The sequence below is a fragment of the Rhipicephalus microplus genome, chromosome 6 (assembly GCF_043290135.1).
Source record: "Rhipicephalus microplus isolate Deutch F79 chromosome 6, USDA_Rmic, whole genome shotgun sequence".
Classification (NCBI taxonomy): Eukaryota; Metazoa; Arthropoda; class Arachnida; order Ixodida; family Ixodidae; genus Rhipicephalus; species Rhipicephalus microplus.
In genome coordinates this window covers 145,172,493-145,243,490 of record NC_134705.1, presented here as the reverse complement: position 1 = coordinate 145,243,490, position 70,998 = coordinate 145,172,493, and the positions used below count along the sequence as shown (strand labels likewise).

Sequence of the window (70,998 nt, the reverse complement as noted above, 5' to 3'; positions counted from 1 at the left end):
CTACGCTTCTATTTCAACAAAACTAGACACTTATTTACCTGAGTTTCAAGATCTATGCTCGTGTTCTGACGTGAATGACTTGTGGAATGAGCTGAAAACAAAGCTGTTATCTCTAACTCAAACTTTTGTATCATCGCGAGTCATATCAGCCAAACAACGAAATGATAAACCATGGCTAAATAAGGAACTCCGAGTGCTCATAAACAAAAGAGATCGTCTCTATCGCAAATATTGTCACACATCAGACCTTGAAACATACAAACAGATGAAACTACTTGGTAAGAAGATAACCAAAGATCTGAGGAAAGCAGAGAGAGCATACTTGAGTGATATGAGTGTTAAAGTAAAAACTAACCCGAAACTCGTCTGGAAATACGTTAAAAGAAAGACAAAGGTTCCTGGTGGTATTCCTGAAATAAACGATGGTGCTAAATACTTGTCGGACAATACAGGTAAAGCTGAATGCTTTAACCGGTACTTTCAGTCTGTGTTTTTGGTTCCGTCAGCGGTTCAAACTACAATGTGCAACACAGTAACGTTATCGGAAATGGCGGAGTTTGAAATTTCAGAACAAGGTGTTGCATCTCTTTTAAAAAACCTTAGTGCAAACTAGGCGTCAGGGCCACATCAAATCTCAAACTTCATTTTAAAGAACTGTGCCCTTTCAATAAGCCCATTTCTTACACCTGTGTTAAATTCTTTATCGCAGGGTGCATTACCTGATGACTAGAAACGAGCAAATGTAATTCCTATTTTCAAGAGTGGTGACAAGTCAAGTACTTGCAACTATCGGCCCATTTGGTTAACGTGTGTCTCCTGTAAGACACTAGAGCATATTATATACTCGAACTTCGCAAAGCATCTTCAGACTAACAATTTTTTCTGTCCAACACAGCACGGTTTCCGAAAAGGGTTTTCGTGCGATACACAACTCGTAGAATTTGCACATGACATCGCCGAAACGTTAAATTCCGGTAGCCAAATTGTTTGCATTTTTTAGACTTTAGCAAGGCTTTTGCAACTGTTACACACTCGCTCCTTTTACTGAAATTATCGTGTCTCAATATATTTGCTAAAAGAATGGCATGGCTACAAGCTTATCTCTCATGCAGGAAACAATGCACCATTATCGATAGCCCGTCGTCGTCTTCAGAGTGCCACAACGCTCCGTCCTGGGGCCGCTTCTCTGTTTGATTCATATCAATGATCTTGCTGAATGCGTGGACAGTCAAGTGAGGTTGTACGCAGATGACTGCTGCATATATTGTGAAATTAAGTGCACTCAAGATTCCGAACAATTGCAGAAAGAACAATTGCATGGTGCAGTACGTAGAAAATGCAGCTTAACGTGTCAAAGTGCTGTGTCATTAGGTTTCACAAATTACTTCATGGAAAGGATACCATTATCCATGGTAAATGAATACAAGTATCTTGGCGTTGTCATCAACAGCACACTATCGTGGAATGATCATGTTCGCATGGTATCAATTAAAGCCAGTCGCCCGCTGAACTTCCTACGCCGCCATTTCAGAACCGCCTTCTCTGTTCTTGAACAAGTTCTTTACGTGTCAAACGTACGCCCAATTTTAGAATATGCTTGCACTGCCTGGGACCCAGCCGCAAAGTTAAACATTGGTGCATTGGAGCGCATTCAGAAACAGGCCCCCCGGTTTGTGACGGGTGATTACGACTTCACCAGAAGGTCCAGCGAAAATGTTAGTTCACTTGGTTGGCCGTTACTCTCCTCTAGGCATAAATATATCAGGCTATGTCTTTTCTACAACCTAATAAACGACAAAACTGGGATCGATAAAGGCAAATACATCAGACCACCAACATACATCTCATCACGACGAGACCATCCTTTGAAAGTGTATGAATATATGTGCTGAACATCAACGTATGCAAATAGTTTTTTTTTCTAAAACTATTCACGAATGAAATGGTCTTCCAAAAAAACATCATGACTGCCCCTTCCACAGCGTTTCCTTCCCTTTTAAAGGAGTATGTGGTCACATAACGATATTGTATGCTGTGATTTCGGTGTTTTTGATTTGTTCTTATTTTTTTTGAGTGCCGTGCAATTCAACTTGTCCCCACTGATTTAAATGTACTATGAATTTGTAAACCCCCCTAAAACAATGCCCCCAGAGAGCGCTGTAGGTATATGTATAAATAAATGTATAAATAAATAAATAAGATGGTGCCACGGCACACCCACGAAAGAGCACTACGAAGAATTGCTCCATGCATCAACAGAAAAAGTAACCCAGCTGCAGAAGAAAGATAAAGTTATGCAACAAAACAAGAGACGGCTCAGCAGAAGAAACGAGGTGGCTGAGGAAACAATGATGAAACTCAAGGAGCAATATCTGTTGTCCGAGGAAGGCACAGAAGTGGTGGGTGCGACTTTTTCACCACAGAGATTCAGCAGCTACTTTCTAGGGCACAAGAAAAACAAAAAGGCAAATACCCCTCAGAGCTGCGTGTGTTTGCTTTAACGCTTCACTTTTACTCACCAACTGCGTACGAATATGTTCGATCGAAATTCAATGGAGCTCTGCCAGCACCTCTCGTACACTCAGAGAGTGGTACCGGTCAGTGAATGGGGAGCCAGGGTTCACGGCTGAATCATTCTCCTTTCTAGAGAACCTTGTTAAAAGTGTTGGGAATCTGCATTGTGCCTTAATGGTCGATAACATGGCCACAAGAAAACAAATTGAGCTTCTTGGAAAGAAGGTTGTCGGTTATGTTGACTTAGGGACAGGCATGCTAGATGACAGCATTCCGGAAGCAAAGAATGCATGTGTATATATGCTTGTCGGGTTAAATATGCGACTAAAGCTGCCTGTAGGCTATTTCCTTATTGATTCGCTCACAGGGTCAGAAAGGGCTGAGCTGATGAAACAATGCATTGACAGGTTGGCAGCTATAGGAGTGCAAGTTCTTTCACTCACTTTTGATGGTGCAGCATCGAATTTCACAATGGCAAAGTGTCTTGGTGCGGATCTCCAACTCAACAGTGAGCACTTTACAACAAGCTTCAAGAACACTAGGGATCCGAGCAAGCTCATTTACATTATGTTAGACGCATGTCACATGGTAAAGCTTACCCGCAATTCTCTGGCAACTGTAAGTCACTTGGTTGATGAGGATGGTGGATTTGTGAAATGGGCATAAGTAAAGGCGCTAGACGCCCTTCAGCGTGAAGAGGGATTGCGACTGGGAAACAAGTTGACAAGTGGCCACGTTCAATGGGAGAGGCAGAAAATGAAAGGGCGACTTGCTGTCCAAGTGCTGAGCGCATCAGTTGCTGATGCCTTGGTGTTTTGCAAGCATGAACTGAAACTGCCTCAATTCAGGAGTGCTAGTGCTAATGCGAGGTTCATCAGAGTTTTTGACCACCTATTCGACATCCTCAACTCTAGGAACCACTTAGCAAAGCCATTCAAGGCTCCTCTGCGCAAGCAAAACGAAAATTGCTGGAAGTCTCACTTTGATGAAGCTCGAAGGTACATCATGGCCGTGAAGGACCCAGCTGGTCGCCCTGTTCTAGAGTCCCCAAAGAAGACAGGGTTCCTTGGATTTATTCTTTGCATGCAAAGCACTGAGCATATCTTTGACCACTCGGTAGTCCATGGAACTTTGAGGTATATTTTAACCCATCAAATGAGCCAAGACCATGCTGAAACATTTTTCGGCTGCATTCGAGGTCGAGGTGGATTTAACAATAACCCAACATCAGCTCAGTTCACTGCTTCGTATAAGCACCTCCTAGTACACACAGAAGTGACGTCGTCAAGCGCTGGCAACTGCTCACCAGACTTTGTGTCCATCCTCACCAAGTCGGCGACCATTCTCAAAACAGAAGACACAGACACCACTCTGGCAAGGTGATCAATCATGCAGCCTGAAGATCATGATTATACTCATCGATTGGACATCCCGGAAAGCTTGTCATCATTTAGCCAGCCTGCAGTGCCATACATTGCTGGCTTTGTTGCGAGAACTCTCGGTGCCGCTAGCCCATGTGGAGAGTGTGTAATGGCCCTTCAAACAGAAAAACAGCCTGCCTTGGTGAGGCATAAGAACAGAAGTGGGCTTATTTCCCCATCGGAGGATGTTGTGTCCATTCGTACAGCTGCAGAGAAAGGTCTGCGTCGATTACAGGCAGAATGCACAACTCTCAAGGCTCTTCACTCAAAATCAAGCCACCTAGTTTTGGAAATTTTGGGCTTTCTGCCTGACAAACAGTGGTTTTCAAGTCTCAATGAACACATCCTTGATGGTGATGCCTTGGACAACCACATTTACAAATTGGGTAAAAATGTCGTGGAATTGTACATAAAAATTCGAATTCACCAAATGATCAAAGAAAAGAATCGAAAAATGACAGCAGACAAAGTAAGGTCTGTGCTGACTGAGCTTGTACTTTTCAAGAATCAGTAAGCAATGTTTTCAAACCTACTCGAGTGATCATTAAAGTTGTTCAGTTGCAAAATAAAAATTTCCTGCTGTTCAATACCTCGTATAATAAACAGAGTAGTGGCTGTAATAAAGCTTTTTTATGACATATTTGTATGCGTTACTTTACTTTCACAATTTAAAAATTACACAGAAGACAAGGAGGTCTCATCGCGAATTTGTGTGCCTTGGTTGCATTGCATTCCCGCCTATGCCAAGATGGCTGCCGCCCGCTCAGACCGGCTTCACCCCTTAGCACTGGCACGCATAGGGGGCCTCCACTCCAACAACTTTTCTCTTACCTCCTTGGTCCTTACGACTTGGGGAAACACGTGGGTCAGTACACACCACTGACTCTGGAAGGAAGGGTGCCCGCAGTCAACCTGACACACTTTGCACACTTGATGACGAGGAAGTGCTAGATGTCAGTCTCCAAAAACAAGATATTTGGGATTGACACAAGGGGACAAGTACAGCAGTAGTGCCCTTACTGCTGTGCATGTAGTGTGCAGAAGTGATGGAGTATGGCAGTTCTAGGGCACTACTGCCTTATACCTTTGTTACATAGGCAGCCTAAACTGCGGTTAGAAGTTACGTTAACTGTGGTTCGCTGTTACATGGCACACAAAACTGAGATTATGCCGCTAAACGCGGTTTTAGGAAACTGAGCTTGGCAGCCTTGGTTAGATGATGATGATATATGGTGTTTTTTGGCGCAAGGGCCATTTGATGGCCAAAGAGCGCCAGTTCATGGGACAAGGAGTGTGGACAATGATTGTGATTAGCGGCTGTATAAGGGCCATAAAATTCCTCGCGGTAAGGCGGGTAAAAAAATACAAGTAATAAAATCATGACTATGCCGTGAAAGGTGTGTGTGGTGCGAATAGATGACAAAAGTTGGTGATAATAAAAACGATGGTGGACATGTATGGCATTAGCACAAGTGCCTCACTCGTTCATACCCTTGCGTCCAAGGGCCGTGAGGCAAGTGCTTTGTTGTGTAGCCACCGCAGCGATAACCTCTCAGGAGAGGTCGTGCTACGGAATGTCCGATTATGTGATATGAAAACTATGAATTTCTTTTAAAAACGCTAACAATGACTGATGACTAAAAAGCGGTTCCCTACCGACGAACATTGCAGGGTGTAAAAAATATGTTGTCGATAGGGTAATGGAAAGTGTTGTTTTCTAAGAGTGTCCAATTGTTTGCACTGAATTAAAATGTGGAGAACTGTTAGTGCTTCACCACATCTGTCACACAATGGTGGATCGCCACCGGACAAAAGATATGAGTGTGTCGTGTATGTGTGTCCTATCCTGAGCCTCGTTAATGTTACCTGTGTATGACGTGATTTTGATACTCGTGGCCAATGGCCAAGGTAAGGCTTGATAATGTGTAGTTTGTTTTGTATGTGTCTATCCCACTTGCTCTGCCAGTAGTCCCTGAGCTTTCGTTTGAGAGACGGCTTAGGGTCAAGAGCCGGGATTGATATGGGTGTAGTGGCGGTGCTTTCGTGGACGAAGGCAGCAAGCTGATCCGCCATCACGTTGCCTTGAATCTCATGGTGCCCTGGCACCCAGCACACTACAACATGTTGGTTGAGTGTGTAGAGTGTGCATAAAATGGAGTAAAGCGAGACGAGGAAAGGGTTTTTTTGTTTTTTAAGACTGTGCAGAGCCGTTACCACACTCAGGGAGTCTGTACAAATTACTGCTTTTTGTATTTGTGATTGTTTGATGTGTTTAGCTGCCACAAGTATCGCGTAAGCTTCCGCTGTGAAGATACTTGTGCCTGGATGTAGAGGGCCAGCATCCGAAACGGATGGGCCGACAGCAGCGTAGGACACAGAGGAGTTAGACTTGGAGGCATCTGTAAAGAACTCAGGACGTGTGTATTTGTGTTGAAGTTCCAGCAAGTATGTTCGGATATGGGCAATAGGCGCATGTTTTGTAACTTCTAAAAAAGACACATCGCAGTCTATAGTCTGCCATTGCCACGGTGGCGGGTATGCTACAGGAGCCATTAAACTGTGTTCTAGTGAGACTCCAGTTTCCTCAGCTAGACTCTTTAGGCGAATTGAGAAGGGCTGCCTCGCCGAAGGCCTGTATTGAAACAGAATGCAACTCGACAGATCATTAATAGTAGAGTATGAGGGGTGCATCTTGTCTGCTTTCACCTTAAGAAAATATACAAAGGACATGTAAGTTCTCTGTATATGAAGCGACCATTCATTTGACTCACCGTAAAGGCTTTGTACAGGGCTGGTGCGAAAAGCACCCGTAGAAAGGCGGATGCCCAAATGATGCACGGGATCCAGCATCTTCAAAGCACTTTGAGTTACAGACTGATAAACAACAGCCCCATAATCTAAGCGGATGCGAATGAGGCTTCGATACAGATTCATGAGGCATTGCCTATCACTACCCCAAGTAGTACGTGACAACACTTTTATAACATTCATGGCTTTTAAACATTTTGTTTTTTAATACTTGATGTGCGGTACGAAGGTCAACTTGTTGTCCAAGATTAAGCCTAAGAATTAAGGCTCGGCTTTGACAGACAGACGTTGCTCATTCAGTCGAATGTCAGGTTCGAAGTGCATGCCTCTCTTTCGAGAGAACAAGACACACGTGCTTTTTTGCGGGTTAAGTCGAAGTCCGTTTTCTTCTGCCCATTTGGAGACTTTGTTTAAACCCAGCTGAACCTGCCGCTCACACATTGCCAAGTTGCATGACTTGAAGCCAAGCTGAACGTCGTCGACATATGTACAATAGAACATTTTGCGGGGGATGGACAAGTGCAAGGAATTCATTTTGATAATAAAAAGTGTGCAACTATGCACACCACCTTGTGGCACGCCTGTTTCCTGGACAAATGTTTGTGAGAGAACACTGCCCACACGGACACGGAATGTTTGGTTTGACAGGTAACGTTCGATTATGTGAAACATTCTTCCGCGCACACCAAGGTGGGACAGGTCTCTTAGAATTCCAAAACGCCATGTTGTATCATAAGCCTTTTCGGTATCGAGGAACACAGAGAGAAAATATTGTTTATGGACGAAGGCGTCTCTGATCTGTGCCTCGATACGAACAAGGTGGTCTGTGGTGGATCTACTTTCTCAAAACCCGCACTGAAATGGGTCGAGCGAATTGTTTGTTTCAAGGATATGTACAAGTTGGCAGTTTATCATTTTTTCGAAGACCTTGCACAAGCAGCTTGTAAGTGCAATAGGCCTATAACTTGAAGCTAAAGAAGGGTCCTTGCCCTCTTTCAAAATGGGAATAATAATAGCCTCTTTCCAGGAGGTAGGGATAGTGCCAGAAAACCAGATAGCATTGTACAAACAAAGTAAGGTTTTTCGTGTTTCTGCTGGTAGGTTTTTTAACATTTCATACACCACACGGTCACAACCTGGGGCAGAAGTACTGCAGGAGTTTAGAGATGTTCGGAGCTCAGCTAGACTGAAAGCTTGGTTATATGCTTCGTATCTAGTGGATTTGTGTTCGAGTTTCTGCTTTTCTATTCTTGTTCTGTATTTTTGGAAAGAGTCAGTATAGTGGGACGAGCTGGATACCCGTTCAAAGTGTGCACCGAGGAAGTTTGCGTTATCTTCCAAGGTATCACCCTGAGTGTTTAGGAGTGGGAGTGAGTGTACTTTTTTTCCTCTTACCCTACGAACCATGTTCCAGACTTTGGCCTCTTGTGTATATGAATTTATCCCTGATAAAAACTTGTGCCAACTTTCTCTTCTGGCCTGCCGACGCGTTCTCCTGCCTCGTGATTTTATTTTCTTAAAGCTCTCAAGGTTTTCTGCTGTCGGCGAGTTTCCCAGCAACCTCCATGCCCTGTTCTGTTCCTTTCGCGCATTCTGACACTCAGTGTTCCACCACGGGACGTGTCGTTTGCTGGGCAGTCCAGATGTTTGTGGAATGCACTTGGCTGCTGCGTCAGTAAGAAAGGCCGTGAAGTACTGCACAGGTTCATCTATGCCTAATCCGCCTATGTCAGTCAAATTTAAGTGAGTAAGCTTTTGAAATTGTTCCCAGTCGGCTTTGTTTACCAGCCATTTGGGAACATGTGGAGGACATTCATATATTATTGGTGTACTCAAAACTAAAGGAAAATGGTCACTTCCGTATGGATTATTTATGACTTTCCACTGAAGTAATGGTACAAGTGAAGGAGATGCGATACTGAGGTCTATGGAAGACTAAGTTTTATTGGCAAGGTTATAGTATGTTGCCTCTTTCCTATTCAACAGACAAGCACCTGATGAAATGAGGAATTGTTCAATGAGACGACCTCGTGGTTCACAGCGAGAGTCACCCCATAGGCCATTATGTGCGTTCAGGTCCCCAAGGACCAGATAAGGTTCAGGTAGTTCATCTATTAAAGACTGGAATTGAAGTTTTTCAAGACGGTGGTGCGGAGGTATGTACAAAGAGCAGACAGTGACAAGTTTGTTTAGAATAACTGCTCGGACAGCCACCGCCTCGAGGGAAGTTTGAAGGGGTAATTGGGTGCATGCTATACTTTGACTAACTATAATCGCTACACCACCGGATGGTGGCATGGCATCATCTCTATCCTTTCGGAAGATTACATAGTTATGTAAAAAGTTTGTGTTTGTTTGTTTTAGGTGTGTCTCTTGTACACACAGCACTCTTGGATTGTGTTCATGGAGCAGTTCTTGTAAGTCATCGAGGTTTCGAAGAAGGCCTCGGATGTTCCACTGTAATATTTCTGTCTGCATATTTAAACAAGAGGGATGCTGCTGTGTGTACAAAGAGTATCCTGTGTTGGAGTGAGCTCATTAATTCAGGTGGCAGGACGGTCGTCCGGCCCCGTTATTGGTTTTTTGTTTTTCTTGGCGCGCTCCAAGGAGGCGCGCCGCTCTTTCGATACCAAGGGTATCGTTGTATCCATTGCCTCCTCAGAGGCACTGGATGCCTGCACATGCGAGCTGGTGGTTTGGATTTTAGGCCTCGCCAGGTGAGGTGAGGCCTTGAGACCAGAGGACCCTGGAGTCTCCGGCCTCAATTTGCTTGGAGGCGGAGTAGACTGAACTACGGCCGCCTTGGGGGCAGGCGCCACAGCCGATGGCTCGCTCTGCGCTGGCCCAAGGGGTGGCGAGGGCTGGTGCGGCGTTGCCCCCTGACGCGCCGCATCAGCATATGTTGTGCCGTAAAATGGCGACACTACTTCGTCTTGCTTCTTTGAATGTGATATTTTTTTTTACTTTAAGAGTGATTATTTCTTTTTCTTTTTCCAAAATGAGCAAGACCGTGAGTATGCGGCATGATTTCCGCCACAGTTCACAGTGTGATGGTTCTTCGCAATTGCCAGAATTGTGGCCTGACACTCCACATTGTGCACAAGTTTGGTGACCACGACAGCTTTGTGAGCCGTGTCCATACTTCTGGCATTAAAAACAACGACGTGGGTTAGGTATGTATGGTCTGATCGACGTCTTCGTGTACCCTGTTTGAATACTTTCTGGCAGATTACTGGAAGCGAATGTGAGTATTAGGTGTTTCGTTGGTGTTACCTTGTTGTCTCTTCTAATGATGATCCTTTGTACATTGGTCACATTCTGACTCTTCCACCCCTCCAGAAGTTCCTTTTCAGTCAAGCCGAGCAAATCAGCATCAGATACTACTCCACGGGTTGTGTTCATAGATCTGTGTGGCGTTACAGTGATGGGAGTGTCATCAAAAGTTGAAAGGTTCTGTAGCTTTTCAAACTGTTCTTTTTCTCGAACTTCAAGGAGGAGGTCTCCGCAGGCCATTTTGGTAACTTTGTACCCGGCTCCAAGAGTTTCTGTGAGACATCTGGCTACTACAAAGGGGGATACAGTTCTGGCTTGCTTGCTGCTTATCTCACTATGTATAACATGATAATGGGGGAAGTTTTCACTTGATCGGTTGAAAAAGCCTAAGTCTTCGGTGTGTACGCGCTTTATGGCGGTACGATCATTTAATAAGGGGAATGCTCTATGCAAGCCAGTTAAAATTTCTTCAGAAGCATCGGCGGCCACGCACCATGGAGCCCAACGAGGGGACACTACAAGTTTGAGGATGCTAAAACCTGCAGACGCCAGCCGTACAACGCTACTATAACCCAATGCGCCTAGACCAAGGTAGGCTATTTGCACAGGGTTAACCCTAGCCGCCAGGAAGTTTGGAAGTAAACGGAAAAGAGTAGAAGGCAGGACAGATAAATTGTAAGAGATAAAGACGAAGATGTAGGGAGAGAGAGATAGAAAAAGGCGACTGCCGATTTCCCCTGGGTGGGTCAGCCCAGGGGTGCTGTCTACGTGAAGCCGGGACCAAAGGGGTGTGTTGCCTCTGCCGGGGGGTCTTAACGGTCCAATCACCCAGGGTCGGCTCAACCCCCTGGATCCCCTTTTCCCCGGACACGGCAAAGCCACGCACGGCTAGGCGTGGGAGAAAGTAGAAACTCCCCCGTTATCTCGGGTCCGTGGGTTCGCTACACACCAAACGCCTACTTGCGCAGGCGCCCCTGCGGGGCTTGGTTAGGCAGATAACCAAGAAAATGGCGGCCCCCAACACCGATGAGTGCATGCCGGCAAGCACGCGCGGAAAACGGACAAACTAGACGGCATGAACCACCGAAAGCCTGATAAGTTTCTGGGAAAATCAATTGCGTGATCTGCAGAGCACGTCACGCAATGCAAAGGTGTGTGCGGCAATTACAATCGAGTTGAACGCCGAACTTCCGCCTGATGCAGAGCAAGAGCAATTAACGCCAAAGCAAGTCCGGATGAAGATAGACAATCTGAACAAGAAGTACCGATACATGAATATACTTGGGGGCATACATGACATTTTTTCCTGGTTGCTGCTGTATGTATTCGGAGGATATATACCCATGAAAGTGGCTTTTTAAACGTAAACGTGCACCGCTGGATATTGTTTTTTTATTGTATGTGAGGTTTAATATTTCCTAAGCATTTGGTCAAGGTGTAGCAAGGTATCATGTCAGGCTGGTTTTATTGATACTGATACTGGAATGTGCTTTTGCACGAAAGACGAAATGTCGGTTGGGGTAGCAAATATGCAGGTCTAACAAGTTATTACATAGAGTTGTAGCATTTTAGGTTGTGTAATAATTTGCATACAGATTTAAATATGATTGGCACCAACTGCATTTCGTAGAATAAACGGTTTAAATTCAAGTACTTACCATTGATAATCAGCCGATCGTTCCCAGAACTCTCTGGTATAATTGAGAAACTTTAAATTCCCTTTTAGAGACCAAAAACAGCCTTTTTTCGGCAAAAATCGGCCTCTGGAAGAAACAAGGTAAGCTCCTATGGGTGTGGCCATTTTGCAGAGGAGCATATCAAACTTTGATAAACGAAAGAAAGCCAAATATGCACCTTTGATTCTGGACCGATTGTTCTGAAATCCATCTCCACCGTCGATCTGCTGACGACAACTATACCAGGACTGTGTCACCATTGTACTGCGAACTGGGGTGCGATAAAAGTGACGAGCGACATATTGGCAGCTGCATAGACCTGATCGTTCCCGTTCAGACGGCGCTACATATAGGCACCTTGTGACCAACGTGCACCTTATATAGACAGCAGTGCTCCGGGGAAGCGACATTCGGCAGCGGTGACAGCATCGACTGTGCATCAGCTGAGCGGTTCCTGCTTCGTACTGCAGGTTGTCATTTTTTCTTTTAGCTTTTTGGCCTATTAGATTTTCTCGCTGTCCCTGCTGCCCTGTACCATAGTGTGTTCTGAAGCACATACCCTTTTGTGTTATGTAACTTGCAAGCGCACCTAATCAACACTTGAAGTGACTTCTGGCAAAACAGACACTCTGGCTCATATTGCTAAGACATTAGTTAAAAAGACACAATCAAGCATTAAAGAGGTGTCAAAAATGCTTGCCGAGATGACCACTAAATTTATTAAAGCTATAGGTGACCAAAAGAGGGAGATAAACAAGATTGATATGAAGAATACCTCAATGAAAGCTGAGCTCATTTCCATCAAGCAATCAGTCGGGCACATTAACGAAATTTTCGAAGAATACCGAAGTGAAATAAAAAGCCTTCGACTTGAGCTCCATGAAGTGAAAAAACAGAGCCTTGAGTGGAGGAAACTAAAAAGAATTAAAGCACTACAGTAGGTGCACCAACCTTAAGCTGAAAGGTATACAAAAAACTGAAACAGGGGTGAGACAGCCGAGACTAAATTGGGAGCAGTTTTCGGAGCGGCGAAATTTCAATTTTGGAGCAGAACATTGCTTCGGGGCAGTTAGCAGCATTTAATATGTCATCCTGGAAGCCTGAAAATGCAAATTTCTAGCAATGTGGGGGCACCAGTGCATATTTTAATTGGTTTATGATATACATAATACTGAAATACACTTTGAAGGAAGTTTTTAAACAGATTATTGCCAGGTATAGAGTGCGCTACATTTTTAATACCACGTGACTTGTCTAGCCCTCGTAACATGTGAAATAATATTTAAAAAGGTTTTGTTGAAAACTAGATTCTCAAGGAATATTCAAAAGATAATTGCATCACACTAAAAGAAAGCATGAGAATCTTAGTTACATAACAGTAGTCGTTCGCTTAAAAAAAAGCCTGACATGACAGCGTCCACAGCTTTTGACATGCAACAAGAGCACGCTGCACTGCAGTTTGCAGCCACCTCGCGGCCAACTCGCCTTGCACGAGAGAGGTGACAATTGAAAACCTGCGAGTCGGAGCCTTCATCTGCTGGTTGCGAAAAGAGCTTCATGACATGCTTCATGACGCGCTTCTGAACTATATAATAAATGCATATGGTGCAACTCATTGTCAAGTTTGCTCTGAAGCCGTCATCTGAGAGATGCGGATGGATTGTTTCCCACCACAGTATAACACGTGGGTGCATGTGCCTTTCATGTAAACAGAGCCGCACAGCGATTGCTGTGAGGTGTTTGCACCGTCTTTTTTGTCTTCTTTGCTTGGCATTTTACTTTTCAACTTTATAGAAAATGTTCCATTCAAGGACTCACTGGAGTTGCAAAAGTACCTGCAGAGCCATGAAAGAAGCCCAAAACGTTTCATTGTCTTCGCTGCGATCGGCTGCAACATCAAGTGTAGGCTTGCTCGAAGCCATCACCACTTATGCAGCTCTACGCACGCCAGTCACTGCTATACATACCAGTCACTGCAGCACACTAACCATGAGAGAAGTCCGCAGCAGTAACCAAACGAGCAACAAAATCAACACACGACAAGCAACACCAGTCACTGCCAGCAAAAAAAAAAAAAAAAGTGTTGCAAGGCTACATGCTGACGTTATTCTAAAGTATTAATAAAGCACATGGACAGGCACACAAAAACAAAACTATCTCAAGCGATGAGGCTTTAGCAAAAAATGCATATATTCGCATAATTATATGTTTGAAGAACATTCAGCAATAAATAAGTGGCATAACTATACACAGAGTGTCGCTCTGTTGATTAGTGCATCAGTTTGTTCTACACCATATGGCGTTAGCCACCTTAACTGAAAATGCTTTCGTGCTGTGTAACATCAGCAAACCGTGGTTGGCGCTAAGCGCAGTTTGACGCGGTTAACCGTTGTTGGCCGTAATGGCGCTTAGCTTGCCTGTGTAGCGCGGGTATGAGCCTCTAGCCAGGGAAGCATTACAGCGAAAAACTGATCTAACTGTAGTAAGACCAGGAAGTATAGTGTCACTGAAAGATCCCTACCTATCTGCAAGTCCTAATGGACTAGTTGGCACAGTCACAGTCCCTTAATACCGTTCTGGTCACGAAACTTCTTCGTCAATCTATGGGAGAGCTTGATATGGTGCCAAGAGCGGCCGCTACGCGGCGCAAGCCGACCTAGGGGGGCCATAGCCCCGCTGCGCCCGGCAGAACGCACTGGCCGCGGCGGCATCCCGAAGGCGTTGTGTGGTGGCAGCTCGCGGTTTCTGCATCAGCGAAACGCGAACTTCATGTGCCAGTGCACCGTGCTCTGGGTGGACGGCATGAAAATTCGCATGAACAATGCCTAAGACGTGCTGTGTGACGGGTTGCAGCTCCGGATACCGAAGCAACAAAGAAAAGGCGTCGCTCTTCTGTTTCCCCAGTAGCGCCGAACTCCGAGAGAAATGGAAGCGAGCTATACCGCGGTTGGAAGCTGGCGGTTTCAGCTTCGAAAGTAAGAACGTTCGGGTGTGCGAAAAGCATTTTGATGCTAGCGACGTTGTGAGAACCGACAAGCACATCGTGAACGGGGTGGTCGTGTCGCTTCAGCGAGAGAGACCGAGGCTTTGCACGAATGCCATTCCAAGAATTTTTGACGGGCTCCCGGCGTACCTGACAAAGCCGAAACCGCGTTCACGGCCTGCGACTCAGAGGCAACCAGCGAAGAGGCGCCGCGAATTGTCACCGGAATGCGCAGCAGTGGAATGCCAAAACGTCAACACCGACTCGGCAGGAGAAGCCAGTGACGGTAAGCTCTTGAGCCGGTTTAGTCGCGGCGTTACTTTGTTCCCTCAGTCGCATGACCCTGTGTTAGCGGCTGGTGGCATTGAGGTGCTTCTGAACAGTGTTACTGAATTGTATTACAGATGCAGCAGCCAGCGATAGCGGGCACACAGATCAGGCCTGCCAAACGGAACAGGCAGTGTGTTCGTTTCTTGAAGTGCAGGTGCTAAAGGCGCAGCTTTCGAGTACGCGGCAAAAACTCGAACGGTGTCAGAAGCAGCTTGCGAAGATGAGAGTCCTGGCCAACAAAAATGCAAGACTCTTGCAAAACCTGGACAAGCTATCTACCCGCGAGAAGCTTATTTACGATCAGTGCATCATGAAGGCAAACGCGAAATCTCCGAAAACTGCCAGGTAATCTTCAGTCGCACATAACTGCCACGAAGCTATGAATATAATCGCACATCTTTTTCGTGCCACTGTCTTGTGCATATTTTTTAAGAGCAGTGCACGCTAGCACTGCATGTCAGAGTAATCCTAAATTGCCCGCTTTGCATGATCGCACAATGCAAGCTGTCTGTTGCTCTCGTACTGGAGAAGGGGTGCATGTTAATATTGAAAATGACAAGGCATTTTTAAACGCGGTGGTGGTGTATTGCAGTATGAGGAAAGATGTCGTGCATCTTCTTTTTTCTGCTTGCTGTGGTTATGCACTTGCACTGTTCACTCACCAGCCTCAGTTTACCTGAATGCACAACGAGCCTGCACTCTCTTTAGGTACAAAAAAGCATGGATTTATGACTGCCTGCTACTGAAGATTAAGTCGACAGTTGTCTATACATTCCTTCGCGAGAATGAGTACCTTCCCTTGCCCAACCCTCGCACCCTCTACACGTACCTGAGGAGCCTCAAGGCTGACTTTGGTTTTGACAGCAGTCTATTCACCGTTCTCAAAGACAAGCTGCAAGTACTTCCTGAGCGAGAGCGTCGAGGTTTGGAACAATGCACAAACTTACTACTGCATTCTATGACTTCATATCTCATATGTGGTGCATATCTAATAAGATGTATTTTTTTACAGGTGTCCTGATGTTCGATGAAATGAGCATAAGAAAGAGTGTGCACATTAGGGAGTCAGACATGGCTCTGCTCGGGAAAGTTAACTTCGCTGAGCACACAAGACCATCGGACTGTGAGAAAGATGGCGACCACGTCCTGGTCTTTCTCTTACGACCATTTCTTGGAGGGTGGTCGCAGACTGTTGGGACCTTTTGTTCCTCCGGTGCAGCCCCTGGTTCAATAGTAGCGAAGTTGTTGCTCCAGTGCATTGTGCACCTTTCGAACGCTGGCGCTATTGTCGATGCTGTTACATGCGACAATTCAACACCAAATCGTTCAGCTTTAAGGAGCTTGGGTTAGTATCTGGGGACACGAGTTAAATTTGTCAAATTAAGAATTGAACACTACTAACTGCATTGATGTGTTCTTTTCAGGGATAAACAGTGATCAGAAACAGCTGCAAACTTCATTCCAGCATCCATGTGACCCTTCACGGACAGTGCAGGCACTAATTGATCCACCGCATGTCTTCAAATGCATAAGGAACAATCTTCAGAAGGTTGGAAAGTTTCTGGTAAGCAGTAATTCGTATCTACGTCAGGTTACTCCCTTCGCGAGGAGTGGCTTCACCTTTTTATCGCAGCTACCGGAAGGACATGAGGTCCATCACTTCCACTACTCTGCCCTGCTGGAGTACGAGGAGCAACAGGCTGGCCTTCGGGCTGTCCCGAAGCTCACAAGGGCTCACATCTTCCCGAACGCCTTCCAGAAGATGAGTGTCCGGCTTGCTGTTCAGGCGAGTAACCACTCCTAGTAATTAGTAAGGCTACTTACAGGCGAACTAATGACACAAAACTTTGCCGATGATTTGTCAAAAAAGACAAATTTCAATGCAAGCTCTTTCGTTCAACAACAGTGTGCCATCATTTTCAGCTTTTCAGCGGAAGCACGGCGTCTGCAATGGAGTTTTATAGCAAGCAAGAAGGCTGCCAAAAGCTACATAACCCCGCAGGTACATACGACTTCACGAAGCAGATGAACGATCTATTTGACTGCCTCAACTCAAGAAGACCACAGGACGTGCAATACAACGAAGCCGAGCACATCGCGGTGAGCGAGTAAATCACACCCAAATATGTTTTTCTTTTATAGTGTACTCAAGGTTAATATTTCTTGCATTGCAGACATTGAAGGCGAACATAAAGTGGCTGGAGGATTGCTGCACATACATAGAGAGCCTGCTGAAGCAGAGGCAGGTGTGCTTCCTTAGCAAACCAACTTGTGGTGCACTGAGGATAACGCTGCACAGCACGGTGGCCCTGATTGATCGACTCTTAAAGTCTGGCTTCCGTTATGTTCTAGTTGGAAACCTCGGCCAAGACCCTTTAGAGGTAATTCAGGTACTTTTTGGCACGGTGTGTTGGTACAGATACCTTTCTTTTTCCCTGTCCAGCGCTTCTTTGGGATAGCCAGGCATGTTGCAGGAGGCGGGGGCCAACCAACTGTTCAGCAGTTTTTGTTTATATACCGGATGCTGTCGGTGAACAACCTCGTGCGGCCACCTAAGCGAGCTTCAGTTGACGGAAGCGGGCCACAACTGCTTCTCACTCTGCAAGTTCTTTTTGACAAGGAAAAGCCCTCTACGACTCAGGTATTTTGCAATTTGTGTCCTGTATGTGTCCTGAAGTTTCCTTTTTATCACCTTGAAAATTCAGGAAGTTGTGCACATTTCAGGTGGACACACTAGCTGTTCTGCTGGACGATGTCCTGCTGGAGCCAACAACAGACTGCGTGGAGGACATTGGCCCCCTTTCGACCAAAGACTCCATTTTGGATTACGCCAAGAAGTTTTCTACTTTGGATTGCTTAGGCTGCATCGAAACGATGTTGAGCACAACACGTCAGCCATCTGCCTTGATCCAAACAAAATCGAGGGGCTATTTGAAAGTACCTAGCAGCCGTCTTCTTGGTCTCCTGAAAATTGTTGAAGAACATGTAGAGACGTACACGGTGCAAAACATTGCATGCGGTGACGTGTACGCGAGGATTGTTGAGGGCATTTTGCTCAACAGCCGCACAGCGTCAGCAAGTGTAGGTTGTCTGTTGCACTTTTTAGGGATAACAGCTGAGGTTGTACACTTTTTTTTGAGATGTAGATTACATTTCTTCACTCGAGAAAAAAACAAAGCCTCGCGGGCAACTGTGCGCAGTTCATGCCCTGCAAGTGGTGGGCGGAAGCCACAATGTTAAGCATAATGGCTGTGTATGTGAGCTCGCCTTCCCATTTGTATATAGTGTTGTATATCTTGTATACATTACACTGTAATATTTTTGTACTATTCATATTTATCTGCATATAGTGTAAATAGTGTATATTCAAATACACTTTATTTTAGGCAGTGAGCTAAGGCAGAGTGCAGCTGTTAATGAAACGATATACACATTGTACTGTAGAGTCACAGATTGTGTAACATTGCTCAGAACGCTGCAATAGTTTCTAGTGCTTTCCTTCTCCACAGTGTTGTTCTCAGTGTATTTTGTGTAAATAAATGTTTTCCAACTTTCTCCCCATTACGTGCACCATATGTGAATCTCGCATTCATAAGTACACACCTGACTACTAGGCGGCGTATCATTAGCACCAAATTTAAGATTTATTGCATGCCTTAAATCATAACCGCCCTTCCCCCCCTCCCACCCAAAAAATAAAAACAAATGTGTGATCAGGTACCTCGGTAGTGGCAGAGGCGGCCAAGCGGCTAGCACTGGCATCAAAAGGAACTTCCAGATTAGGCTGCTGTACTTCCGTTCCCGGAGAAATCATGGGTTGTCGGCCGGTAAATAATAATGCCCTAAACAGTAAACACAAGGAAATGTCAAGCGGCGGGTGTCCCGTGTAAATTGCGTGGAAAGAAGTGATCAATCAAATGTTGGGCACGTTTAGAGCGGTCGCGAAAGCCGTCGGCATCGAAAGGGAAAAGTAGGCCTAGGAGGGGACTTTCATTGCTAGCGTCGGCAGTAAGCTTTGTTGAGAGCTAGGAGATCGGTTGTTTTGACGAGTTTGAACTTGTCAGCACGTTGAGTTTTTTTTTTCTGCTTGGAAATGGTTTTCTTTTCTGTTATTGTTGGTTTTAAAGAATGTTGATCAGTTCGGACAAGAGCCATGCAGTCTGCATTTCAGGGTAAGCAAAGTTTAGAGCACGTGCATTGTAGGCCAGGCCCAAAGCGAGTGTTGTATTCTGTTTCGGTTTCGCTTCTGTTCTTTCATCCCTAGGGGGCGCATTCACTCATTGTTATATAAACCGATTCGTCGTTTCATGACAGGCCGCGGTAGCCCGGGGTGGCGCTTTGGCCAGCTCTTCGATGCCCGTCGAAAGCGAAGCGAGGGGGTTGGCGCTGTTTCTTCCGTCGTTTGTTTACCGTTTCGCGCACGTGTTTTTTTGTGCCTTACAGGCTGAGTTCGTCGCTTTTTGTATGACAAGTATGTCGCACAGCGACAAACTTATTTCCAGTCAGTACTGAGTGCGGTGATCTAAAGCGCAATGAGCTCTGGCATGAAACGGAAAGCGTCGCAGACGCACTGCTTCGTGCCCGGCTGTTCTTCGGGCTACGTCTCTGCGAGGAAGTCCGATCGGCAAGTGTCGCTGTTTTCTGTGCCCAAAGACCCTGAACGCTTCAAAGCCTGGCAGCGAGCAGTGCCACGTGCGGACGAACCACTGGAAGCAACCTCAGTTCTTTGTGAGCTGCATTTCGACGAACAGTACCTCGTGCGGTTTTTCACCCACACTATCAACGGTGAGACAGTGCGAATTCCTCGTGATTGACCTAAGCTTAAAGATAATGCAATCCCCACCGTTTATCCGAACGTCCCTGCGTATTTATCGAAGAAACCGCCCCAGAAAAGAACGTCGAGGACGTCTACGAGGGGCCTATCTGCAAAGATTCCGAGGTGTGAAGGAAGCGCCTCTGTGCACGACAACGCTGCCGACTCCCATGAAGACGGAAGCTTTTCCAACTCTCCAACCGCGCTTGATATCGCGAGTTGTGAACCACTAAGTGCCTATTGGGCGAAGCACAGGATCGCTGTGGCGGACAGTGCTACAGCATTCACAGTTTGTGCCATGAATAACGGTAACCTCGCCTTAGAAAAAGTCGTTCTCTTCACTGCAAACGAGTGCAGTGTTCAAGCGAAAGTTTCCGTTCAAGCCACGGTAGTGAAGAACGTACAGGTCAGTAGCACTGCAATGGCGCAAGAGCTGCTTGCGGAAGCGGATTCTCTGATACGGTGCAAAGGATTCGGCGAAAAGGGCGAGTTCGCTGCTAATCCCAAACGCCAAGAAAAGACCTGTGGTGGGAAGACTTTCAGCATGTCTTGCCCAGGAGTGGCACAAGAACTAGGCAAAGCCTGCCCACAGTGTAGATACCTAAAGAAGCTACTGCTCAACCAGGCCTCCTACAAACGAAGGAAGGTACATGCTTGCACCCGGCCCCTTTCATACAAGCTGAAGATTCGGAGCATGCAACTGAAGAGGACGAAATCGAAAATTCTGAGAGTGAAGTTGAACATCGAGAAACTAAAAAGGAAAAATGCAAGCAAAGATTCCTCGGTGTTTGTGGATGCCATCAAATCCCTGCCCTCAAAACAGCAGCAGCAGGTAAGAGCATGCCTAGCAGCGGCGAAGCACAAAAGCACCAAAGGAATGAAATATGACTCTGAATGGGTGCTTGAGTGTGCAGTCATGTGCATGAAGAGTCCACGGCTCTATGAGCACATAAGAAAGCATAAGATCATGGTTCTTCCATCGCGTACGTGTCTTCGGCGCTACTTGAAGAAGTTCAGAAGTGGCTTTGGCCTCAGCAGCAAAGTTTTTGCTGCTGTAAAAGAAAAAACAAAGTCGATGGACCCGTTTCAGTGCCACGGCGGCCTACTCATCGATGAAATGAAGCTATCGGAAAACTTGAGTCTTGCTTCGGATGGCAGCATTGAAGGCTTCGTTGACCTCGGGAAATTCACACCTGAAGCCGAGCGCTCACTTACATGTGATCATGGACTGGTGGTGATGTTCCAGCCCTTCAGTGGGAAGTGGCATCAGATTATTGGAGTATTTGCCTCGCATAGCAATGTTAAAGCAGAGACTCTAGCCAAAATAATCCTTGAGTGTGTCATACTGTGCGAGAATGCTGGGCTCCACGTGGATTTCGTAACGTGTGATGGAGCTTCATGGAATCGGGCCATGTGGCATTCATTTGGTGTGGTTGGAACGAAGGAAAAAACTGTGTGCAGAAGAAAGCACCCCAGTGACCCCGAGCGTTTCCTTTGCTTTGTATCAGACTTCCCGCATCTCGTCAAACGCGTGAGGAACAGCTTTGTTAGCACAGGCTTTGAGCTTCCAGAAGGGCACGCTGATGTTGACGGTATAGACTGTGCCCGAAACTCTGATGAAAGTCGTAGCACCACGCTCAAGGCAATGCCACACGTCAGTAAGTCCGTGGTTCGGCCTACTGGTTTTGAGGCTATGAGGGTCAACTACGCATTTTTGCTGTTCAGTGATGAAGTCCTCCGTGGCCTTTTTCTCTACAGAGAAGATATTGAAGAGAAACATGGAGACCAATCTCCCACCGTCAACTTTGTAGAAAGGATGCGAAATCTTATTGAGGCCATGACTTCTAGGTGTAGTTCAGGTGCACTCAGGCCCGGTAATGCCCACAAAGCCTGCATTGAAAGCTTCTTGGCTTACTTGGACCTGCGGGAAAAAAAGTGTGAAAAAAAGTCTGAAAAAAAGGGGTCAGCCGGCTTCCTTAGCCAAACCACCGCAGAAGGAATTCACGTCACGCTCTCAAGCACCCTCCTCCTTCTGGAGTACGTGACAACGAAATTGAATTACAAGTACCTCATGACAAGCCGGTTGTGCCAAGATCCGATGGAAAGGGTCTTTGGGATTGTTAGGCAAATGTCTGGGTCTAATGATCACCCCGTCGCCCAGCCAGTTCCTCATTTCCATTAATACTCTGACCTTCCAAAATCTTGCCAAGTCACCGTCACATGCCAATGTGTCTTCAGGAGTGCTAAGGAACCTGATAGACACCGAGGGTGCAATGGGCACCACGTCTCATAGGAGGATCGATGAACTGCTAGACATCGGCAACCTCTGTGAAGCACGTGAAGTCCTCAGCGGGTGTGGGCTTGACCACACTGACATGGTAGTGGAAGCCAGTGACTCAAGGCTCATCTATTACATTGGCGGCTATGTGGCAAGGAAAAACATCGCAACCACAAAGTGCACCGACTGCTGTGCACAGCTCCTGCGACAGAACAATGGGTCACTGCCAGCCGCAGCATGCCTCACCAATGTAGTGAACAGGGGTGGCCTGCTGCATCCATCAGCCAAGCTGAATGACCTGGTGACTTCGCTTGAGAACGCATTCACACGTTGCTTCAGCATCAAGGAGATCAAAAGTGACAGTATCCTGGACTTGATCTCATTTTTGCAGTTGGCTAAGTTGACCGTCGTGGGCTGCACCATATGTGAATCTCGCATTCATAAGTACACACCTGACTACTAGGCGGCGTATCATTAGCACCAAATTTAAGATTTATTGCATGCCTTAAATCATAACCGCCCTTCCCCCCCTCCCACCCAAAAAATAAAAACAAATGTGTGATCAGGTACCTCGGTAGTGGCAGAGGCGGCCAAGCGGCTAGCACTGGCATCAAAAGGAACTTCCAGATTAGGCTGCTGTACTTCCGTTCCCGGAGAAATCATGGGTTGTCGGCCGGTAAATAATAATGCCCTAAACAGTAAACACAAGGAAATGTCAAGCGGCGGGTGTCCCGTGTAAATTGCGTGGAAAGAAGTGATCAATCAAATGTTGGGCACGTTTAGAGCGGTCGCGAAAGCCGTCGGCATCGAAAGTCCCCGCGTCAAAAAAAGCGATCGGCGCTCACAAACGTGTGTCCAAAACAACTGCGCATTTGGGTATAAACTCAATTGAAAGGTCTGGAATAAAACTTCTGGCTCAACCATTCAGCTCATTTGAATACTTGGGTAGTAGCGCGCGAGAGGCGAGCCGGATATAAACCAATGTGATTGCTCCTGTACTATTCAGTCGTGTTTCATTTCGTTCACCTTCCTCCCCCTATTAGCGGCCCTACCAGAATATAAAGCTCACCTACAGCATAAACATAATCGCCCTTTGGCCGGGCCCAAATACAAACATGTTGTCGAGCAGATCAAGCAGTAGCTGCTCGCATCAAGAGCATGGAGCATAAGCATTGTCTTTCAACACTTGCAAGCTATAGCTCGCAAGTACCGCTTCGAGGCATCGTAAGTATGCATATAATTGGGCTATGAGACAATTATTGACACAATGCGTTATCGCGCAGTGTGAGAACACTTTTAATGCGCTGCTGTTTATAAGGTGGGCCCGCACTTCCAAGTAAACTACGCATGCGTTCCAAAGTAAACAGCTCTCATTCGTCGTCGACACTGGATCCCGTTTCAACTTATTTATCTGGTGGCATTGATGCGTTCAGAGACGTTTAAAAAAAGGTAACAGGAAGAACAGCACGCACATAATCGCGTCTGCATACAAGCGCAGCAGTGGCGGCGGCTTGTGGCTGCCATACGACAGGTGGCGCCTCTAGCGACAGATTTTGTCCCTATATCAACCTTCGGGCGGAGTTTCGTGACCAGGAAAGCATTGAAGGACTCTGGCACAGCCTACAGATTTAAAATTGCAAGTAGGTGCCCCTGCGTAAAAGACTGCTCCTTTCTGATAGAAAGTTAAAAAATATGATGTAAAGATAGGAGATGATGGTTATTTTATTTCTTAACCAGGCAAGGGGGTTACTATAGTAACGTGCAATCCACCATATATTGTTGCCAAAGAAATCATTGTTTTTTTCTATGTCTGGACTAAGAGGAAAGCTGTTCTAGTAAAATATTGCTACCTGTAGGCTGCCACAAACCATAGTGCGAATGCGCGTGTGCGCCCGACGAAGAAGATGAGGCTCGCTGGCTGCTCGAGCTCGGAGCCAGACTGGCCAGTGCTGCAACCGCTCTTGCAAATATATTTTTCGAATATATTCGCAATACTTTGTCTCGTTACTCACGTAACATATTTGGTGGAGGTGCTGGGTATGGCAAGCAGCAGAGATGGGCCGTCTGGATGGAAGTTATGCCGGTATAATGTGCCATTCTGGAGTACGAACGAGCGATAGGATCGGTTCGATGGGGAGGAGTCGAGGCGCTCAATGATAGCTCGTAGGGCTGCATCACGGCGTTGCTCGTCGGCTATGTGGTTCAGTTGAGAAACGGAGCACACGCAGGCGTCGTTGTCAGGTATGGTGGCCGATGGGTCAACTGGATAGCGAGAAAGGCAATCGGCGTCCTGGTGCAGGCGTCCAGACTTGTATATCACAGAAAAGGTGTATTCTTGCAGTCGCAGAGCCCAGCGACCAAGTCGACCTGTAGGATCTCTTAAGGATGAAAGCCAGCAGAGCGCGTGGTGGTCGGTGACGACGGAAAAGTGAGTGCCATATAAATATGGACGGAATTTTGAGACCGCCCAGACAAGAGCAAGGCATTCTCGCTCTGTGATCGAATAGTTACGCTCTGCAGGTGTAAGGAGGCGGCTAGCATACGCGATAACGCGGTCGTGTCCCTGTTGGCATTGGGCGAGAACGGCTCCGATACCGTGACCACTGGCATCAGTTCGGACCTCAGTTCGGGCAGATGGGTCAAAGTGGGCGAGGATAGGGGGCGTCGTCAAAAGTGTTATGAGGTGAGAGAAGGCGGCAGCTTGAGTGGACCCCCACGAAAATGGAACGCCTTTCTTCAAAAGATCGGTAAGTGGTTGGGCGATTGCCGCAAAATCTTTCACGAACCGCCTAAAGTAGGAGCAAAGTCCCACAAAGCTCCGGACATCTTTGGCGGATTGGGGTACTGGGAAATTCGTGACGGCACGAATTTTCTCAGGGTCCGGTCTCACACCAGAAGCATCGACAAGGTGGCCCAGCACGGTAATCTGTCGGCGGCCGAAGTGACACTTCGAGGAGTTCAACTGGAGGCCAGCTTTGCGGAAGACGTCGAGAATGGCCGACAGATGCTCAAGGTGGGTCTCAAACGTAGGTGCAAATACGAGGACGTCGTCTAGGTAACACAGGCATGTTGACCATTTGAACCCGTGTAGCAGAGAGTCCATCATACGTTCGAACGTGGCGGGGGCATTGCATAGGCCGAAGGGCATAACCTTGAATTGGTATAGGCCATCTGGAGTGATGAAGGCGGTCTTTTCTTGGTCTTTCTCGTCTACGGCAATCTGCCAATAACCAGAACGAAGGTCGATGGATGAAAAGTAGCGTGCGCCGTGGAGACAATCGAGGGCGTCATCAATACGTGGTAAAGGATACACGTCCTTTTTGGTGATTCGATTTAGATGCCGGTAATCGATGCAAAAACGCCATGTGTTGTCCTTCTTTTTAACCAGGACGACGGGTGACGCCCATGGGCTTGATGAGGGCTCAATAATGCCTTTAGTTAACATCTTATTCACTTCAGCTTGAATAATCTGGCGCTCCGACGCGGACACGCGATACGGTCGACGGTGAATGGGAGCAGCATCACCGGTGTTGATGCGGTGCTTTACAAGAGAAGTTTGGCCGAGTGGGCGGTCGTCAAGGTCGAAGATGTCACGGTAGGAAGCTAGAAGGCGTGCGAGAGCGGCTGATTGCGCTGGGGGAAGGTCAGGGTCGATCATGGGACGTATTGACATGTCGAGGCATGTGGCATCGAGTGGGCGACAAGGAAAATTGGGGCATGCGTCGGCTGCGAAAGTGGTGACGTGATCATCGGCTAAGGACCGCAACGTGGCAATTAGGATGCCTTCAGGGAGGACTTGCTTTGTGAAGCCGAAATTTATGACGGGTAGACGGGTCCGGTTGGAGGCTACAGTTACGATGCAGTGAGGGACGGTGACGTCACGTGCCAGTAGGACATCAGGAATCGGCGTGACGATGTAATTCCCATCCAATACGGGTGAGGTCGTGGCGAATTCGGTGAATGTGAGGGCTTTAGGCGGTAAGCGGAGGAAGTCTGTGGCAGAAAGGCCGTGTTGAGGTTCAGGGTGAATATCCGGCTGAAGAGGAAGGTCTAAGCAAAGAGTACCAGCGGAACAGTCGATCAGAGCAGAATGGGTCGACAGGAAGTCCATCCCTAAGATGAGGTCATGAGGACAGTTCTGGAGCACCGTGAATAGAACAGGGATGTAACGGTCGGCGATGCGTATGCGAGCCGTACACATGCCAATGACAGGAACAGTGCCGCCATCGGCCACACGTACAGCTTCGGTAGCAGGGGGCGTGAGTACTTTTCTTAAGCGGCGACAAAGATGAACGCTGATTATGGATACATGAGCGCCAGTATCGACTAGTGCCGACAGAGAAATACCGTCCACGTGTACATCGACAAGATTTTTGTTCGTATGAAGCGTCAATGGAGGGTTTGGTTCAGACAGGGATGATGCAGCCCTACCTCCAGGGGCTGCACTGTCTAGTTTTCCGTCGGGTACGATGAAAAGTTAGGCGGCGAGTGATGGCGGCGTGGCTGGGGCGACGGGGAACGACGGCGTTGAGGGGACGGAGAACGAGCAGGAAGGCGGCTGTTAGACGTGTCGAAAGCAGGGGCGGTACGGCTGGACGAATACCGGCGAAGATCTTCATATGGTCTATAAGGTGCGAAAAACTGGCTCCTATGTGGCGGCGTCCAGGAGGCACGGCAGTAGCGGGAGACATGTCCAACGCGGTGGCACCGGAAGCAGATCGGTTTGTCGTCAGGAGTTCGCCATTCCGCCGGGTTGCGAGATCGTGGAGCAACAAATGGGTCACGTCGAGGTGCATTAATGGGAATTGGTCTGGAGGAGGGGCAAGAGATGGGGCAAGCATCAGGGAACCCGCGGTTGGCGAATTCTTGTCGTACGACCGCCTGAATAACGGAGATCGCGGGGGTTGTCGGTATCGTATGTTCGAAAGAAGTGGGCTGAAGCGGCGCTGGACTTGCTGCTTCAAGTTCCCGTCGAACGATACGCGTTACACTCTGCTCAAAGGGCGGTGTGACGGTAGAATCGGAGCAGGTGGACGTAGCCGCCGTGTTTGGCAACCGAGAAAAAGGAGGGCGCACCCGACGGCTTTTTGCTGTTTCGAAACGGCGGCATTCTTGAATTACACGGTCGATGGTCGAGACGTTAGTGTACACCAGCAAATTGAAGGCGTCGTCCGCGATCCCCTTCAAAACGTGTCCAACCTTTTCAGCCTCAGACATCGCCTCGTCCACTTTTCGGCAAAGAGCGAGAACTTCTTGGATGTATGACACATACGATTCAGTTGGCGACTGGACACGGGTAGCCAGCTCCTGTCGTGCAGCTGCGTGGCGACCGGTCGGGTCCCCAAAGATGTCACGTAGCTTCTCCTTGAACGTGTCCCAGCTGGTGAGTTCGGACTCATTTGTCTCGTACCAGACACGCGGGGTTCCGTCCAAGTAGAAGAGAACATTAGCGAGCATCATGGTAGGGTCCCAACGGTGAGTTTGACTGACCCGTTCATAAAGGCGAAGCCATTTGTCGACGTCGAGGCCAGGTTGCGCAGAAAATGTCCCGGGATCACGTGGTGTTTGGACGGCGACAAAGGTTGTCGGAGAAGCCGCAGATGATGAAGCGGACGCGTTGTCACTGGAAGCCATGGCGGGAAGCTGGAGGATGCGGCCACTGCGGAGCTGCGTGGTGAGGACGGGGATCGTTCCACCTCCACCAAATATGTTACGTGAGTAACACGAACTCACGTAACAATATGACCTAGAGTACCTAAGCTCCAGTCTTACGAAAATGCACAGCTTGTGGGAGTGCTGACACCCCCTACAAAGTTGTTTGCATAAGCCGCATATAGGGGTCACAACTATTAAGCGGTAGGTGGCGTTGTGCTTGTGAGCATATGCCGGAGAAGCTATTGGCGACACTCAGGCATCTCTATGCCAACAGTAGTATCATTGCCCAACTTGCCAATGTGAAGAGTGAGCCGGTAAGCATCTGCAGGGGTCCTCGGCAGGGATGTCCACTTTCACCGATTATTTACCTCCTATACGTGTCAGGCGTGGAACGAGCACTGCTCCAGTCCAGTATTGGATTCCGCCTGAAGTATAGCACAAGCGGAATCAATGAAAATCGACAGCTGCCTGGCTTGGCTTTTGCGGATGACATGATAATAATGGCTGAGAGCAAAGCAGAGCTGCAGGCACTCCTGGACATCTGTGCCCCACAAATGACTTCGCTGGGCTTACGCTTCAACACCAAAAAAATCAGGATTGTGCCATTTGCTGGCGACACTGCTGAAGCTGTAGATCTCAAGCTGGGAAGTGAGAACATCGCCATGAAGACTACATATAAGTACTTGGGCATGCTGCTCTGTTCTGAGGCCAGTATACATATTCATCAGGAAGCGGCATATCCGCCAAGCCTCACTGCGTGCTCAGTGCATTCTTCAGTGCCACATCTTGTAAGGGTGCGACCGCTTCAGCTTCATCATGGTGCGGGACATATGGAAACTGGTGCATGTTCCTTGCCTCACATTTGCGATGCAATATCTGCACGACAGCGGTCACCAGAGAATGGCTGGAGCGGCGGCAACAAGGAGTTGGCCGCACAGTGCTTGCTTGCCATGGAAGAGTGACAAACGAGGCAGTCCAGGAGGACCTCGGCTGGTCTGGTTTTGAAGCTCACGAGGCGTCCAGCAAGTTAGTGTTCAGCTGTCACCTTCAATTTATGTGCCGAGAGCGCTGGGCAAGGCAGGTATTCAAATACCTTGCGGCAACGTGTATGCCTATAACTTGGGATGAACCGGGTGTACGAACTAGAAAAGAAGTACGTATTATTCACAGAGCCGGTACAGGCAGAAACTGTAAGACGTCAGGCGTTAGCAACACCGCCTTGTTTGTCATCTTATTGTGTGTTGTAGAATATTGTGTACGGATGTTATAGCGTGTGGATCACAATTGATGTTATAATAATTCAGCTGAATATATCGTCATTCTAATGTAGTTAAAGAAATGTGCATTCCTTGGTTTGTTCCGACCGCGTCTGCTGTGTCCACTCATTCCAACAGCGTGGTGGCGCTCCCCACATCGAGACCACACACTGGCTGCCCAACAGTGGAGCTCTTGGAGCATCGGATGACAGTTTTCGCGGTTCGTTACAAGCCTTTTTTGAACCGGGGAAAAGTAGGCCTAGGAGGGGACTTTCATTGCTAGCGTCGGCAGTAAGCTTTGTTGAGAGCTAGGAGATCGGTTGTTTTGACGAGTTTGAACTTGTCAGCACGTTGAGTTTTTTTTTTCTGCTTGGAAATGGTTTTCTTTTCTGTTATTGTTGGTTTTAAAGAATGTTGATCAGTTCGGAGAAGAGCCATGCAGTCTGCATTTCAGGGTAAGCAAAGTTTAGAGCACGTGCATTGTAGGCCAGGCCCAAAGCGAGTGTTGTATTCTCTTTCGGTTTCGCTTCTGTTCTTTCATCCCTAGGGGGCGCATTCACTCATTGTTATATAAACCATGTACATCTTCAATAAAAGTGGTTCTTGTTCCGTACATCGTCACAGCTAGGCCGTTGACGCCTTTCCCATAAACACTACATTGGCGACGAGGATGCCGTGAAGGTACCCCAAGCAGCTGCGCCCGTCCATGACTGGCCAACCATGAGCTTCCCCGGTCTCACTCCACTACCGTTCTTCCTTGCAACGCCCATTCGGCCGCCACTACCATGGCAGCAGTGGGAGCAGATGTTCAACCTGTACTTGGTAGCTTCTGTGGCCTCCGAGTTCGTGCCAGGACGATGCAAGGCTATTCTCTTACATTGTTTGGGGGCGGAGGGCCAGCGTATTTGCCAGACCTTACCTGCAGGGTCGACCGCCGCAGCGCTGGCACTGCCAAGCGCCGCAGCCACCGCCGTTAAGGACGGAGACTAGTCTGCCGCAGCCACTTCTGACGAGTATGACGCTGAAGTGGTGGCACTACAGAACTTGCCGTGAGCACGGCAAGTTATTTTTTCATCCACTTCTCTTTATGGTTCTAATAACTTCCCCTATACATTCCTTGGCATTATTGCCTGTTAGATCTCAATATACATACATTCATATATATATATATGATGATGACGATATATATGACGATGATGACTGTCAGCCAGAACAGGTGATTATGATTGACTGCTGTCCAGATAAGGATGAAACGCATAATAGACGCCTACAATGTGTGTGTATATATATATATATATATATATAAATATATATATATAAGAGGGTTGCACAGGGGCGTGGCCCACGAGATGGCACCACCGTAGAAGGGGCAGCGTATCCATCTTTGTGGTCTCTCTCCCGGCTGCCGCCGGCAAGCAGTCGCAGAATGTACACTCGTGGCCGTCCGTGCGAGATTCCTAGGCACTGCGCCGTGCTGCAGAAATTAGGTGCCTTTTTCTTCTTGTAACCACTACCACCACCACCGTGCGAAATTCCTGTGGTCATAATGGCGGACTGTGCTGTATTTGGTTGCTACAACCACTCGAGTAAGAAGCCTGACACTGAGAATGCATCTGGTGGCTTTTTTTTTTTTTCCTATACCTAAAGCGATTGTAAACCAATCGAAAAGGTTTGGATGGCTCAACCACACACTACACCGCATGTGCGTTGAACATTTCATTTCCGGTAACTGTTCAGAACCTATGCAACATCATAGAGGTTGTTTACGCATCAGGAGACGAGCGCGCGCACTACGTCCGCGATCACTGCTTATCAGCGGCATCATCCAGGTAGGTGCGGCGTGTTACTGATTTCGGTGTGTTAGTAAGCAGTCAGCGACGCAGTGCAGGAATGCCCGACGCAGTGCAGGAAAGCGACGCAGTGCAGGAATGTTTATCCATGCTTTGACGAGAGAGCGCTGCGTCGCTGACTGTTTAAGAAAATGGTCAGCTAAGTAGTATACAAACGGTGATATTGCATTAACGTCGATCAATTACAATCGAGACCGTATGTGATCTCTAGGTGCACAACTGCCTGACGCGCGTCCTTGGACCCTGCAGCAAAGAGCATTTTTGATAGCAAGCGGCTTGGGCTCAACCACGAACGAACTATGTCAACTGTATCACCTCACATTCTCTTGCTAACGGCGAAGCCCTTTCACGCAAAGAATTCGTGAAGCGACACCACTGCGGTGACAAAAATTATTCGTCCGAGCACTGAGCAAGGGAAACCAATCACGTTTCCGACGACGACGCGGCGGCCGTCTTCGAGGTCGCGAACTCGAAGACGGTCGGACCCATCTGCAAGTCACATAGTTGTTGGAGTCCATCGATTTGTAGGCTTTAAGCTTGTCCCTTGTTGCAAAGCTTGTGCCGCCAACGAGGTGGTCCTTAATGTCCGTGAGCTCGATACGGGAATAACACTTCACATCGCGCACAGCTTCATCGCTGCTGAAGTCGAACGGGCCGATATCCGCCGAAAAGGTGAACCTTATGTTCGTAGCGAAGTTTTGCCGGACCTCGGAAGTCACGCGAGTAAGCACTCAGTCGCATTTCGCCACATTGGTACAGTACGCAGCGGCACGCACACAACCTCTCACTATGGTGGCTAGAAGGGGAGGTGGCGTCAGCGCCCATGCGCCGCCGCAGGGAAAGCGATTCGTCGTTTCATGACAGGCCGCGGTAGCCCGGGGTGGCGCTCCGGCCAGCTCTTCGATGCCCGTCGAAAGCGAAGCGAGGGGGTTGGCGCTGTTTCTTCCGTCGTTTGTTTACCGTTTCGCGCACGTGTTTTTTTGTGCCTTACAGGCTGAGTTCGTCGCTTTTTGTATGACAAGTATGTCGCACAGCGACAAACTTATTTCCAGTCAGTACTGAGTGCGGTGATCTAAAGCGCAATGAGCTCTGGCGTGAAACGGAAAGCGTCGCAGACGCACTGCTTCGTGCCCGGCTGTTCTTCGGGCTACGTCTCTGCGAGGAAGTCCGATCGGCAAGTGTCGCTGTTTTCTGTGCCCAAAGACCCTGAACGCTTCAAAGCCTGGCAGCGAGCAGTGCCACGTGCGGACGAACCACTGGAAGCAACCTCAGTTCTTTGTGAGCTGCATTTCGACGAACAGTACCTCGTGCGGTTTTTCACCCACACTATCAACGGTGAGACAGTGCGAATTCCTCGTGATTGACCTAAGCTTAAAGATAATGCAATCCCCACCGTTTATCCGAACGTCCCTGCGTATTTATCGAAGAAACCGCCCCAGAAAAGAACGTCGAGGACGTCTACGAGGGGCCTATCTGCAAAGATTCCGCGGTGTGAAGGAAGCGCCTCTGTGCACGACAACGCTGCCGACTCCCATGAAGACGGAAGCTTTTCCAACTCTCCAACCGCGCTTGATATCGCGAGTTGTGAACCACCAAGTGCCTATTGGGCGAAGCACAGGATCGCTGTGGCGGACAGTGCTACAGCATTCACAGTTTGTGCCATGAATAACGGTAACCTCGCCTTAGAAAAAGTCGTTCTCTTCACTGCAAACGAGTGCAGTGTTCAAGCGAAAGTTTCCGTTCAAGCCACGGTAGTGAAGAACGTACAGGTCAGTAGCACTGCAATGGCGCAAGAGCTGCTTGCGGAAGCGGATTCTCTGATACGGTGCAAAGGATTCGGCGAAAAGGGCGAGTTCGCTGCTAATCCCAAACGCCAAGAAAAGACCTGTGGTGGGAAGACTTTCAGCATGTCTTGCCCCGGAGTGGCACAAGAACTAGGCAAAGCCTGCCCACAGTGTAGATACCTAAAGAAGCTACTGCTCAACCAGGCCTCCTACAAACGAAGGAAGGTACATGCTTGCACCCGGCCCCTTTCATACAAGCTGAAGATTCGGAGCATGCAACTGAAGAGGACGAAATCGAAAATTCTGAGAGTGAAGTTGAACATCGAGAAACTAAAAAGGAAAAATGCAAGCAAAGATTCCTCGGTGTTTGTGGATGCCATCAAATCCCTGCCCTCAAAACAGCAGCAGCAGGTAAGAGCATGCCTAGCAGCGGCGAAGCGCAAAAGCACCAAAGGAATGAAATATGACTCTGAATGGGTGCTTGAGTGTGCAGTCATGTGCATGAAGAGTCCACGGCTCTATGAGCACATAAGAAAGCACAAGATCATGGTTCTTCCATCGCGTACGTGTCTTCGGCGCTACTTGAAGAAGTTCAGAAGTGGCTTTGGCCTCAGCAGCAAAGTTTTTGCTGCTGTAAAAGAAAAAACAAAGTCGATGGACCCGTTTCAGTGCCACGGCGGCCTACTCATCGATGAAATGAAGCTATCGGAAAACTTGAGTCTTGCTTCGGATGGCAGCATTGAAGGCTTCGTTGACCTCGGGAAATTCACACCTGAAGCCGAGCGCTCACTTACATGTGATCATGGACTGGTGGTGATGTTCCAGCCCTTCAGTGGGAAGTGGCATCAGATTATTGGAGTATTTGCCTCGCATAGCAATGTTAAAGCAGAGACTCTAGCCAAAATAATCCTTGAGTGTGTCATACTGTGCGAGAATGCTGGGCTCCACGTGGATTTCGTAACGTGTGATGGAGCTTCATGGAATCGGGCCATGTGGCATTCATTTGGTGTGGTTGGAACGAAGGAAAAAACTGTGTGCAGAAGAAAGCACCCCAGTGACCCCGAGCGTTTCCTTTGCTTTGTATCAGACTTCCCGCATCTCGTCAAATGCGTGAGGAACAGCTTTGTTAGCACAGGCTTTGAGCTTCCAGAAGGGCACGCTGATGTTGACGGTATAGACTGTGCCCGAAACTCTGATGAAAGTCGTAGCACCACGCTCAAGGCAATGCCACACGTCAGTAAGTCCGTGGTTCGGCCTACTGGTTTTGAGGCTATGAGGGTCAACTACGCATTTTTGCTGTTCAGTGATGAAGTCCTCCGTGGCCTTTTTCTCTACAGAGAAGATATTGAAGAGAAACATGGAGACCAATCTCCCACCGTCAACTTTGTAGAAAGGATGCGAAATCTTATTGAGGCCATGACTTCTAGGTGTAGTTCAGGTGCACTCAGGCCCGGTAATGCCCACAAAGCCTGCATTGAAAGCTTCTTGGCTTACTTGGACCTGCGGGAAAAAAAGTGTGAAAAAAAGTCTGAAAAAAAGGGGTCAGCCGGCTTCCTTAGCCAAACCACCGCAGAAGGAATTCACGTCACGCTCTCAAGCACCCTCCTCCTTCTGGAGTACGTGACAACGAAATTGAATTACAAGTACCTCATGACAAGCCGGTTGTGCCAAGATCCGATGGAAAGGGTCTTTGGGATTGTTAGGCAAATGTCTGGGTCTAATGATCACCCCGTCGCCCAGCCAGTTCCTCATTTCCATTAATACTCTGACCTTCCAAAATCTTGCCAAGTCACCGTCACATGCCAATGTGTCTTCAGGAGTGCTAAGGAACCTGATAGACACCGAGGGTGCAATGGGCACCACGTCTCATAGGAGGAGAGATTTGGGACGCGCGCGGAGGTGAGCGGTCGCATGTGACTTTGGCTCCTGCAAATTTTCCTCTTGTGGCTAACTGATCACTCCAAACGCCCCGAATACTTGACTGGACCTATATGTGAGTGTTACCGACGCTTCCTGTGATACTTTTTCCATACTAAGACGTTTTTTACGCAAGCCGCAGCCCTTTTAGGGCTGTCGGCTAGCAGTATCGCTGCTAGGCCTACCTCTCCCTAGCATGAGCGCTGGAACAGGGCGCGACGCAGCCGGCGTCGATGGTGCGCGTTCCTGGCGCGCGATCCACGAGAGCCTCTCAAGACAACGCCAGCATCCTTCGTCACCACCAAGCCATGCAGTGGCTCAGGAGCGCCAATCAAGAGCAGCACCGAAGCCCCCACCACTGCCGCGCAGTGATTACAAAATCATATTAAGAGTCCGTGGAGGTTTAAACTGTGCTGTGATACATCCATGCGTCCTCAGACAAATAATCCTCAAGGCGGCGGGTCTCCCAATCTCTGACCGCACCAGTTCTGACCAAATACGCGTCAACTCCATCAACCATACCGTTCTGATTAGCACACCAGACCTGGATCGTGCCGACCTCTACCATGGCATACGGCTCTTGAACTTCAACGGCACCCCTCATGAAGTCGCCACCCATGTCGCTGATCCCGTCGATACCTGCAGAGGAACCGTTCTCCTGCCTTCCGATTACTCGGAAGACGAAATCATCTCGACCCTCCGCCGATGCAACCCAAAGCTGACTATCGGAGGTGCACGACGCCTGGGCAGCACTGAAACCATTCTAATCATATTCCAAGGCAAAATCGTTCCTTACTACGTCCACTACGACGGCTGTGCACTTCGATGTCGTCCCTTCAGGCAAAAGGTTGAAGCCTGCACACGGTGCCGTCAGATTGGTCATCGCCAAGACGTCTGCACCAACACCAGTGACACACTTTGTCCCAAATGTGGACTAAAAGATGCACCTATGGACCACGAGTGTGACCATGTTTGTGTTGTGTGCAATGGAAACCATGAAACAGGTTCATCGCTGTGTAGACAACGATTTAAGCCGCGCCCTACACGGTCCATGGAAAAGCAAGACCCACTCATCCACCGATCTCCTAGTCGCGAACAAACTCACGGTTCAAGCCAGCGGAAAAGTCGAAGCAAAAGCAAGGAACGCGGGCGGAAAAGTCGAAGCAAAAGCAAGGAACGCGGGCGACGCTCCAGTGCCAGCAAAAGTAAAGATCGCGGTCGTCGCTCCGATTCAACGACGCAAGACGACGCCTGGCCAGGCCTATCACCAAGCCCTGCTCTCAACAACTCTTCGGTCAACTCACACCAGGTAGGCTGGGCTAAGTCAGCCTCTTCTAGCTGCTCCTCAAATCACACCAGTAACAACGACTCCACCCTCTTTAAAGAAAATGCAACCCTAAAAGCTGAAATTCAGAGGCTTAAATTACAACTCGAGTCTTTTCACTTATCCGCTACTACCACTCAAATTGATTCTCGTCCTCCTTCCGCATCAACCACCCAAGCCCCTCCCTCTCATTCCGCCTCTTCCATGTGCCATTCATCAGCCCCACCTGAACCCTCTGCACATTTGCCCATGGACACTAGCCCCTGTGCTCAACGCGAACCACTTCTCCCTCCCCCCAGCAAACGTAAAACTCCGAGCACTCCACGATCAGAAGAATCCCTGGAGGAGACAGTTTTAAATTATAATGACAGAATAACCGCATTAGAAACTAAATTTCATAATATACTCACCGCAGTTGAAAAACTCAGTGCAGATTACGCAGCCAAACATGAAGCACTCGCCAAATTTATGGACCTTGTGCAAGCTCATATCCAACAAACTACAAGTTGGATAGCTGAAGTTAGTGCCAATAATCCTAGCATAGCACCACTTTCCACCTCAGCACCAGCTTCGCTTAACAATGGCCAATAACCCGACTCGCTCCGAGCTTCAGGTTTGGCAATGGAACTGTAGGGGGTTCCGAAAAAAGAAAGCACATCTGCAACAGTTCCTTGCCTCCCGTTCTAATCTACCCGAAGTCATTGCCCTCCAAGAAACTCACGGGCCAGTCAGCTTCCCAGGTTATAATGTCCACCAAACTAAAAAGCTGTCCCGGCCTGATACGGCAATTCTTACTCAAAAACACCTCACTGCAAATCACTCCCACTTCGACGGCGTCGATATAGAGCATGATTTTTTGGAGATTATTCCTCATAAGAATAACACATCTGCTCTTTACCTTCTGAATGTCTACAGCCGCCCTCGAGACAAACATCACCGCTTTGACTCCCTTTTTACTCAAGCCATTTCCGCTGCCAAAGACCATCCCCTTTTAATTCTTGGTGATTTCAATGCACCCAACCCGTTGTGGGGTCACACTGTTTCTACTCCTAAGGGCAGAGCCCTGTGGATACACATACAAGACCACAGACTCACGCTACATAATGACGTCGATGCACCAACCAGGCTAGGAAACAGCGTATCGAGAGATACCTCTCCCGATCTTACCCTTACACGCAGAATTCAGCACGTTACATGGAGCAACTTGCAAGTTAATCTCGGTAGTGATCACTACATCATTACTACTACAGTACATTTCAAGCACAAACCCTTCGCACCTAAGCCAATCAGTCACACCAATTGGGACAAATTTCGAGAGGCCCGCCAGATATCAGCTCCCAGAAACATCCAAGACATCTCAGAATGGGTGAAGCAACTTCACTCAGATGCTGGGGTGCATACTACAACTTTGCCCCCCGAAACCCCCCTCACCACGGTTGATGCCAAGCTTTTACATATGTGGGAAGCCAAACAGTCTCTCTTGAAGAGATGGAAAAAAGGACGGCACAACCGAAAGCTAAAACTCCGAATAGCCAAGCTTGACCTGCAGATCCAGGAGTACGCCACACAACTGGCCTGCCAGCAATGGGGCCAGGTGTGTGACAGCATGCAAGGAAACCTTGACAGCAAACGCACATGGCAACTACTGCGCCACCTCTTAGACCCTACCACATCACGCACACATCAAAACCAGAGCATAAAGAAACTTGTATATGCTCACAAAAACGATCTAAACGGACTCTTCGACGACCTCCGCGATAAACATCTGCCTCCTGCTCAGAAGTATAACACACCAAAGTACACTGGAAAGCCCAACGAGTTATTGAGCGCCGCTATCACGGAAGCAGAGGTTCGGCATGCTATGGCCACTCTGCGCACAACGTCAGCACCAGGCCCAGACCACATTAACAACAAAGTACTTCGCAATCTGGACGACAACTCCGTCACGGCAATCACAGATTATTTCAATCACTGCTTTGACACTGGCACCCTTCCAAGTTCCTGGAAGGATGCCAGGGTAATTTTCATTCCAAAGCAAAACAAACCAGTGAACACTTCCAATCTCAGGCCTATTTCACTAACTTCTTGTCTTGGTAAAACGCTTGAACACGTTATACTCAACCGTCTGAATAAATACATGGAAGACAACAATGTTTATCCACCAGAAATGGTGGGTTTTCGAAAATCTCTGTCATGTCAAGATGTCATGCTTCGACTGAAGCATGATATCATTACACCCAACAGCAGCCTAGATACGCAAGCAATCTTGAGTCTGGACATCCATGGAGCTTTCAACAACGTTGCTCATTCCGCCATCCTCCGCGAGCTTAATCTCATAGGGGTTGGCGCAAAGACATATAACTATATAGCTACTTTTTTAGCCAACCGTACCGCAACCATACACATAGGCGCAGATCAATCTCAGTCTTACGCTTTGGGAAGTTACGGCACGCCCCAAGGGTCTGTGCTGTCACCGTTTCTTTTTAATGTCTCTATGATGCCGTTGGCGCAAGCATTGAGATCTATCCCTGACCTCAAGTTTTCACTCTACGCCGACGACATCACTCTTTGGATGACTGGCGGCTCCGATGGAGAGATTCAAGACACCCTGCAAGCTGCGGCAAATACGGTTGTGGCACTTACAGGGTCTATGAATCTTTCATGTTCCCCACAGAAATCTCAGCTACTTCTCCTACCATCTCACAGAGGGGGCGAAAAACACATATCCAATATACAGGTAATTCTAGATGACGTACCAGTTACTCGAGTGGATAGGATCCGCGTGCTCGGTTTACACATTCAAAGCAATCGGCTCAACACATACACACTAAAGACACTTCACACCACCGTTGATCATACCTTGCGACTTTTGGGTCGGGTCAGTAATAAACATGGCGGACTAAAGGAGGCCGAACTCCTCCGCTTGGTCCAAGCCTTCGTTATCAGTAAAATAACTTTTACAACGCCTTACCTACACTTTCTTAAATCAGAATCCGACCAGATAGACATCCTTTTACGCAAAGCGTATAAGTTCGCTTTAGGGGTGCCTATACGGACCTCCACTGAAAGGCTTATGCGTACTGGCACCTTCAACACCCTTGCTGAACTAGGGGAAGCCCATATTGCATCTCAGTATAACAGACTTTCTAACACCGTGACAGGCCGACACATTCTACAAACCCTTTCTGTCACTCCGGCATCCATCACTAAGGTCAAGTACACCATTCCACACCACATACACGAGAACCTATACATTCCACCACTTCCAAAAAACATGCACCCTGAGCACCAGAAACAGCGCAGGATGCAGCGCGCGAGGGCCCTCAAAAAACAATTCTCCTCCTCCAATGATGTGCTCTATGTTGACGCCGCCGATTACGGAAACAGGCATCATTATGCAATATCGGTAATCAACTCTCACGGCCAGGTCGCTGCGGCCGCCTCCGTTCTTGCTTCTTCTTCGGAGGAAGCGGAAGAGGCGGCCATAGCCCTGGCCCTGACAATACCTAGTTCATCCGTTATAATCAGTGACTCCAAAACAGCTATATATAATTTCGGAGCGGGCAGGGTTTCTAAGCCAGCCCTTTCCCTACTTTTGCATCATCCCCTTGATCGACTTGTAGCACTAATCTGGACTCCCGCGCATGCGGGCCTTGCCGGAAACGAGGCGGCTCATGCGAGTGCCCGAGGATTCACAGTCCGGGCACACGCATCCGATGTGTCGCAATTCGCTACGAATGAGGCGCCATTTACAGCGCGGGATCGCCTTATTTCATTCCACGATATTTGCACACACTACCGTTTAGAGCGATTAACCTTCCCGCCACTCACGCGCAAATCTTCACGCAGGTGCGAAATTCTGTGGCGACAGCTGCAGACTCGCACCTTTCTTTCGCCTTACCTCCTACACCGCATTCATCCATCCTGTTATCCTTCCCCCTCATGTAAATTTTGTGCCTCCTCCACAGCAGACTTGAACCACATCATGTGGCGCTGCCCTAAGCACCCTCTTCCCCCATTCCTGAAACGCCTAATTTCTAGTGAGGAGCAGTGGGAGGCTGCCTTGCGCAGCTCGAGGCCCGCTATCCAGGAGGCCATCCTGGAGTGGGCTGAGAGGGTAGAGGAGGACTACTTCAAGTAGTTCATCCCCACCACACCCTTTCCTGTTGCCCCCTTCCCTTTAACAAGGGATAAATAAAGTTGTTCATTCATTCATTCATTCATAGGAGGATCGATGAACTGCTAGACATCGGCAACCTCTGTGAAGCACGTGAAGTCCTCAGCGGGTGTGGGCTTGACCACACTGACATGGTAGTGGAAGCCAGTGACTCAAGGCTCATCTATTACATTGGCGGCTATGTGGCAAGGAAAAACATCGCAACCACAAAGTGCACCGACTGCTGTGCACAGCTCCTGCGACAGAACAATGGGTCACTGCCAGCCGCAGCATGCCTCACCAATGTAGTGAACAGGGGTGGCCTGCTGCATCCATCAGCCAAGCTGAATGACCTGGTGACTTCGCTTGAGAACGCATTCACACGTTGCTTCAGCATCAAGGAGATCAAAAGTGACAGTATCCTGGACTTGATCTCATTTTTGCAGTTGGCTAAGTTGACCGTCGTGGGCTGCCCCAACCACAACACGGAACTCACAAACAAGGTCATCAAATTCTACGTCCTCACCAGGCTGAATTTTCTTGTGAAAACTCAGAATGCCAGCCAAGGTGACAACGTAAGAAGATGAAGATGCTAAAATTAAGAAGAGTGCTGTGAATTGAGTGGATTAGTTGCTTTTCCTCACTCTACTTTCAATGCAGCCTTTGTATGAGTTGTGTAAATATTGTTACGGTGCATCATCGACAGGAGCAAGCGTGGCACTTAGCGAAGATGAAGAAGACGCCTGTGCGTTAGGCGCTTGCACGAGAGGCAACTCAGACATCTTGTTCGGCTGCCGATTCTCGGTGGACGCTGTCCTGTAAGCCAAGACCTCGCTCCGTCACAATATGTTCAAAAGTGATCACCATAGTTGAAAATGTATGAACATGACTGACTTTTTTTTCTTTCTTTTATTAGTTAAAGTGATGTGCTGCAGTCGCAGATACAGACGCTTTCTGTTTACGTGCAGTTATTGATTTCTTGTCAGTTGTTCGGATTGGAAAAAATAAATCGTTTTTTATGCTTTGTGTACTCATGCAAACAGCGGGTATGGTCTCTTCCTTGTATTTTATCGAAACTAACGTCGAGTGCAAAATGGGAAGTGTGGAGTAGAGCATGGAAGTCGGAAGCGAGGGATCAGTGCCGTTCGGGATTGCATCGGTCATGCGTATCGGAATAGAACACTTCGACGTGCTCAGTACGAGTTCCGAAGTATATGCCACTTAAGGCCACTTGCGTGCTTAGTAAAATTAGACTTGCGCGTGCGGCGAACTTCTAATTAGCGCTTCCGCCGCGCGCCCAGCCGTAGAGCGAGCGGCCGAGCGGGCATCGAACTACGACAAGCAGCGCCACCGTGCGCCAGGCATGAAACAGCGCATCGCTTTTGACCGGCACTTGGCGTCACCTCCCCCTTCTAGCCACCATACCCTCACTAGGGTGGCTAGAAGGGGAGGTGTGCTTAGCGCGGCAGCCAGCCATTGGAGAGGGTGGTCCTCTTTCGCCTGATTGCCGCTAGGGCACAACATAGCGCTACCGTCTGAGGCGCCGCCAGCGTGCCAGCGTTTCCGCGGAGATAGGCCTGGGCGGCGGTTGCGAGCAGGCTGGACTTCACACCGATTACATCTGCCGTGATGGAGCAGCTTGGAATCGTGCAATGTGGCACAACGTGGGCATTTGCGGAAGCTGTAAAGGCGTGCGGTGTAAGGTGGTGCACCCGTGTGACAAGGACAGATTTCTGCACTTTCTATCGGATTTTCCACATCTCGCAAAGTGCGTGCGGAACGCCATGATGAAATGTGGCTTCAATACGCATATAGGCCGGGGGTATGAATGCAAATAATCTTTTTACACTGGTGGCGTCAAGTTCACGTAAAAATTATCCACTATGTTGCAGGTCCACTGGGATCATGTAGCAACTACCTGGAAGATTGACAGCAGCACAGTTGCCCTGAGAGTCGCACCAAAACTGACGCGGTCCCATATATACCCGAATGGGTTTGAGAAGATGAGGGTGAATTTGGCATTTTACGTCTTCAGTGTTTATGTATTGCATGCCATGGACTTCTACAAGGAGAAGATTGAATATCTGTATCCCAACTTGGAGCCTACGAGGACCTTTGTTTGTATGATGATGAAGCTCATTGAAACAATGACGTCAAGGTTTCCAGCTGAGGCACTAAGGTATGTACGATGCTGTCCCCTGGGTTCTTTATCACAGGCACATGAATTTACGTGCGCTACCTTCTACTGTTATAGGCCAAACAGTGCGAAAGAAGCTGCACTAGATGCAATGCTGGACTTCCTGGACAAATGGGAGGCCTTTGCAAAGGGTGTTGGCTTCCTCAGCAGAAGTACATCGGAAGGTCTACGTGTTACGATTCATTCCACAAAGGCCCTTCTGAAGTACTTGACCGAAACCGTCGGCTACAAGTACCTGATGACGTCGCATCTGAGCCAGGACTGCCTTGAACGCTCATTTGGGATAGTGCGGCAGGCAAGCGGTGCAAATGATCACCCGACCCCTGCTCAATTCATCGTTATCATCAGGTATACTTTTGTATATTTGATTGTAAATTTGACTGTTTTGACTGAATTACTTCCTATAATTTCGACACTTACAGGTGCTTGAGCTTTTACAGCCTTGCGAAGAGCCCTAGAGGTGGAAGCCTGTCTCCGGGACTTCTGGATTCCCTTCTTTCTGCGGAAGAGGCACTGGTGGAAAATGAAAAGCACGATGATGTAGTCACCATGGATGCTGTTGAAGTTGCTGTGGACCATGCAGACTATGTGGAAAAAAGAAGCGACCCTCGCTTGGTGTACTACATTGCTGGATACGTGACCAGGAAGCGCATCCTGTCGACTAATTGTACAGCATGCAGGGATGCCTGCCTTGTGCCGAAGGACAGTGTTTCAGGAGAAGTACCAGCAGATGCCTCCAAGGAATGGGACTTGGGTGGGCTTCTGTACCCGGCGGTGTCACTCTATCATTTGATCGAATGTCTTGAAAGCAGGCTAACTCGCGAGTTTAGCAGAACAAACCTACATTCCAAAGCTGCTTTGAGCATACTTGGCAAAGTGAGCACAAATGTGCCACAAATTGGTTGCGTCGATCACTGTCAGGAGCTCACAAGGTCAGTGGTCAGGTTTTTCAGCCTTACCAGGATGCATTTTCTCTTGAGGGGCCTCAACCAAGAAATGAATGACAAAAAAGTAAAAAGAATAAAGCCCTGCGTTATGTGAGACAAGCCGTGGAAATGATCAACTGCATTCTGTTGTACACAGTAAAGTTTATCTAGTAACATGTAGCATTTATTTGGTTTATGAATTGAGCCTGAAAAGACTACCGAACGTTGTATTACCATACATGCCATGGCTTAATCCTAATTTGGTTGGCCTAAATCAAGTTATCTGCTTTCGCACGTAATGAGGCGCACGAATAAAATGATCAGAGCGCACTGGAGCATAACTAAGCCCCGCTCTCCCAGTAGTAGTGCTTCAATATCGCTTTCCAAGAGGCCTGCTTGCTTTCGGCCGGAACAAAACTGCTCTGTACTTGTATTTCAAAACCGCATGATAACGATAGCGCAATACAAGCTGTGCGCTGACTAAGGAACTGCATTGTGAGCTAAAGTTTTATATAGTTTGGTGACTCATTTCCAGTGAACCGTTCTCCCTGCCGAGAACGGAGAACGGCTACGTTCGCTGACGGCGCCCCCGACGACAGCGCCCCCGACGACAGCGCCCCCGACGACAGCGCCGCTCTACGGCATTCACGCGAACGACAGCCAACTTTTGCCGCCCGGTCATCACACCTCCCCTTCAAGCCACCCTACCCTCACTGCCACTCACCGCTTCAAAAATGGCGCGCCCACACCACTGACATGGTGGTAGAGGCAAACGCCGCTAGCGCCTCAAGCGGATGACGTCACGTGCAACCCTCCTGTATGTGTGTGTGTGTGTGTGTGTGTGTGTGTGTGTGTATGTGTGTGTGTGTGTGTGTGTATATATATATATATATATATATATATATATATATATATATATATATATATATATATATTGTTTTGCACTTTCTCCAACCCACCCTTTTAATCATACAAAAATCGCCTTCGCTGGCGACGGACCTGTTCATTTATTTGAATTGGTTGAATAAAGCAAAGCACTTTTTTTCTTTGATTTTACCACGACCGGCTTTATAAATAGCGACCTGCAAATCCGCCACCAGCGCCGTGTCCGTGATTTTTTTTTGCTTGGTGTGTTATTTATAGTTTCCGCGAGCGCCGCTGCAAGCCGTGGCGCTGCTTTTAATCCTCACGTCTCCCATCCTCGCGACTGCGTATGCTGCCGGGCGAGGGTGATCGGCGCATTTGCTTGTGCATTTGCATGCACGTCTCTTGGTATTACCTCAACTATTAGCTATGGTTGAAAGAAGTTGGGCGAAGTAGTTACACGGTGCAACTTGCGCAATGGTTTATTGCTGCGTACCGCTCTGCAAATCAAGCGGGCGCACGGCCGCATCACGAGGAATATCGTTCCACGAGTTCCCGATCACGGATGTGCGGAACCTGTGGCTGAAGAACATTCATCGACAGGCCGAAGGTAAGCTGTGAAATCCGAAGTAATCTAAACAAACTCCTACGCATGTTTAGGAAGCGCCGGACCACGTTAGTCCTCGTGTTTCATACTTTCGATGCTTGCCGTGATCGTGTGAGAACAGTACGATCTGCCTTTATTAGACGGTCGATTGCGTGCAGCGGCGACGCGCTGCATTACAATATTGAGTGTTTGGTTTCAGTTTCAGCTTGATTTCTACGCGTCTGTTGTGGGCGTAGCGAAAACCACATTTCATGTTGACACTTCGTTTTACAGGGCCAGGGAAACAGCCGTGGCTTCCGAACGACCGGAGCAAAGTCTGCAGCCTTCATTTCCGGCCAGAGGACTACAGGGAGTCCACCAAATACCGAAGGCTGAAACCCGATGCCGCCCCGACACTTTTTCCCGACTTTCCGACGTACCTGCAGCCGGCACCCAGTCAACCACGGCGGCCGGCGAAACGCAAGAGGGTCTCACTAGATTGCCCTAAGCAAGCTACCAAGCACAGGCAAGAGCAGTTCTTGTGCCGAAAGTCTGTACTATTATTGCAACATTAATCTGAGCGAATGTCTATTCATTTTGCAGTCATGATGTCCCATACGATGATGGCATTCTTGCTGATACAGCAGACGATACAGCAGGCATCACAGCGCATGCAGAGCACTCAGTCAATGCACCGCAGACCTTGACACCTGAGCCAGACCCTCAGCCACCTTCGCAGACACCTCCACATGATCTAGTGCAAAGAACCTGCTCGTTTTCTTTTTTGCCCTCCACATCTGAGCCTGCTTTGAAAGAGACTCCCAGGCCTGTTTCGGTGCGGCCTAAGCCCACTAAAAGCACCCAAACAAGAATGTCACTTTCACGGATGGCACTGCTTCTTAAACAGGTCACAAGGCTGACAAGGAAGTGCCGGCTACTTGCAAGAAAGAAAAATGATTTGCAGGAGGAAGTTTCTGGACTGAAACGGGAGGCAAGAAAAGTAAATCTGGCTATGGAAAAAGCCAACCTCGTGCTACTTCAGGTATGACCAGCATTAGAAAATTACCTAACATTTGAACTTGTCCAGACAGATTTTAACAATTGCCAAATGCTTGCAGGAAAAAGTTGAACAGAATGAGCCAAAGGCACTTTTCATTCAAGAACAGCTGGCGTTTTTGGGTGTTAAGAAGGGCCGCTGGCGTGAGGAGACTATACGAAACTGCGTGCTTTGGCACTCAAAGTCTCCAGCTGCATACCGCCTAATACGGGAAAGTGGCCTCTTGGCACTACCCTGCCGCTCGACCTTGAAGCGGTACATAGGTGCCTGCACAGGGGAAGTGGTGTCTTCATTGATCAAACAGCGGCTGCATATGGAAGCAAAACTGCACTCTGAGAAGGTAACGTTAGCAATGGTACCTGGGAGACTTTATATTTCAGTGCTCACCTCTGCAGGCACGCTGCGGCTCGCTGGTCATGGACGAGATGTCTATAAAGGAAGCCACCATTTACCACAAACAGTCTGATGCTGTTCACGGCCTGGTGAACCTGGGGGGTGCGGAGGCAGACTATGGCCTGGAAAACGAGTTGGCAACCCACCTCCTGTGCTTCGTCTTTGTGGGATTGTCCACCCACTACAGGTATTGCAGTTATCGTTACAGCTACCATTGCATGTACACCAAATCATGAACATCTGAATCATGCCATTTAGCTGTCTGAATCTTGCCATTTGAACTATGACTGTCATTTCCCTTCGCAGGCTTCCGGTCGGTTATTACTTTACAAAGGCCCTGACTGGACAGCAGCTTGAGCATCTTGCTCTTAATGTGATGCAGTCTGTTGAAGATGCTGGCTTTCGAGTGGTTCGTCTTGTTGGAGACAATCACAAGTCGAACACGAAGTTTTTTTCAAGCTTATCAGGGGGGCAGATACAGCCTGTAGTAGAGTAAGTGCAGGGATCTTATGAAGTCACATCTGATGTGCGTCTTTGCTGCAGATCTTATATCATAAATACGGAGTAATGTTTGCTTTCCATCAAATGTGCACAGGTTAAAGTTACTTGAATGTGAATTATTGGATATTTCTTTTTAGGCACCCACTTGATGCAGGTCGACCACTCTTCGTGTCATTTGACTACTGCCACATTATCAAGAACATCCGCTCACAGTTCCTGGATGCGAAGAAAATTTTCAGGAACCAGGGAAAGCTCATCCTTCCCGATTTCCTCAGGTAGTATCAAACATTTCTGTGCCTTATAATTTCTGTATTTGTTTTGGTAACACCTTGCTTTGCTGAAGGCTACTGCACAAGACCCAGGAAAGTCAAGGTGCATTCAAGCTGGTGAGGTGCCTAACGGAGAAACACCTAAGCCCCAGCAACTTTGAGAAGATGAACGTCAGGAGAGCTGTTGACATCTTCTCGGTGCAGGTGAATAGCTAATTGCATGCCGCATAACTCAGTGTGGTTGTACGGCTCTAACATTATGAAATGGCCGTAGAAATATTCGTTATTATGCGGAGGTAACGAGACTGGCCGAGTTTTGTTGCTTTAAGTCCATGTTTAAACAAATCTGATCCTCATTGCCTTGTTTAGGTCACCTCAGTCCTTAGGTTCCTCCAGCAGCACGGCCATGGCCTTGGGGCTAACGGGTTCCAAAACTGTTTGCCAACTTTGGAGTTCATGGAGGTGGTGCAAAAATGGTTTGCCTTGCACAACATCAAAAGCACGACATTGCACTGGACAAGTCGAGATGCCTTGAGGATGCCATTCTACAGTGCAGACGACGAAAGGTATGCCATGATCCGAAGGGTATTGCAGTTCCTTCGAACAAATTAAGCTGTACATTGTGATGTGACGATTATAAGTGTGTTTTCACTTTGCAGACTTTTGTGGCTGGAGACAGAGTGCCTTCAGTACTTTGCCCAGTGGAAAGAGAGCACCTTGCACAAGAAGGAGTTCCTCTCTGAGGAGACCTATGAGGCACTCAGAGTTACAACGCTGTCTACGGTTTTGTGCACAAGGCACCTCCTGCAGCTTGGATTCTATTTCGTCTTGACGGGGAAATTCTCCAGTGATGATGTGGAATCCCTTTTTTCAGCCATCAGACAGCTGAATGGCTCAAATGACTTTACTGATGCGTATGCAGCCCTGTCGGCCTTGCAGAAGATCTTGACGACAGGCATCATTCACTCCTCGGAGAGTGGAAATGTTGGAGGTGTCGTTGCCCCATTGGGTGAAGTGCCAGCCTTGCCTGTCGAGCCTGTCAAGCAAGCTGCTACTGGCACGGACATCCGGAAGCTCCTGCTGCCTCACCTAGCTACACTGGAACGCTACCCATGTATGTGCACAATCATTCCGCAGCTTGAACTGAAACATAAGATTAAGTGAACAGTTACAGATAGAAAAAAGACAACACAAGAAAACAAAGCGACACCGTGATATAATTGTTTTCTAAACTGCTGTGCTGGAGGGAGCACCCACTTCACTTTCTTGCTCCCCACGGCGGACACCTTAGGCTATTAAATCTACTTATTCACCTTGTTCTTTTTCATAATTTTCGTAGGTCCTCCACAGCAGAGTCTGCGGTCCAGTACGTTGGCACTGATAGCCGGTTTCCTCGTCCGGGCCATTCAGGATAACATTGAATGCGAGGGCTGCCTGGTGAAGCTACAAGCTCCATCTTCCAGCTCCCCAACCACAGCCCTCATTGCTGGCATCGACAGGGGAGGCCTCTCCTATCCCACCTTACCATTTGTGGGATTTGTCCACCACCTGGAGCAAGCTGCCTCCCGAGTGGCTTCCGTGCTTGTAAAGGGACCTCAGCCGCTCAAGAAGTTCTCGGCCGTCGTGTTACCTTCACTTCTGAAGAGCCCACTTTTTGATTGTGCCGAGGACAAAAGTGTGCCACACAAAACAAAGCTGGTCAGCGTAGTTCTGCAGAAATTCATGAGGCCATTTTTGTCTAACACCGCCAATGGCCTCACAGTGTCCAACGCCAAGAAAAAGGCACTCAAAACGAAACCCACCTCGCGAAAGGTGCTGAAGGTCTAATTCTGAAGGCCAGACTGTCTCTAAATGTGCTCGTGATTCAGTGTGTCATTTAACGAATAAAACATTTGGCAAGTTGTGATCTATTGTTGCTCTAAGCTTGAATGCATGGATTAGATGAGTTGGGTGTGTCCTCATTTCGTCACACGTTCAAGTTTCCTTGAACTAATTCCGTAGTCCTTACGGTGCGCCTCGAAGCCCAAATGCAAGCACAGCGCGTAAAACCCAGAAAAAAAAAAGCGTGTAATATTTGTTGGCGCTCCCGTCACCTGCATAAAACGCGACAAATCTGACGAGACGGCCAATGCAGGTACAACTACCGTAATACAGTTTAAAAGTTAGCGAGCTCATTGCACCAATCTGTGTGACCTGCGTATCAAACAAGCCACAATTGAAGGTGAAGTTGCGCAAGAACTCTCGAAAGGATAAAGTGACAAGTACGTACGCGCACAAAATGTAACAGCCGACCTAGCCTACTTGTTTTCCTGCACTTCGGAGTGCACCTCGCGGACCTGCTAAATATACCTCATTAGACAGAACCAGCATGGCACTGCATAACATTCTTTGACAATGTTGTCTAGGCTGCCAGGAAAAGCTAGCCCAGGTTGCGGGCCCGTGCAACAAGCCACCGTTACGAGTGCTGACGTTTCTACGTTTCCTCGAAGTTGGTTGGTTGGAAGTTGGTATATACTGTCTTGTTTCACGTCATGGTAGGCAGAACAAAAAACAAAACAGCTGATGTTTGCAAAGGCACGGGGTTTACACGATCTCGCGCGTTCCGCTGTCGTAGTAGCTGTAGCAGCCGACACGAAGTTGAGGATTAAACCCAGTGCCCCCTGGTGAGACGCGCCGTCAACATCGCGGCTTTTCTTGGACCGCGTAGCCCCGTAGGAGAAGGGCGCGTGCGCAGGTCGCTATTTATAAAGGGAGCGTCTATTTGCACCTCAACAGCTCGGGGTCACGTGACCCAAGTTGCAACGTCACGTATGACGTCATTGGTTAAAGCGATCGGCTTCAACTGGCTACGTCTTATTGTGACTACGTCTTGTCAAGCGACTCCGAGGTCACGTGATAAAAAAAAAATAAGGAAGGCGCGTTTTGTTGTCATGGTTCGCGAATCCCCCAGCGTGGTTGTGTGCCTATAGTTTCTAGGATCTACTCTACTCTACTACGCGTGGTCGTCATCCACGCTGCGTAGTTCGTTGGCGGCTTGATTATGGCAGATGAAGCAATCGTACGATCGCATCTCCTGGACTTTGAGAGTGGCGAACACAACTGGCGTGGATACGTGAAGACCGATCAAGAACTGGAGCACCTAGAAAGAGCCCTTCTCGGCCTAGGAGTGTCATTCAAGGTGACATCCTCCAGGAAACATGCCGAAGAAAACCTACATAAGGCAGGAAAGCGTAAGTATATAAGCGTTGATTATTAAAATCTAAGGGCATTTCTGCTTTTTTTGTGATTGTTTAGCCATTTTCACGAGTATTACTAAGCGCGGTGATATGTACATGTACCTTACGCAGTTCTGTTAGGATAAGAAGTCTGAGTTTTCTTCAATAAAACTAGTTGTTAGAAAGCGCTTGTCCGGTGTGTATCTCTTCTTTGTCCCTGTGTTTTCTTGCGCGCTTCTCAAGGATAAAATCTGCGTTCCTTTGCGAACCCCATAGTTCACTATACCTCCGGGATTGACGCGCGTGCACCATTAGACAAAAGGGAGTGTCTAGCGTTACGTCTAGACGTAACGACAGCAGCCGTTGCAGTTACGTCTTTACGTAAGATTAAAGTTACGTCCAGCGTGACAACAACACAAATGCAGTCTGTTAGGTTCGCTGAACCGATCGTCTCCAGTGGCGCAGAGGGTAATGCGTCGTGCTCGAAACTGCGAGGACGTTGGTTCGAACCTCGCTGCTGTGCTACACTTTTTTTTCTTTTCGTTTTTTTTTTCTTTAGTTCTTCCCGGGCGCCGTAATATTTTTTTTTAAGGAAATCGCCTTGGATAATTATTAAACTCAAGTGTGCATTGTGAAGCAGACGGTGGACGTAATCTTAGCAGCTGATTATCGTTACGGCTGGACGTAACTACACCTTACGCAAGAGCTACTTCTAGACGTAACGATAGGAGCCGTTCCAGTTACGTCTGGACGTAAGAATAACGAGTCTTAAAGTTACGTCCAGCCTCCAGCGTGACAACAACACAAATGCAGTCTGTTAGACCCACCGAACCGATCAGCTTTAGTGGCGCAGCGGGCTATCTATCGTCATGCTAACGTGTCGTGTTCGGAACTGGGAAGACCTTCGTTCGTACCTCGATCTTGTCCCGTTTTTTCTTTCTTTCTTTTAAATGCGGAGCATTTCTTAGCCGCACCTGTGGCGTCGGCCGCCGTCCACGCCCCCACTGCGCACGCTCGGCTCGTGCCGGCAGCAGGCCCCTCCCTCGCATCTCCCCCCCCCCCCTCTTCCTCGCTCGCGCTGCACAACCGTTCAACGCAGGCAGCGTCTGCTAGAGGTGCACGCCTCACGAATCAACTGCCACAAAAGCGTTTAGAATCTGTTGAGTACGAGTGGAGTTAGGTTTGTCACACTCTGTAGGCACTTCCTCTCTTATTACGTCTCCACAAGCACGCTGGAAGCTAAGCAGGGGAATTTCGCACAGGAAAAAGAAGTTATGTCATGCGCATGTGAGCGCTTTCTTTTCTTCGAGCACATGGTTACCTTCAGTATGATAGTGAGCAAGCGCACGGGCATATCGCGTTGCCTGTGGCAGCTTCTGTGACTGCTCGATGCTCAAACCAGCCAGTAGCTGTGGACTTGGGTTTATTGTATGGTCATATGGGCTTGTGGCATCATTTGTCGAGAGAAGAACGAGCGGTTTCTAGCCGACTTTGAGAACGAATTGTAAATTCCATGCCGTGTGCTGCACTATAATGCTTGGTTTACATGTTCTCGGGAGCACCGACTACCAGTTGGCAGCGTTTTCTGACTATGCCCGAAATGCGTTGCAGGGCCCAACTTTAGGGTTGGATGAAGCCAATTTTCGCTGTAATACATAATCTTGAAGGCCACGTTTTGGAGCAGTTTCTCTACTTGTAGCATAGCTGTAGCAATTACTGCAGTGTTCCCAGTACTATGTAGTAATGAGCTAAATTCACTGTTCACTGAGAAATGGCATTTTTGTGATATTAGTCTGTCTGAATGTTCCACTATTAGTGCTCTTGTACATAGTGCACTCAACAGTTAATGACGTTCCTTGGTGGTACAACCTACGAGTTCGTAGGGCTTTCGTCTTTATTGCCAGAGCTAAAATAGAAGCAGACTGCATTCAAAGCACTATGTCTGTGCTGATCAAGCATGTTAACAACACCTTGCATTATATTATAATGAATGCTACACAGTAAAATTTGTAAAGCAATAAAAAAAATTGTGTTCAATGTTTCTGCAGTGAAGCTTATGTTCTCCATCAACCGGGGAGCTGTGCCTCTGAACTTGCAGCTGCCCTTCAGAGTACTATCATTGACTGACAAAGGGTGCCTGTATGGAAAAGACAAGCACTCACACAAAGGTCAATCAGAGGACTCTGTAAGTAAATGAATTAAGATTGTTGTGTACAAATGAGACTACTGTTGAATGCTTATAAAAGTGATTTCAGCCAGCATTAAAAGTTTCTTTCGACCACAGTGATTTCGCTGAAAGATATTTTTATGTACATCATTTTATCACTATTGAATGTGTGGGATCTTTGGCACTTGCCACCAGCCTGTTCCTGACCAGCTGTCCCCTGGTCCTCCCTGCTGTGGTCTCATTCCTGCCTTCGGCCCTGCAGCCACCTCCACCCTGCCTAATCCACCTGACAGCCTCTAAAGTCGCCTCGGCGGCTGGTTCGCCCACTCAAGCTTTGGCCCAGGCCCGAGCGTGGTCGCTCCGGCTTCCGTTCCTGGCTGTCTGCTGTTCCGGCCTGCCATTCCTGTGAGGCCCCCATCCCAGCGACTTTCGGCAGTTGGCTGCCACACGCAACTTGCAGCCACGCCTCGTACGTTCCCGGCTGCCAACCTCTCCAGACCGGCGAACTTCAAGCAGGCTAGCTGCCCGCCCTTGTTGTGCAGTCTTCCCCGTTACTCCTGGGCTGTGGACCTTCTCCCGGCAGTGGGCTCTCCCTGGTGGTGGAACTTTTGGTGGGACGTTAAGTGTGACCATGGCCGACCTATGGACTCGTATCTTCGGGAAGACGACATCACCCTTTTGGACTTTGCCCCGTTTGCCAGTCCCCTTGCGGCTGAGCTGACCTTGCCACTTGGCCTCGGACAGCCTCTTTCACAGGCTGGCCTCGGTCTTTAGGAGGGGGGAATGTGGGAATCGAGCGCGCCGTCCCCTTTGGCACCTCGTTCCCCAGCTAGCGTGTGTGTTGGCCCCGCGCGGCTCGAGCGCCGGGAACCGCTGCTAATCGGCAGTATGGCGACCACGGTGGTGGCGCCAGGCCTCTTTGTCTGGTGCGAGCCATGTGTCGGCTTCCCGGCGCGCGGCACACGTCCGGGCATGTCTGGACAAGCCACCGCGCTAGCTTACGTCACTGTGCAACGCCTGTCCTCATTGGCCGCCAGTGACAACCCCCTTCCCCCTGAGCTCGCTTCTGTCTGGCGCGGGCTTGCCCGCGTCAGATGCTCTCAGGCCCGCACGAGAGGTTGACGCGCTGCTCTGGCAGGCGGCTTCTCGTTCGTGCACTCGACTGCTGCCCCTTTGTGTAATAGTCGTAGCGCCACTGGCAAGCGTACATGATCGGTCTTGGGAGTTACCCTGACGGCCCGCAAACCCATGATTGTCGCACTGTGCTGCATCTTGGGTTAATAAACCCGTGTTTGTTGACAACCTGCCTCGAGTGCCTTTTCTGCGCCGTGTTGGAGAGTCGACGAACCCAGCTGCAGCGTCTTTGTTCGCTGCGGCAGTGGAGAACGTCGCGTCCCTGCCCGGTCGCCTCGTAGGTTAAGCGTCGTGCAAACCTATCTCCACACACTTAAGGAACAAAGGACACAGTACATCACAGTGCAAACCAAGAAATAGGCATTTATTTGCACCTTTTACACAGCAAGCCCGCTAGCGGAGTTATACAAATAATAGCATGTCAGTGTAACACGCTGTAGAATCGACAATGTTTGACTCACCATGCCCAGTTAAGCAGCGAGTAAAGTTTAACCCTGCAAGAAAGCCAAGCATATGCAGTTTGGGGTCATGTATCACAAATAGAGGTGTATTCGGGTCAATGGAAAGGAGCCTGTGGAGCTCCTTATGACATGCAATGCGCTCCAAAGAACAAAAAAGAGGCATTCATTCCTTTGGGCCCTACGTGTCCTCACTATCAGGTAGCACCACTATGGGGGAGCTGGCTGACAAGGCATGTAAACGCTATCAGGGAACGAGAGCATCCCTACATCCCCCAGCAAAGCACACACTATGTATGTGCTCTGTGAACAGGAGGCAGTTCATGTGGCGTAAATGTCATTATAGCATGTCCGTGCACTGGCGACACCACCCCTTGTTGATATCACTGGCATTTGGTGCTTGTCAAGCCCTGTATCCACACCTAGACAGGTGGCTTGTCTGCAGACTCAATGACAAAACACCAGGTCAAGACTGCTCAAAGGCAATGCAGTAGTGCTGTCTGCATCAACGTGCCTTGCCGCCAAGACGGCCAGAACAGCTGGCTCCTGTTGCAGCTGCCAAGGGTTGCGTGCTTTCATGTGGGCACTTTTATTGTGTTACCGTACATGCACACAATAGCACATATATTAAAAAAAGTGTCTTCCTGGTACGATGTGCAGGTGATATTCCCAGCACCCCAAAAATTGGTAGTGTTGTGTATTGAAAAGGTAACATGCAGAGCAGTAATGAAGGGCACTAGAGGTGCAACATGTAACATCAAACATGTCAAGAAATTTTTTTAGTGCAAGTTAGAAGTTTGTAGAATCCCTCTGTCCTGCCGGGCACCCTACATTGGACAGAAGAGCAGGTGCCTCAACAAAAGGCTTCAGGAACACAAGAATTTATGCAGTAGAATTTAAATCGACGGAAATCTTGCTCAGCACTGCTCTGCCTGTAAGTGTAACCCGAATTTCAGAGACAACTATTTTGGTATACAGCAAGGACAAAATTAAAAGAACAATTGTAGAAACATCTTGTATGCTGCTGGAGAAGCTAACCGCATGCATGAGCTTTCCGTCCACAGCACTTACAGACAGGCAAGTGGCATTTCTAGGAAAACAAAGATAATTTTAAATGCTGCACATGTTTCACCTTGATTTTGATAAGGCATTTTTTAAATGTTAATTTCCAAGAGATAAATGCAATTTTTTTTTTTACTCTTAGCATTCATGTTTGCTTATTCGCAGTTTGCCCACAGCGCCCTCTTTTGAATTTCAAGTCTTTGCCCTCCCCTTTTTGGTGTTTTTGTTTCATTAAATCAATTGTTAGAGATACACTTTTTGTGTCTCATTCCTGTCGGCACTCTAACTTTGCGGCACTGCCTTTATCTTCCACTATGTTGCAACTAGCCCCTACACAAGCTCTTCTGAATCCGAATCTTGATTTTCGTGCTCCAAAAGCAACATTTTGCTGCTACAAAAACTGCTTCAAATTCTATTTTGGCTATTGCACCCCTGCACATGTTCAGATTATGAGAAACTAGTAAAAACTAGTTTGGTATTTCAAGAAAGCCAATGTATGCAAAAAAGCTGGCAAACAATTTCTTCAGTTAATTGAACAGTGGAACATTTTATACTGCATTATATCATGTTTACCCTCAAGCATAAAAAACAAGTTGCTCCCTACTGCCATCTAATAAAACGCTACAATGAATAGCTTTTGCATTTTTTTATTGCTCATTGCATGGCTTCCACTCAGATGGCAGACAATGGAGGCCAACCTGATGTGGACTGGACAGCAAAGACGTTCAAGAAAAAAAGAGTGAAACTCCAAAGCACAAAGAAGAAGGGATGCACAGCAACTATGCACATTAAGAAGGTTGAGGTGTTCCCAGACTTTGAGGTATGAATATCCATTAAATGGCGGCCATTCCATCTACATTATCTAGTTTTCTGTTCAATGCATTCAATGTGCATGCTGTTCAACTAAAGAGCTTCATAAATATTCTAACCCAAGATGTAGTATAATAAGCCTCTGTTTCAAGTGTTTCACCATACTTGTCACACCTTCGTATTGCATCTTGCGGTAAATGGTGCAAAAGCAGGACTCGGAATAGCACAAAAGCACTGCCCTCATGTTTTGTTATATTCTCAGCTCTCATATATAGCACTCTTTGCCAACACAAGACCTATTCATGGTGGGTTACGGCCGACATATATCTACCTCGTGGAGATCATTCAGGCTTGTGCACAATGTCCTAGCGACTATATTAACGCGATAGCGTTAGAGAGCTCGTTTCGCATAAATCCCGTCGCCGACGTCGGTAACAGCGTCGCCTGTGAGCGAAAAATCGAGAAAGGTGCAAATAAAATAAACAATAAAAATCTTCGGTCCCATTGAAGATCGAACCCGGGGCCATTTGCGTGGCAAGCAGGCGTCCTACCACAAAGCCACGATGTTACTTGCAACTGCTTTGGAAAAAAACACTACATAAATGTCATGTAGTGGAAGGAGTCTCCTTAACGCATTTTGTTTGGCAGGTGTCGCGACGAAAATGAGCCCATTCGGCAATTTGTAGGCGCATTGGCGAGGCCATCAAACTACGTTTTTTGCGCGACGCCATGCTTCGAAAAAAGCCGGGATAGTGCAGCCATCGCCGCTAAAAACACAGACGAACTTCCAAAGAGCTCCAAAAATGGACAACTATGTCCATCTAGCGGAAAACATATCAAGCCAACGCCTCCTTTCTAGAGGAGGCATTGATCAAGCAAACAGTAAAAATTAGATAATGTGCTGCCATCTGCGAGGCATTGTGAGAAATATGTCTTGACTAGCACAGGGAAGTGCTTTAGATCGAAAACTTGTACCATTACTATAGATACATCGCGCACGCGTCTATGTGCGTGTGTGTGTAACAACACACATTAATAAGTATGCACTTAGTGGTTGAAGTGCGCACTAGGGGCCAGATTTCGCTGTTGCGTTCAACTCTTAAAGGCGAAGCTTAAAGGTCCCCCAATTTTTTCGGCATGCTTGTGATCACTAGTGAATTAGGTGCAGCAATAACACTTCACAATGCTAGCTGTATTTCACTATGTTAACAGCGGTGACATTACTGTAAAGTCTGCATATCTTATGGTAGTGCTACATATTTGCCAAGAAAAGTGCCTTTGAAAAAATTCTTAACATGTTTGCGTAACTTGTTCTCTTGATCGCCCTTAGATTGCAGTGCAAGGATGTACGAAGAACCGGATCACCATGCTGAAGTCTGCTGCATTGACTAACTTGTCACAACAACTTAATGGAGACAATCCACCAAGGTCAGAAATGCGACTTTACGTCACAATAACAAAGACAATGTCATGCCACACAGAACATGACTTTGGCAACTTCATGAAGTATGGACAGACGGTGGACCACAGTATTATTGAAAGAATTAATGACCTCGTTCAGGAAGGCATTACGTCTGTGCATGAAGTGAAGACATGCCTTCGCTACTATGTACAGGACGTGCTCTTCAATGGCAAGGAAAAACCTGATCTAGATTGCAGAGCATTTTACCCGACATCCAAAGACATCCGCAACCATATTCAGGAATCTTTGAGGCAAGGGCGCTGTAGCAATCTGGATCAGGAGAATGTTGCAATGCTGGTATCTGCACTGGAGAGAGAAGAACCAACATCAAATGTGCTCTTCCGGCCATATTGCTACACAAGTGAAGCAAAAACGACAATCCCCGAGGCCGACGATGACCAGATTAATGTAGAGGAGACCTTGGCAAAACAATGAGACAGGACCTTGCTGTTCTGCTATCAGTCTCGCTTCATGGCAGAACTACTAAAGCAGTATGGCAACAATGTGACATGCCTTGATGCCACAAACAAGACAACAGATTACAGCTTGCCACTGTTTTTCCTTGTTGTAAAAACACCCACGAATTACATGGTGGCAGGTGTTTTTGTGGTGCAGTACGAAACAAGTGCGTGCATCAGTGAGGCACTCAGTGTGTTTAAAAGCTGGGATCCTGAGTACTTGCCTAAGTATTTCATGGTGGACTTTTGCCAGGCTGAAATAAGTGCGATTTCTGAAGTCTTCCCACAGAGTGAAGTCATGCTGTGCAACTTTCACCGTGAACAGGCTTGGGAGAGGTGGGTGAAAAAGAAGGAAAATGATGTCCCTCCAGACCAAAAAGATGCCCTGCTTGGTCTCTTTCACAAAATAGCCAATTCAAGCAGCAGGGAGGAATTTGACGAGGCCTACAAATGTCTGAAGAACTCAGTTTTTTGGAGGAACGACAAAGTAGCTAGCTACTTTGAAACGCAGTGGATGCCAGCAGCCAAGATGTGGGTTCAATACCACAGAATGAAGTTTGGTGTCGTCGTTACAACAAACAACGGAACAGAGACACAGAACCGCATCCTCAAGGAGCATTACCTGAGGTGGAGTCACGGGAGAAGGAGCCTTTCGAGCCTTATTACAGTAGTGGTGAAAAAGTTTCTTCCAGAGAGACAAAGCGTCTTTATTCAGCAGAATGTAGAAAGATCGGCAATGTACCGCAAGTACCATGAATATGTGCCAAAGTACCCGCATAACAGACCTCCAAAAGTAATAAGGCATATCATGGCTCGTATCAACACAGCCTTAGACTATGAGCCTCAAGATGTTGCTGTATTTACTGAACCTGGCGTTTTTTCTGTGAAGTCAAGCAATCCAGGCTTGCTACACACGGTAAACTTCCATACACCACAGTGTACCTGCCAGGATTTTCTTCGACATAAATTGCCATGCAAGCACTTCTGTGCAATTTTTCGGTTTTTCAAAGAATGGTCATTTGAACAGCTCCCAAGAGAATACATTGAAGGCCCAATGCTAAGTTTGCACAGCAACATTCTCAGCACACCAGAAAGTGGGTGCATTTTACCGGCACTCTCTACCGAAGGCACAGATGACAACATTTTGCAGGTGCCCTCAGAAGAGGAATGTGTTGCTGAACTGCCAAAGAAAATCCGGGAAACTAGCAAGTTATCCAGGAGAATGATCACAGACACAGCCCACAAAATTACAAGTGTTGTCATCTACTGCAAAGATGAAAGAAAGAGAAAGGAGGCACATGAGCTGATGCTTCAAGCATACAACATTCTGAGAAGTGGGTGTGAGAGTTCAAGTAGTGGCTTAGTCATTCGTGGATCTCCGACAAAGGGTTGCTCTGGCCAGGCAAGCACTACACAACAAGCAAAACGAATCCGCCTAAAAGCACTCCAGCATGCAAGACGCCATGCGGAGAGCTGGAAAACAAGAGGCAGAGTAGGCAAGCAAGCCAGCGAACTTAGAGCAACATTTAACGTTGCACCATAAACGTCTGATGCTCGCGCGTGCGCCCCTTCATCGAGGGATAATAATATCTGAGGTTTTACATCCCAAAACCATGATATGATTAGGAGAGGCGTCGTAGAGGAGGGCTGCGGAAATTTCAACCATCTGGTATTCTTTAACATGCAATGACATCACACAGCACTGTCCTCTACCATTTAGCCTCCATCAAAATGCGACCGCTGCAGTCGGGATCGAACCCGCGACCTTCGGGTCAACAGCCGAGCACCATAACCACTGCTTCACCGCGATGGACCCTTCGTCGAGGCAAGGGCGACTTGTTGGAAAAGAAACTTCCCATGGCTGGCTTTGGGTAATCGGCACCTCCGGGACTTTCTCACAGCTGCAACAAATGGAATGTGTTGGGGGAGTGCACCTACGGTAGAGATGCACAAGCCAGGGAAGAATTTTTGGCTGCTTTGGCAGTTGTCTTTGAACCAGTGAAGAGTGTGGTCATCGGTGTCACAAGTAGGCAGCGAGTGTGGAGTGTCCTGTGCAACGAATAGAGTTGACTGTCCCGTCGGGAATCCTCGTCTACAGAAGCTGGCAAGAGAGTCGAGCGGCGGGCACCACGTCGATTCGTCTACGAGTACTGTAAGCTGGCATGGTTAAAAACAGCGCGAAGTAGACACGGACAAGAATTCACACAGGCAGCGCGGTCCTGTGTCAATTCTTGTCCGCGTCTACTTCGCGCTATTTTTAACTATAGATACGTACCAACTGGCTCGTATTCACACTCTTTTAAGCTGGCATGGTCTGTGAGGAACCTTTTATTGAAATTTTAACAGCAGAGCTGTTCGAGCTATCCGCAAAACAGTGCTTGTCGATCAAAAACATTGCCTCGCTATGATGTCGCCTAGCATAGCCATGGCAACCAGGCCATCTGCACATCGCCCACAACCTTCTCGAAGCTGTGCGCACCTGCCTTGATACTAAGCATGACCGTTCCTGCGCACTGACTTGTCACCACATTGTACCAGCAGGAGCCATGTCGTCATCATGTGCTGAATCTTTGCTTTCGCCATGGGTAGACGTAAATAAATCAACTTCGGAAGAAGAAGCCACATATAAAGAATGACAACGTGCCGCGAAGTGGGAATATGTTCAGACATCAAGCCGAAGAGGCTGCTACCAAGTTTCGCCATTAAGCGGAAGAGCCAAGGTGTGCTGCTTGGCAAGGGGAATACATACAGAAACCCTTGCGAGTACGTGCCCGGCCTGCATGTGGATGAGAGCTTCTATGGCAGGGTCCAGCAGAGTACTGATTCAGCGGATAACTGGTTTCGTCAAGAGTTTCTGAGCACGGAATTTGGGCACGCCTGTCACATCTGCAAAAACCTAGCAAAAACCTTCTAAAAACTTGAGAATCGACCAGCTTCACTGTCTTTTAAGTGTTTTATTTTTTGTTGCTATTTTATTTAGCCAACTTTGCATTTGAGTTGCACGAGAAGCTCTGCAGTATAAGCACAGTGTTTCTTTCTCTGCATTTATTTTCAAGTCAATCCTCTATTTTATTAACCTACCCCGTTGTCTGTATTTTGTATCTGTAGTTATTCAGTGTGGTTTCTGGTGCCATTCTTTCTTTCATTGCACATATTTTTGTTTCCTCTTAGTTAACTGTGTGTCTCTTGCCATTGCCCTCTTTCTAATTAAACGGTTGCTTGTTCCTTATATCACATATCTCTGTATTCTCAATGAATCTGTCAGTCATCCTGAACATCACAACACACCCCACACAGGTCGACTGGTCAACGAAAATTTGAAATGTACCACTTCAAGACCTTTCAAGCATTGCAGGGCCAAGCCTGAAGTTGAAGCGTGTGAGTCTGCCAAGACGCTGTTGTTTGAGCAGCGGGGTCTGACCGAAGTGTGTTAAAGTGTACAGTGCATAAATGTCATGTCAGAACTCATTATAAACTATGGTATTGTATAACAGGTGGCAGAGTGTTACGAGACTTGAACATAATGCATTACATTAGATATCTGGCAGTTCTTATTTTAGTACTTTTCTTCACTTGGAAACAATCAACATAGTTCAGTTGAGGGGCTAGTTGGTACTGAAATAAAGCCATGCAGGGGATAGAACACAAGAAGGAGTAGACAGGATTGCACTTGTCATGTCTACTTCTACTTGTGTTCTGTCCTCTATGCACCTTTATTTCAGTTTAAAGTTTGCTAATATTTAATTACATATAAGTTAGTTTATAGATGAAAATGTAAAACACACGTCTGCTTTGAGCATTTCAATTGAGCGGGAACTACAGTAAGTGCCCAGTCATGCCATACCGAACTCAAGCTTCAAGATACAGGTTCAGAAACAATGTGACAAACTGTAAGTAAAAACATACCCCTAAAGTCGCCTTGAATTCCAAGGTAATGCCTGCCAAGTATTTACTGGTAAGCACTATACCTCCTCGTGCATGTTGTCATTAAAGAAGCTATAGCTTTGCAGCCTCATGCCAATATTGTGGCTCAGGAACTACATATGGTACGATACGAGCACTGACGTACAAGAAAGTAGTGCTTCCTGAACCGACACTGTGTACTGCAACTATTCATGTGCGTTGGCAAGTTCATAGAATATTGCAGTTGTTCAAGTGCGGCAAGTAGTACAAGATTGTGCACATCAATCAGTGAACTATGATGCAATGTACGTAGACTACACTATAAAGAAAAAAAAAAGACGCTAGGATGCGGGCCAAATTCACTTACGGTCTCCTGCTTCTTCCCTTAGTTTGCTACATTGCGCCACGGTACCCTGTTCTCTTTTGCACCTCTTCATACCGCCTCGCCACTCCACCAAAGAGTAATATTTGTTTGGGTTTAAAGCCCCAAGAGCAGATAAGATTATGAGGGACGTCGTAGTGGAGGGCTGCGGTAATTTCGACCACCTGGGGGTTCTTTACCATGCACCTAAATCTCGGCACACGGGTCTCAAACAAATATTTGCTTCCATCGAAAATGCTACCGCCGCGGATTCCGTCCCGCGACCTTCGGATCGCCAGCCGAGCGCCATAACCACTAGATCACCTAAGCAGGGACCAGAGCGAGTGCTCGTCTCACTGGCGAGTCAGGTGTGTTGCCGTGCGGATACGTAACGTAGTACAGTACAGGTCACTAGTGAGCACATTTGTCTAAAACACCGAAAAGGCACGCTCCGGACTGCGCTGACGGCATTTTCTGATTACAACTGGTTAGAAAGAGCCCAAATTCTTGCATGCAAAGCCGCTAAGGTTTAATGCTTGAGTGAGGGCTGTCAACTAGTTATCGGTATACATGGCGCCAGAGAGTGTTGGTGCGTGCCATTCCGGCATTCTAGACAAGTTTCAGTTCACGACCAGTTCACAGTACGCGACCAGCTCTCGTTAATATTGTGTCTAACAAAGAAAAACGAGCCCTTATAATTTCCACTTGACCTCTGTAGGTTGCACATGAAATTTAACAGTCGACTGCTCACTGGTTCTTCAGAAAATGAGAATCAGCTATCTGTGTAACGACGCGAAGCTCAACCGAATGGTCATCGGGAGGACTTCGGGCTGTTCACCTGTAGACTTCAGTAAATTCCTTCGATGTAGAGCATATGGCGCTAACAGCGGTAGCAGCAAATGCCGGCAAACATACCTGTTCCTATCGCGTGCCCTAGCCTTCGTAGCGCCACACAACTAGGGAGCCTACATGACCGGCAGTTCATGTAGGCTCCCTACACGCAACCTGTGACACAACACACTTGGCACTCTCCTCGACAGCACTAAGTTCATGAGCGGCACAGTGGAGTGACTTCGATAACGCGGGCTTCCTTGGTCGAGCTCTTTAATCCAGGGCACGCAGCGTGGAAGTGTGGATGACGGTCACATGATAACTGGAACTCGTGCATACGAACCGTGATGACAACAAAACGCGCCTTCCTTATTTTTTTTTTTTATCACGTGACCTCGGAGTCGCTTGACAAGACGTAGTCACAATAAGACGTAGCCAGTTGAAGCCGATCGTTTTAACCAATGACGTCATATGTGACGTTGCAACTAGGGTCACGTGACCCCGAACTGTTGAGGTGCAAATAGACGCTTCCCGGTGAGCAGGTCGTAAGTTTATAGAGGAGGTCGTGCGCTGGACGTGACCACATAGCAGGAATTCACAGCACATCAAGCGAACTATCGGAACAGGTTCCTGTCATTACACCTCGCGAAAAACGCATACAGCTTGAGATAGGTTGAGATTACGTGAAGCGAGGCACATACCTTTCCGTGTCGGAGTCGCGCAAGCCGTTGACAAAGCCACGTACGGGACCACGTACTCTTTACCGCATCCCGCCCCGAAACGTGACCTCGCAGCGTAGTTGAGGCAGTAAACCGCAGAACACCTACCAGCTGAGTAAACGTTGAGGTTAAGTCGCGATGACGTCTGGCATTAGGCTGTGTCTGCGACAACCTTCGTCGTTCCATTGTTACTTCATGATGTCCAGCCTTTCCTCTGGTGTTTTATCAAACCGACAGTGTAAAAAGTCATCCACAAGTACTCTTTTAACGTTGACAACGGCATATGCACCCAACTAGTGCACCACCAACGTTTCAAAACTTTTCCCACGTGCTGCCTCCCGTCGTCAACGCTTCTTTCAAATTTGTAATACAGGGTTGCTTGATTTGCCGTTGGGACTGAGGTGATGTTGGGGTTGCACGAAGTTTGTGCCCTACTAATATTGTAGGTTAGCCAATCAGCGCACATGCAGTATTGCTGAATTTGAAATTAGCTTAGGCGATGTAATTTAACAGTTCTCTTGACAGCTGCGGTTGAAAATGGATTATTTTCAAGTTTCTACATAGAAAACCACAGGGTTGTTTGTTTGAGAAGTTGGCGCCAGATTGTGCAGATACTTAATTATTTAATTGAAATGAGTAGCTGGTTTGAAAAAATATTCTAATAAAAAATAAGTTCAGATTTATGCTTGTCATACTATGTCTTGTGTTGTGTGCTACAAGTCACAAAAGAAAAAAAAAACAACCAGGAGATACACACAGGACAGAACACAGACACTTGTATGCATTAAAAATCAGTAATTAGGCTCTAAAGACTAATACGTGGAAGTTCACCCAATAATATTAGAAAGTATATCATTGCTAAATAAAATTGATGAACTTCAAAAAGAAACAAGCTCGGTTGGTGTAAACGATCTCGCCGAATTGTAGTCGCGTGTTTTTGTATATGCTCCTTATAGATCGATAGAACAGCTGGTGCCTATGCGTAAGTTCTAAACTTCATTATTAAGTGGGGTTTATCGCATAAAAAGCCACGACGACAACTCGACACGATACACAAATAGGCCACACAGCCCGCTCGCAGATCTATAACGGCAGCGAGAGTAGCGCTCCTTTAGCCAGCATTGCCCTCTAGTGGCGCACGGAACAATCATCGCTAGAAGCATAGAGTTTCTCAAAATGAAGAAACTCTATGGCTAGAAGGACCATCTTTCCGGCCCCCCACTACAGTGTACTAGAAACTAGAACGAGGCTAGGTGTTCTGTGAAGAGGCGGTCGCGCCGCATCTCGGCTGATTCACCGGCGGGCGACAGTAGCGACGGCATTGTAGTCCCAAGGTACTGAAGATCTCAGGAGCGTCTCCATTGGGAGCGCGCGCGCCCGAGCCAGTGAAAGCGTGTAATTGCTCGTTTTAGCGCGTTTAGTGTGTTTTTGAGCCTTTATCAGTGGACGCACATTCTACGCGCCATGGTGCACGAATGACTATGCAGGCACGCCGAAATTGCGTCGATACAGTCACTGTTTCAAGAGCCTGCCTACCCACACAAAAAAAAAAGTCAATCGGAATTTGCACGGATCCGTCTAGCTTCTTAATCAATCAGCGCTTTGAGCTGCATTACATTATAAGTGGCTACCGGCGAACTACAAAGAGAGAAGAAGTATGAAAACCGGGATTAAATCATACGCTCGTTTTCTCGGCAGTCTCTACGATATCCAGAGCACAGTGTTCCTCATATGAGCCTACATGCACTCAATTGTTTCACGAGAAACCCGAGTATAAGTAACGTTATCGCAACATTATTCGGTGGCAACTCTGTTTTATCATGCCAGTTTTGCGGAAGATAACAATTATTGCTATCCGAAAGGCTTCTAACATATTAAACTCATTGAAACAACACACGAACATATTAAAAAATGCCAATTGTATATATAGCTCGTCTATTAATCTGCGTAAATTACTGTAACCAGTTCTCATTTTGTATCTGCAGCTTAAATTGTGCTGCTTTCCAAATATTCTATTGGCGTAAAGCCATTGCAAGCGAGCAAATTTATGAGCTTGTTTTGCATTATAAGCATCGTTCTATTATTATATAGGTATAGGATATCGTACAACGGAGGCGTTGTCAACAAGGATAAATATATTTATTTCCCAACAGTTTCGGGAGGGGTCCTCCCTTCATCAGGGGATGAGTTATACTAACATGAACATCCAAACTTCGTTGTTGCCGCGTCCCTCTCGCCTTGAAAGATGTTTGCGAGAGTGAGAGAGAACTAAAAAAAGAAAGAAAGAGAAGAAAAAAGAAGGAAAACCCCTGTGAACACTGAGCGTGAAACCAAATGTCGGTGTACGTCCACATCGGGTCCTTATCCCGTGCTGGTCAGTTCTCGACGTGTGTCGGGCTACCCAAGATTGTCGCTGCGGTGGCGGGAGGGGTCCGTGACGGCGTGCGTAAGGAAAGGGTTTCCCCTTAATGGGTCGGTCGGCTCTTTACCTTTCATCTTCGTCCGTTTCCATTCAATGGTCATCAAGTAGAAGGCGAACGTAAACACTTTGTATGTGCCTGGAAAAAAAAGGGGAAAAAACAAGAAAGGACAGCGTACACGTACGAGTCAGTCAGAAAAAACAAGCATGGTCTCCAGCGATCTATCTTGGTCACCAATTTCCTCCTGGCTTACTTCTCGGAGGCAGGAGAGTCTTCTGGGGTCCTCGTTGATGCCGGCTAATAATGGGCTAAATTTGAAAATAAAATATGCCTCACGCTGTTCGCGCTAGCGTCTGCTTGAGAAACCGGACTCCAAAAAAAGTTACGCTGATATTTTCAAAACTGTGGTTTGGCAGGCGCAGATGTCTAGATAAAGGTAGCTTCGGCAGTGAAGTGGTGTGGTACCGGTGATTATTGAACCGCAGTCGAAATGGCATGTCTGTTTGGCCGATATATTCTTGTCCGCAGACGTTGCAATGTAGCAAGTATATTACGTTACTGGAGTCACAATTAAGGCTTTCAGTTATGCAGAATTTGAAATCCGAGAAGTTCGCTTGGATTACGTGTTGCGACCATCTGTGGGCATACCTTGCGTCAAGCTTTTTCGCAGGGATGGCCCCCTAATTGAATGGGGGGGGGGGGGGGGCTTGTTTTTGCTCTGACAGGAATGTCCTTCAGATTTTTATCCCTGTGGTACACCACGTGAGGTGGCTTCATGGAAATAGAAATTAGTCGTTGGCTTTGCCTGATTATGTTGAAACGGTGGGAAAGTATGTTGTTGATTCGTCGCACTGATGAGGAGTAAGTTAGTACAAGGTTCGTTTGGGAAGCCGTTTTAGATACTATGTTTGGTCCCTTAATTATATTCTTCCTGTTCACGTTGCGAGCACGTAGTATGGCATCGTCAATAATGTCTTCCGGATAATTTTGTTGCAATAAGGAATGCTTTAAGTGTTCTGCGTGTCTGTCAAATTCCCGCATATCGGTGCATATTCTTCGGTACCGGTAGGCCTGAGAATATGGAATAGCCGTTTTGCAATGCTTCGGGTGGCTGCTGTTGAAATGTAGGTACATTTGACGGTCTGTAGGCTTTTTGTAAAGGTTTGTTGACAAGTGGTCATTTTTGACCATGACAGAGACGTCCAAGAAGTTAATGCTAGTTTTGGAAATTTTGTGCGTGAATTTAATTGACGGGTGGCTCTTGTTAAAATCCCCTATAAAGCGGAAAAGACTTCCCTCATCGTGGTTCCATATCATAAAAATATCGTCTATGTATCTTCTGTACTAGAAAGGTTTCGAGGTGCGTCCCTCAATGAATGGGATTTCAAGTGAAGCCATAAATGTGCTCGCGAAGTTTGGGGCATTTTCGTGCCCATTGCAGTGACACCGACCTGAAGGAAATGCTTGCCATTGAACTCAAAATGGTTATAATTTAGTACAAGTTCAAGAAGTGTAAACAGTACCTCGCCACTTACACCAGTTGATGAGTCAGATTTTACATATTCAGAAACTATAGCCACTATTTCGTCATGGTGGGGTATGTTGGTGTACAGTGAGCAGACGTCCATGGTCACGAGAAAACTACCACCTGGGATGTCGAGACTTGAAGTTTCACAGATCAAGTGGTTTGTGTCCTTTAGGTAATAGGGAAAATTTGGGGGGCTGTTTTTATTAAGGAATTGATGAATTCTGATATATTTTCTGTTGATGTGCTGTTACTGGATACTATCGGACGTCCCGGATTGCCTGCCTTGTGTATTTTGGGGAGCAAATATAATCAACCGGGAACAAAATGGGCCGGTAACAATTCCTTTAACATTTTACCGGTAGTTTTCTCGTCCCAGCGGAGATTATTTAGGGCTCCTTTCATCTCCATTTCAAATTCAGGAGTCGGGTCCGTCGGAAGTTCTTTGTAGAATTTTGTGTCTGATAGTTGTCGTTCCCCTTCCTTTAAGTAGTCCGACGTGTTTAGAATTACTATGCATTCCCCTTTATCAGCCGGTTTGATGGTTATTTCAGCGTTTTTTCGTAGTTAATCGAGTGCCCTTCGTTCTCACATTGATATGTTGTTTCGAAATGGCCGATTTTTTTCTTACACTCTGATGATATCTTTTTGAACTGCTGATATATACATATATTTCTAGCACTTATTACATTGTATGGCTTTTTCGGGGGTTAGTCATCAGGTATATACTAGTTTGTGTGTGTGTATTTGTTTCTTTGTGTTTTTTTCTTACCACCCCATGGGGAGGTGCACGTACATCAAACACGCAAATTTTTCTAGTGGAGCTTAGACTTTCTCTTTTTTGTAGGGCAGGGATCGTGTTTTGTAAGTATCAAATGAGACAATTTATAAGGATGATGATGATGTTTATGTTTTGTGGCGCTGGGCCATTTCACGGCCAAAGAGCGCCAGTTCATCTTACTATAGATATGAACAATGATTGTGATAAGCGGCTGTATAAGGGCCATAAACTTCCTCGCGGTAAGGCGGGTAAAAACATACAAGCAATGAAATTATGACCATGCCGTGAAAGGTGTGTGTGGTATGAATAGATGACAAAAGTTTGTGATAATAGAAAACGATGGTGGACATGTATGGCATGAGCACAAGTGCCTCACTCGTTCATACTCTGCGTCCAAGGGCCGTGAGGCAAGTGCTTTCTTGTGTAGCCACCGCGGCAAAAACATCTCTGGAGAGGTCGTGCTACGGAATGCCCGGGTATATGATATGAAAACTATGAATTTCTTTTAAAAAACGCTAACAAAGATTTATGAATAAAAAGCGGTTCCCTACCGACGAGCATTGCAGGGTGTAAAGGTATATGTTGTCGGTAGGGTAATGGAAAGTGTTGTTTTCTTAGAGTTTCTAACTGTTTGCACTGGATTAAAATGTGAAGAACTGTTATTGCTTCACCACATCTATCACACAATGGTGGATCACCACCGGACAAAATATATGTGTGTGTCGTGTATGTGTGTCCTATCCTGAGCCTCATAAGTATTACCTCTTTATGACATGATTCCGATACTGGCGACCAATGGCTAAGATGTGGCTTAATAATGTGTACGTAGTTTGTTTTGTGTGTGTCTATCCCACTTGCCCTGCCAGTAGTCCCTGAGCATTCGTTTGAGAGAGGGCTTCAGATCAAGGGCCGGGATTGATATGGGTGTAGTGGCAGTGCTTTCGTGGACGGATGCAGCAAGCTGATCCGCCATCACGTTGCCTTGGATCTCACGGTGCCCTGGCACCCAGCACACTACAACATGTTGTTTGAGTGTGTAGAGTGTGCATAAAATGGAGTAAAGTGAGACGAGGACAGGGTTTTTTCTTGTTTTTAAGGGTTTGCAGAGCGATTACCACACTGAGGGAGTCTGTATAAATTACTGCTTTTTGTATTTGTAATTGTTTGATGTGTTTAGCTGCCACAAGTATCGCGTAAGCTTCCGCTGTGAAGATACTTGTGCCTGGATGTAGAGGGCCAGCAACCGAAATGGATGGGCCGACAGCAGCGTAGGGCACAGAGGAGTTAGACTTGGGGGCATCTGTAAAGAGCTCAGGACGTGTGTATTTGTGTTGAAGTTCCAGGAAGTGTGTTCGGATATAGGCAATAGGCGCAAGTTTTGTAACTTCTAGGAAAGACACATCGCAGTGTATAGTCTGCCACTGCCACGGTGGTGGTTATACTACTGGAATCATTAAACTGTGTTCAAGTGACACTCCAGTTTTCTCAGCTAGACCCTTCAGGCGAACTGTAGAGGGCTATCTCATCAAAGGCCTGTTTTTAAACAGAATGGAGCTCGACAAATCACTAATAGTAGAGTATGTGGGGTGCTTCAAGTCTGCTTTCACTTTAAGGAAATATACAAAGGACATCTAAGTTCTCTGCAGATGAAGCGATCACTCATTTGACTCAACGTAAAGGCTTTCTACGGGGCTGGTGCAGAAAGCACCCGTAGAAAGGCTGATACTCAAATGGTGCATGGGGTCAAGCATCTTCAAAGCAATTTGAGTCGCAGACTGATAAACAACGGCCCCATAATCTAAGCGGGTTCGAATGAGGCTTCAATACAGATTCATGAGACATTGCTTGTCACTACCCCACGTAGTACGTGACAACACTCTTGAAACATTCATGGCTTTTAAACATTTTGTTTTCAAATACTTGATGTGTGGTACGAAGGTCAACTTGTTGTCAAAGATTAAGCCTAAGAATTTATGCTCCCCATTAACAGACAAGCGTTGACTGTTCAGTTCAATGTCGGGTTCTGAGTGCGTGCCTCTCTTTCGGGAGAACAAGACACACGTGCTTTTTGTGGGTTCAGTCGGAATCCGTTTTCCTCTGCACATTCAGAGACCTTGTTTAAACCTAATATAACCTGCTGCTCACACATTGCCAGGTTGCATGACTTATAGACAAGCTGGACGTCATCGACATATGTACAATAGAACATGTTACGGGGGATGGACAGGTGCAAGAAATTCATTTTTATAATTAAAAGTGTACAACTAAGTGCACCACCTTGCGGTACTCCCGTTTCTTGAACAAATGTTTAGGAGAGAATACTGCCCACAAGGACCTGGAATGTTCGATTGGACAAGTAACTCTCGATTATGGAAAGCATTCTACCACGCACACCCAAGTGAAACAGGTCTCTTAATATGCCAAGACACCATGTTGTGTCGTATGCCTTCTCGATATCGAGAAACACAGAAAGGAAGTATTGTTTGTGGACAAAAGCGTCTCGGATCTCTCCCTCAATGTGCACCGTATGGTCGGTGGTGGATCTACCTGATCGAAACCTGCACTGGAATCGTTCAAGCAGATTGTGTGTTTCGAGGAAATGTAAAAGTCGGCGGTTGATCATCTTTTCAAAAAGTTTGCAAAGGCAACTTGTAAGTGCAATGGGCCTATAACTCGAAACTGAAGAAGGGTCCTTGCCCTGCTTCAAAATAGGGATAACAATAGCCTCTTTCCAGGAAGCAGGGATGGTGCCAGAGAGCCAGGTAGCATTGTATAGGGAGAGTAAAGTTTTTCGCGTTATGAGCGATATGTTTTACAACATTTCATGCGTGACACGGTCGTAGCCAGGGGCAGAATTACTG

The 70,998-nt window shown here is 47.4% G+C and overlaps 3 protein-coding genes and 1 long non-coding RNA gene across 4 annotated transcripts; 3 read left to right on the top strand and 1 right to left on the bottom strand.

Moving 5' to 3' along the window:
* Nucleotides 1-10,973: 10,973 nt before the first annotated feature.
* On the bottom strand, nucleotides 10,974-63,793 carry LOC142764980 (uncharacterized). The gene is made up of 2 exons (XR_012883994.1): nucleotides 63,394-63,793; nucleotides 10,974-11,779 (listed from the first exon to the last, which is right to left on the bottom strand). It is a non-coding gene; the product is annotated as an uncharacterized LOC142764980 (long non-coding RNA).
* LOC142765140 (uncharacterized) lies at nucleotides 32,218-40,625 on the top strand. The gene is made up of 4 exons (XM_075865712.1): nucleotides 32,218-34,182; nucleotides 34,997-35,528; nucleotides 37,432-37,520; nucleotides 40,109-40,625. Exons 1-4 carry the CDS (start codon nucleotides 32,519-32,521, stop codon nucleotides 40,623-40,625), a joined length of 2,802 nt encoding a protein of 933 aa, XP_075721827.1. The 5' UTR covers nucleotides 32,218-32,518.
* On the top strand, nucleotides 44,411-48,742 carry LOC119186338 (uncharacterized). The gene is made up of 8 exons (XM_075865711.1): nucleotides 44,411-44,635; nucleotides 44,906-45,137; nucleotides 46,368-46,553; nucleotides 46,700-46,837; nucleotides 46,906-47,035; nucleotides 47,201-47,397; nucleotides 47,491-47,945; nucleotides 48,171-48,742. The coding sequence occupies exons 1-8, from the start codon at nucleotides 44,503-44,505 to the stop codon at nucleotides 48,656-48,658; spliced, it is 1,959 nt and encodes a 652-aa protein (XP_075721826.1). The 5' UTR covers nucleotides 44,411-44,502; the 3' UTR covers nucleotides 48,659-48,742.
* Nucleotides 49,757-52,513, top strand: LOC142765139 (uncharacterized). Its single transcript, XM_075865710.1, has 3 exons — nucleotides 49,757-50,061; nucleotides 52,095-52,231; nucleotides 52,409-52,513. Exons 1-3 carry the CDS (start codon nucleotides 49,872-49,874, stop codon nucleotides 52,511-52,513), a joined length of 432 nt encoding a protein of 143 aa, XP_075721825.1. The 5' UTR covers nucleotides 49,757-49,871.
* Nucleotides 63,794-70,998: the final 7,205 nt, after the last annotated feature.

What these genes read in the sequence shown, in the direction of transcription:
- LOC142765140 (XM_075865712.1), top strand. Translation starts at nt 32,519, where the DNA reads ATGAATAACGGTAACCTCGCCTTAGAAAAAGTCGTTCTCTTCACTGCA. An exon ending in AAAAAGTCTGAAAAAAAGGG is followed by an intron (nt 34,183 to 34,996) that starts GTCAGCCGGCTT and finishes ATGCGTCCTCAG; the next exon opens with ACAAATAATCCTCAAGGCGG. An exon ending in CTTGACAGCAAACGCACATG is followed by an intron (nt 37,521 to 40,108) that starts GCAACTACTGCG and finishes ATTCATTCATAG; the next exon opens with GAGGATCGATGAACTGCTAG.
- LOC119186338 (XM_075865711.1), top strand. Translation starts at nt 44,503, where the DNA reads ATGGTTTATTGCTGCGTACCGCTCTGCAAATCAAGCGGGCGCACGGCC. An exon ending in AAGCAAGCTACCAAGCACAG is followed by an intron (nt 45,138 to 46,367) that starts GCAAGAGCAGTT and finishes TTCCCTTCGCAG; the next exon opens with GCTTCCGGTCGGTTATTACT. An exon ending in CAGATACAGCCTGTAGTAGA is followed by an intron (nt 46,554 to 46,699) that starts GTAAGTGCAGGG and finishes ATTTCTTTTTAG; the next exon opens with GCACCCACTTGATGCAGGTC.
- LOC142765139 (XM_075865710.1), top strand. Translation starts at nt 49,872, where the DNA reads ATGGCAGATGAAGCAATCGTACGATCGCATCTCCTGGACTTTGAGAGT. An exon ending in CCTACATAAGGCAGGAAAGC is followed by an intron (nt 50,062 to 52,094) that starts GTAAGTATATAA and finishes ATGTTTCTGCAG; the next exon opens with TGAAGCTTATGTTCTCCATC. An exon ending in AAGGTCAATCAGAGGACTCT is followed by an intron (nt 52,232 to 52,408) that starts GTAAGTAAATGA and finishes ACTTGCCACCAG; the next exon opens with CCTGTTCCTGACCAGCTGTC.